The sequence below is a fragment of the Xenopus laevis genome, chromosome 5S (assembly GCF_017654675.1).
Source record: "Xenopus laevis strain J_2021 chromosome 5S, Xenopus_laevis_v10.1, whole genome shotgun sequence".
Classification (NCBI taxonomy): Eukaryota; Metazoa; Chordata; class Amphibia; order Anura; family Pipidae; genus Xenopus; species Xenopus laevis.
The window spans coordinates 50,270,157-50,342,245 of record NC_054380.1 but is presented as its reverse complement, the minus strand read 5'-3'; the positions used below and the strand labels follow the sequence as shown (position 1 = coordinate 50,342,245).

Below are 72,089 nucleotides of genomic sequence, written 5' to 3'. Positions count from 1 at the left end.
CAAAGTGATAGAGAAGGACCTAGGGACCTACTGGGTAATAAATTAAACCATAGCAAACCATACCTGTCAAAAGGAGTAAAGAGTTTCCTTGTTTTTAAATACTGTATTTACAAAGGCTTAGTAAGATACAATATGTAATATTGCAGTTTTGGTCTCAGTACTGAATAAGATCATTGCTAAAAATAGAGAAATTCCAGAAAAGAGAGAATAAGCCTAAAAGGGCTGTTCTTGGTTAAGAATAAAGAACGGACAAGTAGTTATTGTTTACACTGGAAAAGAGGCTCTATGGGGGGGGATAAAAGCAACAAACACTCTCCTCTAAGCTCTTCCTGATATTTTAGGGCAATAGCAAACAGTGAGATTTGTCACCTGCAGTAAGATCTGCTCTAAACGACAAATCCCCCCGTGTGCCGTTGCTCTTACAGAGGATGTGAAAGCATCCCTTAAAGGAGTTGTTCACTATAAAACTAGCTTTTGGTACGATGTTGAGGGTGATATGCTGAGTCTATTAGCTACTTGTCTTAATTTTTTTTATTATTTTGCGGTTTTTGAATTATTAAGCAGCTTTCCAGTTTTGGATTTCAGCAGCTATCTGGTTGTGAAGGTTCACATTACCCTATAAACCAGGCAGTAGTATGAATGAGAGACTGGGTGATGAATAGGAGGTGGCATAAATAGAAATATAAGTAATGAAAATGAACAATGTAGCTTCACAAAGCAATAGTTTGTGGGCTGCTGGGGTCACTGACCCCCATCTGAAAGCTGGAAAGAATCAGAAGAAGATGGAAAATAATTAATGTTGCCAAGAATTGGTCAATCTATAACATAATAAACGTTAACGTGAAGATGAACTACCCCTTTAGCATTAGAAGTGTAATATTAGAACTGTAAGGTGCTGCATTGTCTTGGTTCATCAGTAGTTCTTCCCAACAGACTTTTTTTCATAGCATAGCAAAAAAAAATTAAGGATTTTAACTTAGAGGCCTGGACTGGAGGTAGCCTTCCACTAGGTCAAGTAGGTTTGACCTTTGGAAAATATTAAACTACAAATTTTCTAAGACGACACCTTTTTAATAGAAAACCCAGAAGGCCATCTACATAGAATTCTTTATTTTATCTTAAATAACTGTGAGATTTTAAAACCATATTTATAAAACAGGGATGTCCAGCTTCATGCATTAATACCATTATAAAAAGTAGGGATGCACCAAAGGATTCGTTTTGGGATTTGGCCGAACTTAAGTGCCTGGCCGAACCAAATCCAAAAAATCATGTGACTGTCACAAACAAGGAAGTAAAAATAATTTAACCACATACACAGCACGCAGTTCTTCCAGCCCACCCCCCGGTTTCCTAATTGGCTTTAATTTGGGTTCCAAATTGGTTCGTTATTCAGCCAAATCTTTCACAAAGGATTCAGGGCTCGGCCAAATCCTAAAATAGTGGATTCGGTGCATCCCTAGTAAGATGACAATTATATTAGCATTTGCATAACTGTAAAAGAGGATTGTACATTCAGTCTGTTTGATTGACATAACTTTTCAAGTACAGTTTAATAGGAAGCCATGACAGGCAAATAGGGGTGTTTTGACTAGCCACTGCTTTCACCTTTAAAATTTCATATAAATATAATGATTAAATATCTATATTGGAGTATTTAAAAGTATGAGTTGACATAAAAAAACAAAAAACACCACTTCAGTCTTTTTATGTATTGCAGTTTTGTAAGCAGGTGTCTAAATGGTCATTGATTTTATCCTGTAAAACGTCAGTCCCACAAACAGGGCAGCACACCTTTATAGTGTGGTTGAAACCAGAAGCAGTTGTAGCAGCAGGCCGAGTGCAGCTCTTATTGTCATTAACATTAGTTTTGTTCCCTGAATGAATTATAAAAGAATCTTTATCATTTATTTGTAGCTTTTTGTAAAGGGGTTCTTTGATTGCACTATTTGATCCTTGAGAAGTAGATGGAAAACTTTGTAATGGAAGGGAGACGTCAAGTAAAATATCCTTCTGGGGTCCCGAAGAGGTACAGGTGTCTAAATGGTCATTGATTTTACACTCTAAAACTTCAGTCCCACAAACAGGACAGCTCACCTTTATAGTGTGGTTTAACCCAGAAGCAGTTGTAGCTGCAGGCCCAGTACAGCTCTTATTGTCATTAACATTCGTTTTGTTCCCTGAATGAATTATAAAAGACTCTCTATCATTCATTTGTAGCTTTTTGTAAAGGGGTTCTTTGTTTTCGCTATTTGATCCTGGAGAGGTAGATGGAAAACTTTGTGATGGAAGGGTGAAGCCGAATGAAATATCTTTCTGTGGTTTCTGAGAGGTAGACTGAATACTTGGTGACGGAAGGGTTAAGTCAAATGAATTATCCTTCTGCATCTTAAAGAACGGTAGGACTGATTTTTGTTTTGATGAAATCTGGTGTGATTTATTCTTGCTGCCGGATGGAAGCTTTATTGGAGAGCCATTTAAATTAATGAACACTTTGGTGTTTGCAACAGATACTTTAGTCAAAATAGACTGTGCTGGGGTTGATTTGGCACTCCCAATTTTGTTTGTCAGGAAAGTGCCATTAATATTTGTGCTAGGAGGAGTATGGTTCAGCAAAGGTACTGCTGCTTTATCTTTAGTTGGATTAATATTCAGAATTTTCAGCGGTGCATCAGATTTATTGGGTTCAAAAAGTTTGTAACCAGTGCCACTAAATGGAATAACTGTACGGATATCAACTCCATTGCTTTTTCCTAGGGGGAGAAAAAAAGAAAGAAAAAAAAAGAAAATGAAAAAAAAAGTCAACAAATCACTACTACACACAATCATATAAGCCTCTTTCCCACTATATTGGGAAAGCAGTTACACATTATAAAATTCAGCTATACAGTACTTAAAATACTCAAATTTCAGGTCCATCTTTTGGCATAAGAAAATTCAGTTGAAAAAGCTTATGTAATCCTTACACTTGCAGTTTTCTATAAGAACATTTAGGGGTAGATTTATCAAAAATCGGATGTGATTTTTATCTGCGATTCAAAATTTTTTTGGACTTAAACTCATACATTCGAGTTATATATTTGAAAACTCGAATGTCTGTGAGTTAAGAGGAAAAATTTGCTCCATCAGTTCAAGTTTTCGGGACATAAATTTGATCGATTCTAGTTTTTCCAGGACATTCGATCATTCAAGTTTTTCATGCAAGTTTTTGACATTCGGATTTTTCCCATAAACACACAAACATTGGAAATTCAAGTTTATTAGAGGTAGAAAAACCTTCACACAACTCACAAATTTGATTCTTGGTAAATATGTCCTTTAGTCTTTTGATGTTTAAGTTCTAATTACATAAAAAAAACACTTCTCCATCTATGTTTTTTGAATCACTGACAGAATCCAAATGGTCCAGGTAATGACCACGAGCAGATTACTAAAACATCCAGTGCAACATATGACTCACAGTGTGTGAGGAAAAAAAAAACAAAGATAACGGTGTCCAAAAGTGCACTTTGCTCAGTTCAATCAACTGAATAGAATTGTAATGTATGGTATAAATGGATCTATAAAATGTTTCCATGTTCCTTGGCCTTTAAAAGGGGTTGTTCACCTTCCAAAACACTTTCAGTTCAGTTCAATTGTTCACAAGAAATAAAGGCTTTCATCCCCCAATTACTTTGCATGTTTTATTTTTGACCGTTTTTTCACTGAGGTTTAAAGTTAAATGTTCCTGTCTCTGGTGTTTCAGTTTGGCAGCTCAGTGATCCAGACACAGATTCTGAAGGGTTACAATTTCCTACATTAGTGAATACATTTCTCAGCAGTATCTGTGGGATATCTGCAACTACTGTAACAATTATAACCATTGCTTTTAATGATACTTTAATGATTCTCGGGGATTCTGCTCAGCATAACAAAGATAAGAAATGTATCAATTAATATATCAATTTAGAACAGTTTCAGAAAGACATAAGATGGCGATGATCACAACTTGTAAAAAGTAATTGAAAACAACTGAACTAAAAAGGTAGAAATCTTTTCTACTCACCGTAATTTCTATTTCCAAGTTACTTTCATGGCAGCATTCACCAACATGGGTTATCCCCTCCCCTTTTGGTCATTGGAGAGGAACAGAAAACCTCCTCTACAAAGCCTCCTCCCTCCCCCTCACCACTGTCTTCGTAACCAGCGTCTGAAGGGTGGGCAGTTGGTGAATGCTGCCATGAAAGTGACTTGGAAATAGAAATTACTGTGAGTAGAAAAATTTTCTACCTTTCCCAAGTCACCATGGCAGCAATTCACCAACATGGGATCTACCAAGCAAAAAAGAAGGGAGGGACACATTGTCTGCTGCATAATTCCACTTTTTTAATTGATTAATGAACAACAGAATGAAGGATTTTCCTCCCAAATCTAGCTTCTTGGGACTGTAACACGTCCAACTTATAATGCCGAACAAAGGTTGAGGCTGATGTCCATCTAGCCGCTTTACAGATCACCTCTGGCGGGCCCTGGCTTCCGCCGCCCAGGATGTAGCAACAGCCCTGGTTTGAGTGAGCTTAAAGGTCTCTGGGAACCTCCCTGCTAGTCAACTGGTAAGCTGTCACGATGCAATTAATTATCCATCGACTAATCGTAGATTTAGACGGAGCCTGACCCTTCCTTGGGCCTCTTGGAATCAAAAAGAGTCTGTCCGACTTGCGCCAATTCTTTGTTCGCTCCAAATAGTGAGAGATTGTTTGCACTAAATCTAGTGTATGCCATTGTTCTTCACGTTCGGTCTTTGGCTTGGGACAAAATGAGGGTAAGACCACCTCCAGCTCCATGTGGAATTGAGAGATTACTTTCGGAAGAAACCCAAACGAAGGTCTCACCACCACTTTGTCTTGATAGATTACTGTGTCCGGCTCCTTTGCTGAAAGGGCATGGATCTCCTTTACCCTACATGCTGAGGTGACTGCCACCAGGAACAGTACTTTTAAGGTTGCATGCCAATCTGAAGCTTTCTCTATTGGCTCGAATGGTGAACCCATCAAAACCTTCAGCACCACTGGCAACTCCCAAGGAGGGACACGCGGCTTAACATATGGACGAATCCTCTTCAATGCCGCAAAAAAACTTACAACCAAAGAGTCTTCAGCCCAGGTTTTACCATTCAAAGCTGACAAGGCTGAAATCTGGCCTCTTAACGTACTATTACTCAAGCCTTTCTCATATCCAGAGAAAAGGAAATCCACGATGTGGCAGGACTCTGGATCTTTCGGCTCAAACCCTTTGGACTGAGCAAACTGCACGAATCGATCCCAAACTCGATAATATTGTGATGAGGTAGAAGTCTTTCTGGACTTTAAAAGAAGGGTCACTAGATCTCCTCTGACCCCCTTCTCATACAACCTCTGCCTCTCAATTTCCACACCGTCAAGGACATGTGTGCCACCTCTTCGCAGAACACAGGACCCTGTGACAACAGGTCCCATCTGACTGGCAGTCTCCATGGTTTCTCTATCGCGGACTGTCGCAACAACGGGAACCAAGGCCTTTTGGGCCAATGGGGGATTACGGCTATCACTACGGCACCCTCCTGATCTATCTTTTTCAGAACTCTCCAGATCATAGGAAATGGAGGAAAGACATAGGAGAACATCTTGCTCCAATCCTGCAACAGGGCATCTACCGCTGCGGCTGACGGGTAGGTTCTTCTGGAAAATAATTTTTGACATTTCCAGTTCACATTTGTCGCCATCAAATCGACCTCTGGTATTCCAAATCTCTTGAGTTATTTGGTGAAAAACCACAGAGTTGAGACTCCACTCCCCAGGAGCTAGGACATTGCGGCTTAGATAATCTGCCTGCAAATTCTGAACCCCAGGCACATGAAAGGCTACTAGTCCTGCTAGATTTTGTTCTGCCCAGAACATTATTGGAGTCAACTCTTATTAGGCTGGGACTTCTGGTTCCCCCTTGCTTGTGAATGTAAGCCACTGCTGTGGCATTGTCGGAACGTATCTTCACCCACTTGTGAGATATTTCTTCCGATAAGGCTTAGAGCTTGACCTATGGCTCTCAACTCCAGAATATTGGAAGAGACGGAACGCAGATCCCAGCTTCCCTGCACTGATCTGCCAGGCATGACTGCTCCCCAACCTGACTCCGATGCGTCTGTTGTAATGTATACTTGTTCGAACTTCCTCTGGCAAGTAAAGATCTCTCTTTAGATTTAGAGGGTTCAGCGAACCTGACTTGATCAGAAACTGTTGCAAAGGCTTGAGATGCCATCTCGCCCACTTCACCATCTGAATGGTTGATGTCATCACTCCTAGAAGTGACATACAGTCCTTCACTGTGACCTTTGTTTGTGCCGCAAATAAAGACATCCTCTCTTAAATCTGTTCTACCTTTTCCTGAGGAAGACTTACTCGGTCTCTGACGGTCTCTTTTTAAGCCCCCAAGAATACCAAGTCCTGAGTTGGCACAAGACAACTTTTCTGCCAATTTATGACCCATCCGAAAGCTTGCAATGCCTGTATCGCCTTGTCTCTGTTTCTTGCGGCATCTTCCTCTGACTCGGCCACAAACAGAATGTTGTCTAGATAATGGTATGCCGAAATTCCGACCTCTCTTAAGGCTGCAATATTGGTTATTAGCACCTTCGAAAACGTTCTTGGCGACGTTGACAGCCCGAAGGGAAGACAGGTGAACTGAACATGTTGGCCTCCCGTCATAAATCGAAGGAACTTCCTGTGCGGCTTGTAAATTGGTATATGGAAATAGGCGTCTTTTAGGTCTAACTTTATCAACCAAGACCCTGGACGAATCGTCAGAATGATTGAGGCTAATGACTCCATCTTGAACTTTCGACATGAAATGAACCGATTGAGGGGCCTCAGATCCAGAACTGGCCTGAAGGCCCCCGATGCTTTCCTCACCAAGAACAGCTTTGAATAGAATCCCAAGCGCTGCTGGGAGACCGGCACCATCTCCACCGCGCCAGACATCTTGAGCTGTTGAACATAATCTTGAAAAATAGCTTCCGTCCCTAAAACTTTCGGGGCCGTTGGACAACAAAAAATATTGTGTCTCGGCATCTTGGAAAACTCCAGTCGATACCCCTCCTGGATTATCTTCAAGACCCAGACATCTTGGATTTTTGAGACCCAGATCTGTTGAAAAAGGGCTAACCTCGCCCCCACCGCCACAGCCTGGGTCTGCCATATCTCATTGTGACTTACTGGAACCTGCGAGGAAGGTCGAAGTCTTCTTATTGGACTGCCGTCCGTCTCCGCGAGAGTTTCTCCAATTCTGCTGTTTGCCATAGCTTCTACCTGGTCTGGAATATCTTCGGTCACAAATAGTATTCCCAGTTGGGGATGATTGTCTAGACCTCTGCCGCTTAAACCTTCTTTCCTGGGGAAGAAATACGCTCTTCCCTCCAGATGCCTTTTTAATAATGGAATCTAATTTTTCACCAAACAGCATCTCTCCTTCGAAGGACAACGGACACAGATTTGATTTAGATGCCATCAGCCATAAGGCACGCCTTGAAGCCACCGACAGTGCCATGGACCTCGCCGAAAGTTTTACCAAATCCAAAGAGGCATCTGCCATAAATTCCACAGCGAGCCTTAACTCCGAGAGCATTTCTTTCAAATTCGCCCTTCTCACATTAGATGAAATGGCCTCATCCAGGTTATCCAGCCACACCTTCATTGCCCTTGAGGTAGAAGTTATTGCCACTGCTGGCCTACAAGCTGCTCCAGCTGAAACATAGATTTTTTAAGATTAAACTCTAATCTTTTCTCCATAGGATCCTTGAATGCAGCCGCATCATCGACTGGCAACGTAGTCTTCTTTGCCAACCTAACCACTGCTGCATCAACCTTGGGCGGATTATCCCACAGCTTCGAGAAAGCATTTTCAATTGGATATCTCTTCGAGAATCTCCCCTGTATTACAACTTTCTTCTCCGTATTCTTCCACTCCGAGTGAATTAAATCTTTAATCGACTCGTACCGGAAATGTCGGTGCTTTCTTCTTGAGAGAGGAAAGAATCTATCTGCTGAGGAACCTTTCGGAGCCTCTTCTGTTAATGTCAGCGCTTTTCTTACAGCCTTAATCAAACTGTCAACTGCTGCGACATCTAGAGTAGTTTCTTCCTCTGAAACAAATTCTCCTTCCTCAGTTAAACTTTCCTCTGGATCATACAATTCCTGTTCTGAAACTTCAGATAACGAGTCATAGAGCGATTCCCTGACTCTCCTAGACCTCCTGCCAGATACAGGTACAGACGTCGATGCTGAGGCATCCTGCACTCCCTGTACCACAGCCTGCTTGATTAGCGACACTAAAGCATCCAGCTGAGGCATCACTGCGGCTTGTTGTTGTCCCGCAGGAGATTGTCCCTCTGTTGACTTCTTGGATCCAGAAGCATCTTTGTGAGTGTCGCTGGAGGCAGGGAGACTAAAAGGCAAGATATAAATCATCAGCCATATACTCCATATATCTCTCTCTTTTTTTTTTTTCCCCAATCTTTGTTTCGCTTACCCAGAGCCTTTAGATTGTGCTCCTTTCCCAGAGCTAACCATTTCCATCTTGAAAACACGTTTCCAGCGATGGTGACCGTCGCAGGCGAAAACACGCAGGCGTTCCATTAAAGGCGCCTGAAAGTGACGTAATTACGCTCACGTAAACACGCGTGCGTTCTGCGTCCAAACGCGCTTCCGGATGTGTGCATCATTTCCGGTCCTTGGAACGCATAGGAGCCATTTTGGACTGCACACGCTCTGGAAAGTATGCTAGGCCCATTTCCCTGCATATTATACTGTTAGCTTCCAGCACCCACCCTGCTTCAAAGGGTATGGACTCTTGGACCCACATCGTCCTCTGGAAGCTCCTCTCCTATGGCGACCCCCGCAGAGAGCACAAGGGAGGCATCGAAGAGGGGGGAAAAGAGAGAGAAAAACCCCCATCTTACGGAATACATCTTGGGTAAGCACTCCAACAATCCATATGACCGAAGGACAGGAAAAAAAGACAGTGGTGAGGGGGAGGGAGGAGGCTTTGTGGAGGAGGTTTTCTGTTCCTGTCCAATGACCAAAAGGGGAGGGGATAACCCATGTTGGTGAATTGCTGCCATGGTGACTTGGGAAAAAAAGTGTTGGAAGGTAAACAACCCTTTTAAAGAAGAAAAAGTACCATCACCGGGGGTGCCAAAATTAAACACCCCGGTAACTATAATCGTTCACTCAAAACCATGGACTATTGCTCTTATTAGCTGAAAACTGCATCAGGGTAGTTTTGTAAGAGTGCCAGGTAGGAGTGCCATGACACCATGCCATGCTATGTAGTTGCACCTACAAAAGTACCCTGGGTCGTTGTAATTTTCAGTGACCAGAAGCCCCATTCCGGGGACTCATAAGCAATCAGTGGAGGGTTGCCTAACATATCTTCTCCTTTAAGCTATTTTTTTTTTTCAGCAGAAATACAATGAAAAAAGGTCCCTGTAAACTATTTTCAAATGTTGTAACTATATAGACAAGACGCATAGGAAAATAATCATTTGGAACCAGCTCCAACCACTGGCAATACTAGTTATTTTCATGTCTACAAAGCAATATTTGCAAATGAACATTCCTATCAAAAGAGGATTTCCATGAGTACACAAAGGCTTTTGCAAACAGTCAGGTTGTTTAAGCACTGTGTCAGCAACTTGGTGATACACCCCGGATGGTGCACCTCAGTGTCGGCTAAACCTTTCTATTATATCATAATAGATATAATTATAGTCCTACAGATGACAAAATCAACATACATAATCTTAGATTATCTTTGAATGTTAACAAGAGTGTTTTAATGTTAAATTTAGGCCAAGAATAAGAGTGTAAGATATGAAATAGATTAAAAAAAATAATAATAATTACAGTCCTGAATCAAAATTCATTCAAAATTTACCTTTAAAGGACATGTAACCCTCCACAAAAATTGAATCAGTGAACAGACTCTTTAGTTAACTGCCACTCTGGTTAACAGTAAGGCTGCAGCATCCCCTTAATCACTTGGAAATCATTCTACTCCTCTAACCCACTCTGCCCCCTACCTCAGGAATTTACTTTGGCTGTTGGCTAATGAGCACTCAGTTCTTCTCAGCTCAGATTACTAAACACACCCTCCAGTCTAACAGCCAATAAAGAGATAGCATTGCTGGTTCCCATAGAAACTCTAGCTCATCCTATTTTCTCCTAACAACCTCTCCTGAGCTCAGCTTAAAGAGATACTGGGGCTCATTTATCAACACTGGGCAAATTTGCCCAAGGGCAGTTACCTATAGCAACCAATCATGATTAGCTTTTTATAGCCAGCTGCTAGTAGAACAATGAATGGAGAAATTTTTGGGTTGCCATTGGTTACTGCCCATGGGCAAATTTGCCCGGTGTTGATAAATGACCCCCACTGACAACAGAAATTTAACTTTTTTTACATCTATCATAATATTTCCTTTGAAAGCTACTTATAACTTTGCCATAAAGTATTTGCACGATGCTTTTACATTACCTGTCTGAGGCCCCATGTTACTGTATGAGGGGGGCTACCATATTTATGCAGCAGGAGTCCGTTAGCATTAGAAACTTTAACTGACAGGCTGAGATGGGACAGTCAGGTTGGCAAAACAGTAGGTTTAGAAACTTCAACTAACAATAACTTACAAAAACAAACCTCTCAGTAAAAAACATGAGCTAAGTAAGTTTTAGGGGCCGATTCATCAAGCTCGAGTGAAGGATTCGAAGTAAAAAAACTTCGAATTTCGAAGTGTTTTTTGGGCTACTTCGACCATCGAATGGGCTACTTCGACCTTCGACTACGACTTCGAATCGAAGGATTCGAACTAAAAATCGTTCGACTATTTGACCATTCGATAGTCGAAGTACTGCCTCTTTAAAAAAAACTTCGACCCCCTACTTCGGCAGCTAAAAGCTACCGAAGTCAATGTTAGCCTATGGGGAAGGTCCCCATAGGCTTGCCTAAGTTTTTTTGATCGAAGGATATTCCTTCGATCGTTGGATTTAAATCCTTCGAATCGTTCGATTCGAAGGATTTAATCGTTCGATCGTAGCATTTGCGCTAAATCCTTCGACTTCGATATTTGAAGTCGAAGGATTTTAGTTCCTAGTCGAATATCGAGGGTTAATTAACCCTCGATATTCGACCCTTGATGAATCGGCCCCTTAATGTACATTCATATTTTAAAATGTACTTTTTTAGTGTTAGTATCATTTTAAGCATTAGCGTGCTCTACCCCAGCATAACTTTTTATCACAGTATGTTGTGCCTGTGTAAACCTGCATTCTGCATTGCATGAACTTTACAGCATGAACTGTTTGCAGATGTCAATGTTACTAATAATGTGTCAAAGGGAAAATGGCAGCCGGGTGAAAGCGGCTATTTGTTTTAGGAAAATGCGATGGTGCTGGCAAATGGAGGGGGTATATGCAATACAAATGATGTGGCTTGGGTGGGGAAGATATGCCCATCTTATATACATGGTAAGAAAATTTAAGGCTTTACATATCCTTTAAACATATTTACTGAAGTGGGCTGCATAAAATCAGGATTATCAGAGGGAAACAAAGTTTTGAGTATAAAACGGAAATGAGTCAAACCAATATTGTATTTATTTTGTTTTTAAATAAAATTAATTTATTTTCCACCCAGTTTGATTTATTATCAGGCTTTAGAAAATGTGTTAGAAATCAAGAATAGGTAGATATAAAAACGAAAATTTACAGGAACTTGATGAAGATACATTAAAATGTTGCTAGTCTATAAAACAGACTGAGTGCCTGGCAAGCTTTCATTTTCAATATTTGTCCCATTCTGTGCCAAAAATAACAAAAAAACATACGTTTTTAAAAAAAAAAAAAAAAAAAAAAAAGATCTTGTAACAATTCGCTGCAACAATTTTGCTTGACACAAGTCCTATTCACAGAACTATAGTTTTTAAACGGGGGGGGGGGAGACAGTCTGCCCTTTTATGCGGTAGTTAACCTTTAAATTAACTTTTATCATGATGTAGACTAATATTCTGAGACTGTTTGCAACAGATAATTTTTTTGAAACAGATGATTTGGCTGAACTATTTGCTATAGTATTGGTTTCAAATCATTCTAAACATATACACACTCCTCACACCTTTTCCAACAACCCTGTCTCTGCAGTTACTAGTGATTCATTTGATATGACAGGCCCGTCAGCAAATTGTGTGCAAATTTTTACCACTGATTTGACTGAGCTTGTTTGCTTTAATCAGACAGGGTGTTCAGTTGAATACACTGAAGGTTTTAAATCAGTAGCTGCATTCTAATACTAACTGTAAACTAGACTACTTGAATTTCATTACCTTTGACATGAGATGAGCTGTTAACCTCAGATATAGTAGGATCATTTTTTCTCTTCCTTTTCTGGGGATAGTTTTCAGGCTCCTTGACTTTAACAAATGAACCTCCACAAGTGCGTTGATGGTCAGCCCACCAAGGATCAAGAGAAGATGGTGCTCGGTTCATTGCACGCTTCACATAACCAAAATATGGCTTTCTTTTCTGACATGGTCCATTGCATAGCCACCAGTGTTTTCTGTATTCATCCACTTCATCATGAAAATTGTGATAAACCTTAAAAGGAAAAAAAATACTGAGAGTTTATTTTCAAGAACATAAAATTCAGTTCAGACCCATTTTTCACATGTATAGTTATCCAGAAGCTCAACATTTAAGATTTTCAGTAAAGTGAATGGTAAGTACTGACTGAAATATTGGCCCCAGTTCTCCCATTTATGCGCTCCATGTGCTTGCAGAATTCAGGGCCATGTGAATCATGATCTTTATTGTTGTGGGTGACAAATAGTAGAGCATGGATCATCTCATGAAGAAGGGTCTGCAGGGTTTAAATAAAAACATGTAGTTTTAATATAGATTCAGTTCAAACACGATCGACATTTCTTCAACACTGAATGCACTGAACTGTTAAAAGGGGAATTAAAACCAAAATTACAATTATGTCCTTAACTGCTTAGTGAGAGCAATGAGCCCATTTCAAATTTACTTTTATTCAGCCATTTGTCTAAATAAGACACTGCTCTTCATATTGCTCTCTGTCTCCTGGAGATTTTAAAGGTGTCCTGAAGGGACGGAGTGGTTAAACACATTAAACCTGAGCCTCTCCCTGCTTTTTAAAATATATATAATTAAGATTTTATTAACAGATTATTTAGTCCTTTAGTCCTTGAAATTGGATCCAAATTTGCCATTGAACTTCACAAGCATCCATTTCAAAGTACAATAGTATCAGTTTGTGCCAGCATGGCCAGACCAACGTAATTAGGAGTATAATGTGACTTAAGCTGGGCCATAGATGTAAAGATCTGATCGTTTGAATCCTCGAACGATCGGACTTCCCCATCTCCCGACCTGCCATTAATCATTCAGATCAAATAAAGTAGAAAAGAACAGATCAGTCGCTGTTCTGCCCCTGACAGCAATCGTACGAAAGTTATGCCCGACAAAAGCTAGTGACAGTCTCCCACTGAAAATCGTATGATCGGCAATACATGCAGAGATATTATCGGCAGCCGACAGAACTTTTCGAACCTGTCCAATCGACCAAACGACTGATCTCCGACAGATGAAAAATGTCGGGACTCTCCACACGCGGTCCGAAAATTGTACGAATCCTCGATTCGTACGATCAGATCTTTGTGTCTATGGCCAGCTTTAGAGCAGACTGTGGGGATGCTATTCATGCAAGTCACACAGAAGTGTCAGAGTTTATTAACAGTTTCGTTAACGGTTACTAACCCAGTGTTGCTTCAATTATTGGGCAGTCACTTTTAGATTTTGCCTTGACAAAGCCAGCAGGCGAAACACGTGTTGGCACACTGGGAAGCGCTTTTTGTGAAGTCTCCTGGGCGCTTTCCTTATTTTTACTATTGCAAAATAATTTCCTATTGATTTTAAACCTTTGCGACCGCATTGATTCTTCTTTTATAATCTTACCTGTTATCCAATGGCACTGTGGGATTTGTAGTTTTATAGGGAAGATTAGCTCTCCGAATTATAAGATAGCAAGGTAAAATTGAGACTACAGTCCCCAGTGACCTACTTTCTTCTCCGTGTGGGGTCCCAGACTTAGAAAAATACAGGCAGCTAGAACTTGGGACTTCTCCACCTCTAACAATTTTCCTATTCCTCCTTTCTCTTTCAATGCTGGTCTCCTTTGAATAATTTTATGCAAACGTTTTTTAACACCCTATAACTTTAACGGGGGTGTATGGATTAATTATTACTCACCAATTTTTATGCAGTCTTCAAAGATTACCTTAATTGATTTGCAGCAATTTTAATGAATTTAGTAAAGTTTACTTTTTAACAGTTAATCAGTTATTTACAATCTTCTATAATGAATGGATTTTAATGTGTGATATATAATAATGAATTAACTTTAATCTCACCTGGGTCAATTTAATCCTGGTTATTTAAGTTAACTTCTTAATTTCATTTGAAGCACTAGCACTTTATAGCACAATATTAATTAATTCTGTTACATGATTTTTAATTGCTAATGAATTATTAGCACCTAGCACATAGCACTTTATTGGGTAACCCAGCAATGGCTGCCCAATAATTGAAGCAACACTGGGTTAGTAACCGTTAACGAAACTGTTAATAAACTCTGACACTGCTGCACTAATATTTGAATTTTCTTTAATTGGTGGTCAATTGAATAGAGAGGGGTTTTACTTCTTTTCATTTCTATAACACATTATTTTGGTAATCACACCTCTTTCGTTCGGAAAACGTATTGCTTTTTTAGGAAGGTACACTGAACAATTCTTTCTTTATAAAGTCACACAGAAGGTTAATGATTAAGACATATTGGCCCTAAACACACCTTCACCAATGTATAATGTTATTGGAATTAAGAAACAACAAATCTGGCTCAGTTTTAACAATCCACTACAGAAAAAACAAATCTATGGTGCTTCCCTCAGCACCTATGAGCTGTATTCTGGGCAGAACCACAAAAAGGCAGCCTAGAGAACATTAAAAAAGGTTTTATTGACAAATGCAAGTAGAGACTAACCTTTTGCCTACCAAGCATGTTACTGATACATGCAAAAAGGCAAAGGTTGTCTGCAGTTGAAAATTTAGGTGCAATACAGTTCCATTGGCAATGAACCATGGAGGCTAACATGACAAATTGTTACAAAACCATTGAATTTAGCAAAACTGTGCAGTGTAGTTATTTGGAGTAGAAAGACATTTCATAAACCTAAGCACATTGGGTATCAAATTGTTCAGTGGACCCCTGTTTTGATTCATTCAGGATTTTATACATTGGTGCCTAATGAGATGTGAGAGATAAGATGCTGCAAATCTGAGCAAATCTTTGCTGGTAGTTCGGAGTAGAAATATATTCACTGGGTGAAAAAAGGGATATCTAGTTTTTTTTACTACAAGCCCCCCACCCCCTAAATGCTCCTAAAGTAAAGGAACAAAAGGGTTAAAAAAAATCAACATATTAAACTTACCTCTACTAGATCTTTCCTTGGCCTCAACTTCAAAAGGGGCTCACTAAGTCGTATAGAGCATAATCCACCTCTCCCTTCATAACTGCATACACCAGCACACCTTTAAAAAAAACAACAACATCACATATGTAGGTAATGCTGATTTACACAAATGGTCTTAACTACACCTAAAAAGCAGAATTAACAAAGTTGTAGTTTTGGCTTAGAAATGCACAAAAAAAAACCCATATCTTCTGTCAAGCAGAGGTGTATATTGAAGTCTATTGTCTATTTAACATGGTGAAGGATACCTCTGTACACAGATATTGCTATTTAGCCAAGCTATACTACTTCAGAAAAAATGTATCTACATTTTTGCTGAAGATTATTCTCTGCTGAAAAACTCATTAAAACCCCTAATTAAAAAAACAACTCACTTTTGTGGAGCTAAACAGAGACATCCTGGACAGATGCTGGCTAAAATTCTAAATCTCAATTAAGTCTAAATCAATTGTGCCTTTTAAATATATAACCAGGTAAAGTAGTCTTTAAATCAAACCAAATAGACTGACCAATACAACACAAAATATGTATAATATAAAAGATCTCTCCTTGAAAACTTTATAAACTAGGCCCCCTTCTGTAGAAGATAGTTAAGAAAACATGTTAACTTGTGGCCACTGATACTTCATTATCTGCCCTTCCCCAAGGTGAAGAAAATGTTTATCACATTTGCATCTTCTGCTCATTAAAAAAAAAAATATATATATTATACCTAACTGGCCCCAGGTTAGGATCACAAAGATACTTTTTTTGGGGGGGGGGTGTTACATGCTCACAAATAACAGCAATTATTAATAAGAGTACACACATCTTTGTTTAATACAAGTAATATTGTTGGTTGATTTTGTCCTACGGTATATAAAAAAAAATATTTCCAATGCAAATAATGGTCTAATAACACTGTGCAATACTGGTTGTATTTTAATTTTAATGGTTTTGATTGGTTGTTTGTGCCTCTAAAACATCATTTTCAACAGTGAAATGATGCAAAAGCTTCTGAATGCCAATACCACCAGGCAAAAAAGTATTATTTTGATTGGATGAATTTGATTTCAGTAATTTTACTGCATTGCTGTTGATTAGTTGTTATTAATTTTGGATTCAACGAAATGTGTACTTTCCAAAAATGCTTTTTTTTGGGGGGGGGTTAAACCTATTTTTGTTGCTTTACATCCTATTAAATTTGGCATATGTGTTGATTCTGCTTAGTAAACAGACCTTATGATAACTGTTCTGAAACATTTTAATTTTGGAGTTTCTAAATGTATACTGCAGTAATCCTATACAAAGGGGGTATTAAAGTGTTCAGTGGACCCCTTGCATTCATATTTATGATGTATTATTCTGGTACCTAATAACATGGGAGATAAAAATCTGAGACTTTTGAACTTTCAGAATTTGGATACATTCATATAAAAACTAAAATGGTTTTGCAGAGTAGTATTTTGGAGTAGAAAGTCATTTTTCCACTCTGAATTTGTCAGAATATGTGCCTTCCAAAAATATATGGTTTCCTTGGAAAACCAAGTGTCAGAGGATATTTGGTCTTGGTGCTTTCTACTAGGATTTTGAAGCCAAAAACTCTTCAAAACTATACATACCTGACTACCTTGCCTGATGGAAGTCATTGTTCTCTGCTGTGTCATGTAACGTGTTTCAGCCTGCTGTGAGACATTGTGTATGCCTTAACCCAGGGATCCCCAACCTTTTGAAGCCGTGAGCAACATTCAGAAGTAACAGGAGTTGGGGAGCAACACATACATGAATAAAGTTCTCGAGGTGCCAAATAAGGGCTGTGATTGGCCATTTGGCAGCCCCTATGTGGCTTGTCAACCTACATCAGCCAACTAATGCAGGTGCACACCTGGTCTCTCTGTAACATACACGGTGCTTGGGGCATAGGAGGACGGCACCTCCACTATTCAATGCAAAACGAAGTACTCCAGCACAAGTATTCTGCGTAAGGGTTACTACCCTTACATTGGGGTACAACCTATACAGTCGTGACGGTTTGCACCTCAATGGAAGGGGGTCCGCGGTGCTAGGGGAAAGAATGGCTAAGAGGTTGGAGGAGTGTTTAAACTAGGCAAGGGGGGGGGGGCTATCTGAGATAAAGAATTATGGGGAAGCTAGGGTAGACGGGGCAGTTGGTTAGTAAGGGGTCATGGGGGAGGAGTGAGGGGGGCATACAGTTTACCAGCTAAGGAGGTCCCTCTGTTACAAGGAAAACAGAATAATACTAACTTAACGTATAATTCTTCACTAAGTAATGCAAATTTCAAAAGTAAAAGTAGTAACCTCCGCTGTATGCTAGCAAATGCACGGAGTTTGTCAGGTAAAATGGGAGACCTGGAATTAATTGCATGCTCTAAAAATTATTATATAATTGGTATCACTGAGACCTGGTGGGATGAAACATGTGACTGGATTGTGAATTTAAATGGTTACACCCTTTTTAGGAGGGACAGAGGCATTAAAAAGGGTGGAGGAGTGCGTTTGTATGTAAAGCCTGAATTAAAGCCATGCACTAAAGAAATAACAATAGCTGGCACTGGTGAGGGTGTACAATCACTCTGGGTAGAGATTTTAACTGGGCAAAAGGTAACAAAAAGAATTATCATTGGTGTATGCTATAAACCACCTCGTATAAGTGTCGAGTATGAAGCCCAGCTACTCTTGCAGATACAAGTGGCTTCACAGCTGGGTCAAGTTGTTGCTATGGGCGACTTCAATTATCCAGACATTGACTGGGGTAATGGGGTTGCTAAGACAGAAAAAGCTAGTAGGTTTGTAAATATGCTGAATGACAACTTTTTATTCCAGCTCGTTCAAGCACCTATTAGGAATAACTCTCTTTTGGACCTTGTAATAACTAACAATACTGAACTCATCTCTAACATTTGTGTGGGTGAGCATTTAGGGAATAGTGATCATAACATGGTCTCCTTTGAGATTCTGTTGCAGAAGCAATTCTATAAGGGAGTAACTAAAACACTAGGGGGCCGATTCATCAATAGTCGAATATCGAGGGTTAATTAACCCTCGATATTCGACTGGGAACTAAAATCGTTCGACTTCGAATATCGAAGTCGAACGATTTTGCACAAATCCTGCGATCGATCGATCGAAGGATTTTTCGTTCGATCGAACGATTCGAAGGATTTGAATCCAACGATCGAAGGAAAATCCTTCGAACAAAAAATCACAGGCAAGCCTATGGGGACCTTCCCCATAGGCTAACATTGACTTCGGTAGGTTTTATCTACCGAAGTAGGTGGTCGAAGTATTTTTTAAAGAGACAGTACTTCGATTATCGAATGGTCGAATAGTCGAACGATTTTTACTTCGAATCGTTCGAATTCGAACGAATTTAACCAATTCGATGGTCGAAGTACCCAAAAAATACTTCGAAATTCGAAGTTTTTTACATTCGAATTCTTCACTCGAATTTTGTAAATCTGCCCCTAAATTTCAGACGTGCAAACTTTGACAGTATAAGGGCTGCAACATATTAAGTGGGAAATGCTTTTCACAGGGTTAAACACAGAACAAAAATGGGAAGTCTTTAAAATGCTGCTTAATAAATATACTTGTCAGTATATTCCACTTGTAAGCAAGGAACGTCGTTGCAAAGCAAAACCTTTTTGGTTCAATAGAAGCGTTGGTGTTGAGGTGGGTAAGAAAAGACGTGCTTTTAAGGCTTTCAAGTTAGCTGGTACAGCCGAAACATTTATAAGGTACAAGGAGGCCAATAAATCATGCAAGGAAGCTATAAGGCAAGCTAAAATTGCTATAGAAAAGGATATTGCAGCAAGCAGTAAAAAAAAATCCAAAATTATTTTTTAAATATGTTAATAGTAAAAAAATGAAGCAGGAAGGGGTGGGACCCTTACTATCAGAGGGGGGTCAGCTGGTTGATAAAAACAAAATAAAAGCGCAGATTCTGAACTCATATTTTTCATCTGTCTACACAAATGAGGAACCAGTAAGTGAAGGTTTCCTTCTTAACAGTCCCAATTCTAGTAATACAACTAATGATGCATGGTTCACACATGAAGAAATTCAAAAGAGACTAGAACATGTTAAGATTAACAAAGGTCCAGGGCCAGATGGTATTCATCCCAGGGTAATTAGCGAGCTTAGCTCTGTGATTGCCAAACCTCTTTACTTAATTTTTCAGGATTCATTGAGATCTGGCATAGTGCCGAGAGACTGGCGAATTGCCAATGTGGTGCCTCTATTCAAAAAAGGATCCCGTTCTCAGCCTCAAAACTATAGGCCAGTTAGTCTGACGTCAGTGGTAGGAAAGCTTTTCGAAGGGTTAATAAAGGATAAGATCCTGGACTTCATAGCAAATCATAATACTATGAGTTTGTGCCAGCATGGTTTTGTGCGTAATAGATCTTGCCAGACTAACTTAATTTCTTTTTATGAGAATGTAAGTAGAGACCTCGATTCTGGGATGGCAGTGGATGTGATTTACTTAGACTTTGCTAAAGCATTTGATACAGTGCCACACAAAAGGTTACTGGTTAAATTAAGGAATGTTGGCCTGGAACATAGTATTTGTACCTGGATAGAGAACTGGCTAAAAGATAGACTACAAAGAGTGGTGGTAAATGGAACATTTTCTAATTGGACCAGTGTTGTTAGTGGAGTACCACAGGGCTCTGGACTAGGTCCCTTGCTTTTCAACTTGTTTATTAATGACCTGGAGGTGGGCATTGAAAGTACTGTTTCTATTTTTGCAGATGATACTAAATTGTGCAGAATTATAGGTTCCATGCAGGATGCTGGCACTTTGCAGAGTGATTTGTCTAAACTGGAAAACTGGGCAGCAAACTGGAAAATGAGGTTCAATGTTGATAAATGCAAGGTTATGCACTTTGGCAAAAATAATACAAATGCAAGTTATACACTAAATGGCAGTGTGTTGGGAGTTTCCTTAAATGAGAAGGATCTAGGGGTCTTTGTAGATAACACGTTGTCTAATTCTGGGCAGTGTCATTCTGTGGCTACTAAAGAAAATAAAGTTCTGTCTTGCATAAAAAAGGGCATTAACTCAAGGGATGAAAACATAATTATACCTCTTTATAGGTCCCTGGTAAGGCCTCACCTGGAGTATGCAGTTCAGTTTTGGATTCCAGTCCTTAAGAGGGATATAAATGAGCTGGAGAGAGTGCAGAGACGTGCAACTAAATTGGTTAGAGGGACGGAAGACTTAAATTATGAGGGTAGACTGTCAAGGTTGGGGTTGTTTTCTCTGGAAAAAAGGCACTTGCGAGGGGACATGATTACACTTTACAAGTACATTAGACAACATTATAGACAAATGGCAGGGGACCTTTTTACCCATAAAGTGGATCACCGTACCAGAGGCCACCCCTTTAGACTAGAAGAAAAGAACTTTCATTTGAAGCAACGTAGGGGGTTCTTCACAGTCAGGACAGTGAGGTTGTGGAATGCACTGCCGGGTGATGTTGTGATGGCTGATTCAGTTAATGCCTTTAAGAATGGCTTGGATGATTTTTTGGACAGACATAATATCAAAGGCTATTGTGATACTAAGCTCTATAGTTAGTATAGGTATGGGTATATAGAATTTAATTAAAAGTAGGGATGGGTGTATGTATGTGTAATGGAAATGGAAGTCACTACTCACATCCAAGATGGCGACGGCGTCCAAGATGGCGACTCCTTGCCCCTCCATGTGGATCCTGCTGGTCGCAGCACTATGACGCCAGCGTCTTCCGACGATTGGTCGCCGGCGACGGAATGGTCGCCGGCGCCAGAACGTGCGCCGGCGTATAGACGCCAGCGTCATGACACCATTGCGCCCAAACCTTGGCGCCAATCCTGGCCTATATAAAGCCTTCTGGACACTGCAGACATTGCCCAAGTATAGGTTTAACTTCGTGTATTCCTGGGTGTGTTATTATTGATTGATTCCTGTGTACCAACCTTGCCTGTTATTTCGGATTGACCCTTCGCTGCCTGGATTGAACTTTTGCCTGGACTTTGACTACTCTCTTGCCTCACCCTTCTGATACCACGAACTGATACACCCAGCCAGAGCCTCCTGACGAGTATCACTTAAATAAATAAATATATGGATTGCACACTCAGACTTGAAAAATGATCAAAGTTTATTATATCAAACACTTACATGATAGCAGAAAACCTATCATGTAAGTGTTTGATATAATAAACTTTGATAATTTTTCAAGTCTGAGTGTACAATCCATATATTTATTTAATTAACCCCTTTTTGGTCTGCCTAGTAGCGTTGTATATATCTATATATAAAAATAAAACATTGGAGGGTTTAGGGTGCATGGGGCTTTCTAAATCACTTGAATTTTTGTGTATAAAATATATCTGTGATATTTATAATCTTAAAGCTTGTTACAGCAGTGAAATTACACAAAAACTCTGTAATGGCATTTTTCTCATTGAAGTTGAATTTATTTTGGTCTTTTCTCTGTACCGCTGCATAATGCTGACATATACACAGCTCCTGAACCAACTGCATGCCTTTTTGGCAATTTTGCAGCTTGGATGTATTATAAGCATGTATTTAGAAGGTCAATACATTCCGCAGGCCTGTAAAAATCAATGTGAACTCACTTCTACATCCCCCAGACTTACTTCTAAATAAAAGATTTAAAACTCTTATAACATGTTTCTATGGAGAAAATATACATTAAAAATAAGTCGTTTAACTTAGAAAACAAAGAAAACTTTCGACTTACAGCGTCATTCTTGCGCTCCACTTTACCTCTACACCAGACAACTGACCCCAGAAAAACGTGTCGTTGAACTCCAGGAATAACGCACGAATATCGGGGTTCGGGTCCAGTAGCTCCCAAGTTGGATCAACTACCGACATCTGCATATCACCCATCAGTCCCGCTTTAATTAACAGACCCCGCACTGACGAATCACTGGTAAAAAGTCCCGAAGTCCCAACAGCTTCCGCCAACTCTACTCTTAGCGGACGACTAATCTAGATGTCACAAGTCTCAACTCGCGAGAATGTGACGTCACGTTACACGAATGTAAACACAGTGATGAGGCTCGTTTGAGTGACAAACTAGGACCAAGTATGTCAGTTGTGCAAAAAGAAGATTTTAGAGACAGAACAATGGGTTATTTAAGTGAATAAAGGAGGACATTGACCTACAATTATGTTTTACTCTTGAAAGGTGCCGGTTCTGCAGCAGAAAGTCCTGGAGTTACTTACAAGACGTCAACAAAAAACAGCAGTGGCAGGGGTTCCCTTATTTGGCCCAGAAGTTAGACCATACCAGCTGTCAACCATAGATACCCATAAACAGACTGTTAGGGTTATTTGGAGTTCCAGTCCAGATTAAAGGGGTACTGTCATGGGAAAAAACATTTTTTTCAAAATGAATCAGTTAATAGTGCTGCTCCAGCAGAATTCTGCACTGAAATCCATTTCTCAAAAGAGCAAACAGATTTTTTTATATTCAATTTTGAAATCTGACATGGGGCTAGACATATTGTCAATTTCCCAGCTGCCCTAAGTCATGTGACTTGTGCTCTGATAAACTTCAATCACTCTTTACTGCTGTACTGCAAGTTGGAGTGATTTCACCCCCTCCCTTTTCCCCCTCCAGTAGCCAAACAAAAGAACAATGGGAAGGTAACCAGATAACAGCTCCCTAACACAAGATAACAGCTGCATGGTAGATCTAAGAACAACACTCAATAGTAAAAACCCATCTCCCACTGAGACACATTCAGTCAGGGCCGGAACTAGGGGTAGGCAGAGTAGGCACGTGCCTAGGGCGCAAAGCTGAGGGGGCGGCAGGCACGTACCTGCTCTGCCGCCTACCCCGTGTCCGGTCCTGTGTCTCCCTGACTGGCGCCGGTAATTTCTGTTTCAAATGCGATTGCGCGCATGCGAGTAGTTTCACGCATGTGTGCCAGCGCGTAGTTTCGTGCATGCGCGCCGGCGCGATTGAGCGCACACTAAGCCGGCGCCGTGCCCGGCCAGGTTGCCTAGGGCGCCTGGCCGGGTTGGCCCGGCTCTGCATTCAGTTACATTGAGAAGGAAAAACAGCAGCCTGCCAGAAAGCATTTCTCTCCTAAAGTGCAGGCACAAGTCACATGACCAGGGGCAGCTGGGAAATTGACAAAATGTCTAGCCCCATGTCAGATTTCAAAATTGAATATAAAAAAATCTTTTTGCTCTTTTGAGAAATGGATTTCAGTGCAGAATTCTGCTGGAGCAGCGCTATTAACTGATTCATTTTGAAAAAAAACATTTTTCCCATGACAGTATCCCTTTAAGGATTGAATTGAACTAATAGCACCTTATATTTCTATTCTGCAGCCACAGCTCTGTTTTGGACAGAGAAATTGTCCTTTATTTTAGTGAGTATGGAAACAGGCAAAGCCATTAAGGGCAATAGCAGATATGGCACTTGTTGAGGCAAAAGAGTATCTGAAAATATTTTTAAAGTGAGCCCTATGTGAGTTGCTGTTAGTAAAACTATAAAAAAAATGCTTATGGGAGCATTAGGCAAGTGGTGCTTCACATACTGAGTAATTCAAAGGTATGGTTTGCAGCTCATTCAGAGTGTAATTTTCTATGGGCAACAAAGCGCTCTATCTGCCATTGCCCTATGGGCTACACTACAGCATACGGGGTGGTGTTGGGTTTGAATGCCGCTGCTGCCAGGAAAAAACTGTGGTGGTCAATATTGCCCTATCTGCAGAACTTCTGATAAAATGAATTGCCCTGCAGCTGATGCATACAGAGAGATGACGAAGAGGTCCACTTTTCACTGCTCCATGTTTGGCATTCAAAGTGCATTTAATTTAATAATATCAGGAGTGGTAACCAGTTGATGGTGGCAGGAAAAATGCTCTCTGTGCCACAACCCTAATGGCTTACACTGCTAATACAGGCAGGGCCATATTTATTATTTTTTATAATTTTATTTTTTATAGTACAACTACTACAAGAGGAGAAATCCACAACCTGACAGTCCTTGCTGTAGAACATTTTCCCAACTTACAATAGGACTTCCTTTGTTGTTATCTGAATTGATGCCTTTGTATCAGCTGAAAAGGTCCATTTGTGTATAAAACATAATTTATTGTATGCTCCCCTTAAAGTGGACCTGTCACCCAGACGCAAAACTCTGTATAATAAAAGTCCTTTTCAAATTAAACATAAAATCCAATTTCTATTTTTTATTAAAGCATTCATAGCTGTTGTAAACTCATTTAAAAATCTCAGCTGTCAATCAAATATTGTCTGCCCCTCCTCTATGCCTAGGCATAGAGGCGGGGCAGACAATTGCTTTCACTTTCCATTCACCACTTCCTAGATGTCACTGCCCTCCACACATTCCCCCAGTTCTTTTCACCGTTTAATTGTGTAGGGCATGGGGATGGACATTGGTTCCCCTATTCTGGTGAACAAACAAGATTCTGAAATGATAGAAAGGCTTGTCTTAATAACAGTGTCCACAAAATGGCTCCTGCCTGCTTGCTATAATTATGAATTACCAGACCGAAGGAAACAAGATTCAAATAATTTTATATAGTGTAATTAAAGTTTATTTTTCTTGACTAATGTGATAAAATAGGATTTTGAATAATTTTTTTGGGTGACGGGTCCCCTTTAAATATTTATACATTGTGACATTATCCTTTAAGCACGTTTTATCTAGTGTAAACAATGCAGCCCAAATTGACCAGACTTTCTTTATAACCCAGATCTTCCATACTCCTTACACATGCGTTTTGTTTTCGGCATTCCCCTAAGTCAGATTTAATATGTACAACCATAGGGGAGGGCAGTAAGAAAAGCATTTTTTTTTTTCATTTAAATGAGCCCATACTCACCCGGGCGTGTAAGCGCCAAACGCAGTTGGAACACAACATGCTGCATTCCACCTGTATCCGGTGCTTACATTCTCTTGTGTCAGTATGGACCCCTTTAAATGAAATAGATGCATTCTATCCTGCGCTCTATTGCAGTTGAGCACTTTAAAACAAAACACAGGGCAGTGCAGGTTTGAGCTCTCATCAATACGAACCCTAAAAGTTCATTGTAATTCTGTGGACTTTTACCTATTTCCAGAATAACACTGGAGTTCAAAACTGCAATGAATATTCAAGATGAGAATTAAAGGAGAACTAAACCCCCTGCGATGTTGAGTCCCCACTGATCCCCCTCCCTGCCTCCCCCCTGCACAGTCTTATCCCAGAATTCGGAGCCCTCTTGAAATAGTGACCGCACATGCAGAGTGAGTGCAGCGGAGCTCACGGGCGCCATCAACTTCTTCTTCCAAAGGGGTGTGCAGCCATATATCAAGTTATGTAAATTGTGAAAGGTGCATATAAAGTTGTGTTAAACTTAAACAGTTAACACAACTTCTGCAGAAAGTGTCCTGACTTGCCTAGAAACTAACATAGGTTACATAATTTAATCAATGACAATACAGAGACGCTTGGGAGGGGTGGGCAGCCTCAAAATTATAAATTGCACTGACCCCCCAATGAACCGATGGACTGCTGAGCATAACAGCCGTTTATATTGTGATTTATTTACTTAATGATATGAGCTATCAACTACATAAACTTTTGGGCAGTGGAATAGTCATGGGGCACCCTAAACTCACGCAATTTATGTAACTTACACAATATTCCATAACCTATATAACAAAAAAAACAATACAAAGGACACGGACAGGAAGTAGTGTAGGGCAAACTTTCCCGACTCCATATTTATGATTACAAATTTCTGATGACAGCCATAATAAAGCCAATTCTAGAGGTTTTAATATGTGTCTTAGAATAAAGTTTTTTATATGGACCCCTAAAACAACTTAGTGTGGCAAATGGTGTGCCAGAAAAGAGTTTCAAAAGTGACAGATGTGTCTACACAATTATTTTAATAACTTAAAGGCAGTTTAAAGCAGGGGACTCCACCGCCCAAACGTTTTAAAAAAATGTTCCTGTAAAAAAAAAGACTACAATTCCCAAAAACTCTTGCGGCATCGAAGGACAGAGCAAGCCAATCGCATTCGCAGTGTCACTGAGTTTCTTCCCTGTTCCAATCCAGCCCGCTAGAGTGAAATTGCTCGCGATTATTCTTTACTCGTTCGTTATGTTTTTGCTCTAATAATTAAATGCGGAGGATGGAAGATAAACTACTGCGACACTTTACATCGCGTAATTGAAGGGTAGAAAAAAAAATCTTCACATGCTTTGCGCTACACATGTTCTGGGTCTGGCGCAGAGTGACGCAGATCTTATTTCTGTCCCTTCCTGCCTGTGTGACGAGAGTAGGAGGCGGCAGGTCCGTCGCTTTAAGTTTAGAAACACTGTTTTTAGTCACTGGGCTAATTGGGAGACAGCAGACAGACATAATGGCTGGTGGAGGAAGCGAGGGTTCTAACCAGAGCGAACGTGACAGGCAATACTGCGAACTGTGTGGCAAGATGGAAGACTTGATGCGATGCGGTCGCTGCCGGAGCTCGTTTTATTGCAGTAAAGAACACCAGCGGCAAGACTGGAAGAAACACAAATTATTCTGCAAAATCGAGTCTACGATTGCTCCGGCTTCTCAGAACACTGTCACAGTTAACAGTAAGACAGAACAGTTCTCTTCTCCTTCCGACGTTATCTCCTCTGGCAATACAATTCCGAATCCCTCCTGCGAGGCTTCTGGTGTTGCTACAGAGTCATTACCCTCTCCGACTCCAAGTGATACTTCTCAGCTTAAAAAATTTACAGATGAGCGAGAGGAGTTGGTTGGAGGGGCTGCATTAAGAGCAATCAACGAAGAAGATTACACTCAGGCTGTGGGCAGCAGTACATCGAGGAAAGTAACGTCGGGCGGAAGGCCTAATGGTCAGACTAAACCACCGCTACATAGGATAGCATTGGAGTACATCATTCCCTGTATGAACAAACACGGCATCTTTGTGCTTGATGACTTCTTGGGCCAAGAGACCGGAGACAGAATTGAGTGTGAAGTGAAAGTTTTGCACAACACAGGGCGCTTTACTGACGGACAACTTGTGAGCCAGAAGAGTGACTCAACTCGTGATATCCGTGGTGACCAGATTACCTGGGTGGAAGGGAAAGAGCTAGGCTGCAAAGCAATTGGTAACCTTATGAATAAAATGGATGACCTTATCCGACACTGCAGTGGTAAACTGGGTAACTTCACGATTAATGGTAGAACTAAGGTGAGTTGTAGCTGTGTGTAAACATTACAGTCTTGAAGGAAAAATGTGATACCATAAAACATATTACAGTTAAAGTGCTTCGCAACACCATTGGTACTACACAACATTTACACCGAGGTGAACCAAAATTTTAGGGGTTGCAACAAGAAGGCATTTGGTGGCATTGCCATACCTTGTTACCATCTCTAAAGAAATGATTAAAATATGGGGATCTGACAGCCACACCAATACCCAATCAATTTAAGGCTTGTCACGCACAGGCATTCTTCATGGACTACCCCAAGGTGGATCTTTCATGAATTCCACCACGGGTGTGCAGGAAGAACGCATCAAGTTACCTTCCACCTGCGTTTGGCACTTCCCCGCAGAGTGAGTACAATAACTGTTTTATTATGATGTAAGGAGTACTGTTCTGAGACATTTTGTGAACAGTCTTCATTTTATGTTTTTTTTTAATTATTCAACTTTTTGTTCAACAGCTCACCAGTTTGGAATGTTAGTTATCTTGTTGCTCATATCCTAATTTCCCTAGCAACAAGGCAGTGGTTAAGTGAAAAACTGAAATATCAGCTGAGGTTCTGAACAGACAGATAAGTAATGAAAAGTAACCGTAGAATTGTAGCCTCAAAGAGATCTAGATTTTTGTTTGCTGGGGTCAGTAACCCCCATTTTAAAATTGGGTAGATTCAGAAGATGAAATTAATAATTTTGATAAAAATAATGATTAAAAAATGCAGACCAGTTGCTAGACTTGAGCAATTTGATAAAAGTTAGATTGAAAGTAAACAGGAAGGCATACTGGAGCCAGTAATGAAAGATATCCATATAATATCCAGGTCAATATAATATATGTGAAAGATTAAACTATACCTAAACTGACAAATGCTACAAATGAGAACATGTCCAAGGTTGATTTGATCTGTAATAAGTGTGAGTGAGGGATTATAAAGAATTGTCAAAACAGTAAACAGAAGAGGAAAGTAGATGAGTAGAGATTAAAATATCTTTTGGAATATTCATCATATGATACTATGAATTGATTGTTATAGTTATAAGAATTATTTTACAGTAGAACCCCAATGATATGTTTTCCCAGAGAACTGCGTTTAAATGGTGTAAATTCTGGGAAAACTTTAAATCCAGGAAAGAAAAAAACAGTGTAGAGGTAAGCGGCATAACAGAGTAGGAATCGAAGGTAAAAAAAAGGCTGAAAATTCATTATCAACAAGTTAAGCTCCCCATAGACGCGACGATTCTTCTTGCCGAACGACCAATTTTAGAGAAGTCCGACCAATCCTTCGAAATTATCATGTGGTTAGTGGGATTCGAACGATCATACATCTTACGATATTTCAGCCGACATCTGTCAGGAAATTGATCGGCCAGGTTAAAAAATCTTTGTCGGCCCCAGTGCAATCTATCTATGTTTTCAGGGCCAAGCAGGCAGCTCCCCTTTGTTTTCCTGGCAAATTGGTCTTTTTAGTTGATGGTCAATTCGTACGATTGTATAATCGTTCCGAGAAAATCGTGGTCTCACGATGAGGATCGGATCTTTTAAAAATCTCAACATCTATGGCCAGATGAAATGTCATCAAAATTTCATCTGGCCATAGATGTTGAGAATTTTTGTAACTCCCAGATGTAAAGTAGCCAATGGAAACTATCACTTTGGTGAAAGAAAACAGATTTTTATGGTGGTAAGTTTTGTCTTGGCTGACTGAGGCACTAGCTAGAGAAGATTATCTGTTGTACTTATTGACCAACATAAGTAACATATTAAACAAAATAGCAATCATAACATGATATTTTATGATTCAAGTTGTTAAAGGGGTTGTTCACCTTCAAGCACTTTTTTCAGTTCACAGTGTTCAAGCCCGTATGAGTCAGCACTAAAAAAAAGCACAGAGATTAAGAATATAACACAAAGGGAAAATCTCATAGTATATTTCTCAGTGTTGTAGTTCCACAACTTTGTCCTCCCAAGTTTTTCTTAAGGTGTATTTGAAATTTACTCTTTACTAATTGCCAATAGAGTGTTGTATGGATACAAACTCATCAAAGAATGAATCCAAAGTGGGGCTGTCAGGTGTTACTGCTGATGGAAATGTAGAGCGCAGAATATAGTATAAAAACTTTTATTACATATAAAAATCTCAAAAGATTACACTCATATTTGTGTAGTAAAAAACAGGCATATTAAATCCCCTCTTGTCAAGTGGATTTTCTTGCCATACACAATAAATACAGTACATAGTAGAAACGAAATGACGTTCCTCCAGAACCCCCCGGTGCTATACAACAACTCTAGTACACGGTCATGCTGAGCAAAGTGGACATTTCAGTTCCTTATGAATATATTCAGTTCAGTCCTTGGGAGTTGAGATACCTGATGGCTTGTGGAAATAGACTGTTTCGCATTCTGGAAGTCAGCGCTCGAATACTACTGTATCTTTTTCCGGATGGTAAAACTTTTCCTAGTTTCCCCGTGCTGTTTCCAGTGAACCTGGTGACTGTTGTTGACATTTCAGAAAAGCGCTACAAAGCTTGCAATTTGCAGCATCTTATCTCTCACATGTCCTTAGATAGCAATATAAAATGCCCTAAATATAAATGCCAGGAACCTACTGAACACTTTGATTCTCAGTATGTGGCATATAGAGGTCCCTAAATATACACAACATGCTTACTAATTTAATGGCTTATCAACCACTTCACCTGTTTTACTGGTGGTAAAAGCTGCAAAAAATGCAATCAAAACCATATTTTCTTCAAAACCATAATGGATAAAGAGGTATTTATAATCCAAACTATCAAACATCAGACCTTTGCTAAAGTCAGGGGGTTTATGTAACTTATAAAAAATCTATTTAAAGCTGACATATTAGCAGGCCCGGGTTTGTGGAAAGGCCTAAAAGGCCCGAGCCTAGTGCGGCAGAATTTTATGGGGGGCAGCATGCCCAGCCATACCCGCATTGGTTAGGAAGTACTGGGGATTCACAGGAGATAAAAAAAAAAAAAATACTCTGAACTTGATGCTGAAAATTTGCACGTGTGCACAAAAGGAAGGGGAGGAGACCGGGGCAATGAACGATGGCAGGCCTAGGGGCGCCTGCTATGTAAATCCAGCCCTGCATATTACAGTCTCTTATCTCATGCATATTCTGATGTACCAAGATCAAGTATCTTCAGAATGAATGTTGGGGTTATATTAAACACTTTGATGTGAATATGAACATATGAATTTTTATGATTGACAATCTGTGAGCTGCAATACAAGCACCCTATATGCATTTCATGTGTCATAAGATGCCCAAAGAGTAGTAGCTTTGTTAGAGCAGCATTTTTTATGACACGATGGAAAAATTTTGCTGCATTTTGTTTTGTATGGTAAATATGAACACCAGAGCACATTTTAAAGGGGTGGCACACTTTTAGCATGTTATAGAATGACTTAATGTAAGCAACTTTTCAATTGGCCTTAAATATGGTCAGTCATATTCACTGTTTTATTTGGTATCCATAAACATTATAACCAATGTTTTTATGCTTAATTTCTAGTCCTTAAAAGTGATCAAAGCTTTTTAGTAGGTGAAGCGAAGCAAAGATACGAAAGGCTTACTGGGGGAGTATTAGGTTAATTCAAAAATTCTTGACTGTTCTAGCTTACCAACTGGAATAGACTGGCCCTTAAAAATCTACTGCAATTACATATATTAGCCCACCACCACAGGCTTAAGTGGGGGCTAATATATGTAATTGCAGTAATAAGGATTTTTTTTAGCAGCTTATCAGCTTATTGAAAATATTTATTTAATAAAATACAATGCATTTGTGTCTTTTGACTTCTTGGTGTTTGGTAACATGGGCTTACACTGCTATGGGATGTTTTGCATTGGGAGTAGCCGTGCCCTATTTTAAATAATACCTCAGTATCTGATATAGGCCAGGTTATGTGCCAGGTAATGTATCATTTTGGCCTAAAATCAGTTGGATTGTGGGCAGGACCAGATCATATGAAAGAAATCAACTGAGGCGTACTGCATCTGGGGCAAGAGTCATTAGGTATTCTTCTCATCTGATGCAATTTGATATGTGTGACATACAAGAGATGGAAAGGTTTATATTGAATCTATCTAATTGAGACAAATAATTTATTTATGTTGTCAGTTGCTTCTTCTCACTCATCAGAGGTGAGTTCGAGGATTTGAGAGGACCACCATTCCTTTGCCGATTGGATTGGTTTGAGACCTTTTAGCAGCAAGTTTTGGTAAATGCTAGATGTTCGTTTAGCAGGGGTAGGTGAATGGAGGACTTCCTCTATATTAAGAGATTAATTGAGGAGAGAGGGAGTCAAATTGGGCTTGGAATGCATGTCACAGTTGGAAATATTTGTAAAAGGGTAGTTGCGTTTCCTGGATCTTGTCTTGTAGTTGCATTTATGTTGGGAAGCTTGTGTGTTAGGAGATCGCTCAGGTATTTAATGTAGTTCCTAGGCCAAAAAATGGAATCTTGTAAGTGTCTAAGGTGTGGGAGATGTGAGTTCCCCCCATAAAGGTAGGTAACGAGATTTCACCGGGGGGGGGGGGTTGAGTAGCCCAACAATTTGATCGCTGTAGACCAGGCTTTGTATGGGGGGGAAAGGGTAGTCGGTAGTAATGGAACATCATTGGCATGTCACGTAAGTCCTACAAGGATGACAGAATTGATGCCTGGAGGGGGTATTGGGGTGATAGGCATTCGGAGCAAAGCACCAGTTTAAATAGTGTATTTGTGATGCTAAATAGTAGAGTTGGAAGTGATGAAATGCTATGCCCCCTTCTGATAGAGGGGTGGTGAGTTTTTTCCAGGCTACCCTTGGTAGTTTGTTGTTCCAGATAAAGGGGATTAAGCTTTGTTTAAAAAGGTAGTTAGTGATAGGATAGGGAGTAGTATGCAGTACATACAAAAATTATGGGGGGCGATAGACCATTTTTATGAGGTTAATGCTTCCCCAGATATCCCTAGATACCCTGGTACTTGAATATAGTTTTCCATATGGTCCAGTTCTCATCTCGAGGGTATAGAATTGTATTGGGTATTTTTGCATGGGTTAAATAGCATCCCAGTAACTAATACGAGGAACACCCATTTAGGCTCTTTCAGTTAGTACTCACCCTGTGATAAATATGGCTCCAAAAGTCCCACGCAATTGAATAGAGTGCAGTGGAATTTCTGGTGGACTGTTGCAAACTCTCTTTCACCTTTTTATTTATATATTGCTTAGTACCTCAAGAACCGCTGCTGCTTGTGATCAGACACACTTTCAAACTTGATTTCATCTGAAATCAATTTCTCTTTTGCTGCAAACAGTAAAAAGTTGCAAGTATATGATGATAACCTGAAAAGATTCAAGTTGGAAATCTGCAAAATTCTGATTAGGGAAATTGAAATATATAAAAAAGTGAAAAATATGTTTTAAATTTCTGGTTGCCATTATAGCCTCATACATTGCCACACTGGATTATTTTGATTTGTATGGCAAAGTGGCTCAATATTGAGGGTAGCAGAGGGATCATTCTGAGGTTAAAGGGATACTGTCATGGGAAAAACATTTTTTTTCAAAATGAATCACTTAATAGTGCTGCTCCAGCAGAATTCTGCACTGAAATCCATTTCCCAAAAGAGCAAACAGATTTTTTTTATATTCAATTTTTAAATCTGACATGGGGCTAGACATTTTGTTAATTTCCCAGCTGCCCCATGTCATGTGACTTGTGCCTGCACTTTAGGAGAGAAATGCTTTCTGGCAGGCTGCTGTTTTTCCTTCTCAATGTAACTGAATGTGTCTCAATGGGACATGGTTTTTTACTATTAAGTTTTGTTCTTAGATCTACCAGGCAGCTGTTATCTTGTGTTAGGGAGCTGTTATCTGGTTACCTTTCCATTGTTCTTTTGTTTGGCTGCTGGGGGGAAAAAGGGAGGGGGTGATATCACTCTAAAGGTGGCCATACACGGGCCGATAAAAGCTGCCGACAGACAGAGTCGGCAGCTTATTGGCCCGTGTATGGGGGCCCCCGACGGGCTTCCCCGATCGAGATCTGGCCGAAAGTCGGCCAGATCTCGATCGGATTAAAAATCCCGTCGGATCGCGGCCGCATCTGTTCGTTGATGCGGTCCCGCGATCCGACCGCCCGTTTGGCGAACGCTAGGATCCGATCGTTGGGCCCTAGGGCCCACGATCGGATCAGCCCGATATTGCTCACCTCAAGGTGGGCATATCGGAGGGAGATCCGCTCGTTTGGCGACATCGCCAAACGAGCGGATCTATCCGTGTATGGCCACCTTAACTTGCAGTACAGCAGTAAAGAGTGATTGAAGTTTATCAAAGCACAAGTCACATGACTTGGGGCAGCTGGGAAATTGACAATATGTCTAGCCCCATTTCAGATTTCAAAATTGAATATAAAAAAAACTGTTTGCTCTTTTGAGAATTGGATTAAGTGCAGAATTCTGCTGGAGCAGCACTATTAACTGATTCATTTTGAAAAAAAAATTTCCCCATGACAGTATCCCTTTAAAAAAAATGATAGTACAGGTATGAGATCTGTTATCCACAATCCCATTATACAGAATGCTCCAAATTACAGAAAGGCCTCCATTTAGACTCCATTTTATCTAAATAAACAATAAAACCGTTGTAATAAAACCGTACTTGATCCAAACTAACATATAATCAATCCTTATTGGAAGCATTATTGGGTTTATTTAATGTTTACATGGATTATGGGTTAGAAGATCTAATTTAGTTATTTGGAAACCATAGGTCCCATACCTATATGGGTGTGAGGGAGGATATGGGAACAGAGAGTAGCCGATAACTGGGAAGAATCTTTTTGAGGGGACAGTGGGAGAGAGTGGGGGGACAAACAGGCAAAAAGGGAGATGGTGGTAGTGGCCATGGGATTTCTTTTGCAGCCAAAAATATAATATTTCTTTGTTGACCTGCCATGATCAGGTAATCTCTCACAGAAACCTAGAAGAGGGCTGAAGTGATAAAACCGGAGAGGTAAAGCAACATTTTCTCTCTCGATTGGGAGAATTCTGATTTGGTCCTTGCCTGGAACATATTTGGCAGTATCTCATCTCTCAATTCTAGTGGACCATATTTTTGTTAAAAACGTTGGTATGAAATAGTGCAGTTGGCAAAACCTTCTCTATTTGAGTGAGCTATGAAACACTGCAGTAAAAAGTAAACCAAATGAAATAAAAAGGTACATCGGGAAAAAATGGCTCCCATCACAGATATGCAAGAGGATAGTTCGTCTGAAGATCTGCACCTTCAAGTTATCAAGGAGTTTCTTCGTCATCTTTCCAGAAGTTGAGCGTGGCCAAAATGGAGTGTACAGTGACACAGATAAGCCTTGTAAGTTATTTTAATATTTATAAATTGTGGATAACTTTATAGAGACATTTCATGAGTTTTTAATTACATGTGGCAAAAAAGATATTAAAAATATTTTTTTGGATTCATATATAGTTTTTTTTTCTTTTGCATTTCAGAAATTTGTATTCCACTCTCCCCAAAAAGGATATCTCTGCATACCCAGCCTCAGTACTGGTGTCTTCCTCTGCTGCTTCAGGTAGGGAGCTACTAGATAATGGTAAATAACTTTATATTGATGCAGAAAAGAAACAATACAAAAATAAAACTTGAATTCATTAACCTCTTAATGCTAGTTGTGAAATCTGCAAATTCATCAATTTGACACAAAAAGTCAGGTAGTGTCCCGTTTCTTCTGTAGGTCATGGCTTAGTGTAGACAGCATTTGTAAGTCTTGACACCAATAGACATAGTAAATGCTGAAAAAAGAAGAAATGTTCAGTGAGTTCAACCTTTTCATGTAAATGAAAGCCGTCTTCCATTTGATTCAGAGCATAGCGATAAACCCCATCTGAAGGCTATCCAATTTGCCTGAAAGGAGGGTAAAAATCCTTCCTGACTCCCAAGATGACCAATGAACCAGATCCTGGATCAACTTTGTACTAATTACTGACATTCTGATATCTAGGGGCAGATTTATCAAGGGTCGAGGTGAAAATTTGAATTCGAACTTTTGAGTTATTTTATGGCCAAAACTGTGAAATTCGATTAGGGAATTGTTAAAGATTGATTCAAGTTTTGTAAAAAAAAAATTCAATTTTGAAATTTCATACACCTGCCCTTTAAGAACTCAAATTCGACTATTCGCCATCTTAAACCTGCCGAAGTGCTGTTTTAGCCTATGGGGATGTCCTTGGATCAATTTGGAGTTTGCTGCCTTCCTGAAAATCAAGTTTTTGTTTGTTTTTTTAAATAAATTGCAGTTGGTCGAATTTTGAGTTCATGGAAGTTTAAAATAACTACCATGAACCAGAAATTCGACCCTCGATAAATCTGCCCCCTAATGTATCTGCCAGTACAACCGTCTTAGGGAGAGGATACCACAACTTCACAGCTCAATGACCAAAATATTAAGATGAAACGTCCTTCATTCTAATTTTAAATATTAAGATGGAACCTGCTTTTTTCAAGTTAGTTATAACATCTCCCATTCAGTTCCTGTTTGCATACCAATAACCAGCTTAGTTGACCTTATTTACACTCTTTCTAATTCAGTAATAACCCATCTGAGGACTGAATAACTGCACTGTGTATTCCAGATGGGGCATTACCAGTACTTTTTGTTACTTTAAATTATTATTATTCTAATTTATTATCCACAGGTATCCGAGGGTTGTTTATGTGGCACTGTACCAAAATCTTTGGAAAAATCCAAATATATTATTATTCGTGTAACCCACTGTCAAATTCCTACTTGCTGGTCTTGCTAAAACGTAACTAAGTCCTTTCAGTACACAAGGGTGTTTACTGTTGCCTTGGTCATAATAAAGCAGACCTGTCACACATAAAAAGCTGTATAAAGAAAGTAATTTGCAAATGAAACCCAAATTCTTTTTTTCATGAAAACATCCATCTCTGTTGGCATAGAGGTGGAGCAGGCAATTACTTTCAATTCAGCACTTGCTAGATGTCACTGCAATCCTCAAAGTAACCCTCTTTCCTCACACTCAAGTTGCCAGTTAAAATTAGGAAGGTCATAACCAGAAGTAGCCCAAGCATAACTTCAAGGCTAGGCTAACTGAAACCACCTATGCCAATTTACACCCATTGTGCTTACATACGGTAATACAAAAGAAGCCTGATATGTGTTTGCCCCTCACATTGTGAAGCTTTATCAAAGGTAATGTCACTGATTCACATGCACACACACCAATTGCAATTTTTATCAGATGGTTAACCTGCCAGTGTGTGCAGGAGGAAACGAGTATCCCATACACTGAGAAAACTTTCAGACTAGTTTCCTTGTTGGAACTGAATTGAACTGAGGATTTTGATTTTGCAAGGTAAACATGCTAAGCTACCATACCATCTATTCATGAAACTGCTCATATCAGCAAACAGAGCACTTCTTTAGAGAACCTCCTAAATATACAACATGACCATATTAAAAACGGTAGTATACGGACTCTTAGGGGTAGATTTATCAAAATGTGAGTTTAGAGATTAATAAATAAAAACTCATCCACATTCTATTCATTCCTAGGGAATTTTTAGAATTGTATTTGGTGATAGTTAAAACTCCTCTTTTGATAAATACAGTTCTAAAAATACAATAGGAATGAATAAAACATGGGTGAGTTTTTATTTATTAAGCTCTAAACTCACATTTTGATAAATTTGCCGCATAGCGTATTTTCTGCTTTGGGAGTCATTTTGGGCTACAAGGCACAAGTATCAATACTGTTTCTATGGTTTTCATTTATCCAGGTCATCATATACAGCATTTGGTAGAGATAAGTCTAAAGCAACTGGAGTTGCTGTGTAATTTTGCCTGATCAGTGATAAGGTCAATATTTCAGGCATTACCATTGGCACGAACTTGTGTTGTGCAGGTATCAATATCAGCAAATTCATTTTTTCTTTTCAAATTTGTAGTAGACATTTTGTGCATTTTGGTCACTGTAGCACCTGTGTTAAATCAGCTCAAGTATGCCAAGTTTCTTTAGGGTAAGGACACACTGGACGATTTGTCGCCAACGTTTTAAAAAAGTAAACCGCGGCGACAAGACGATCGTCTTTTTTGAACAGACGATTCACAGCGACTATTGGCACAGAGCGATTTGTATCCCATTACTCTGTGCGGTACGTACTCCACCCAAACAGGAAATGGTTTGTGCTTCCCGCTGTAACCTGGCGTCTTTACGTTCTTGCGTCATTGCGTTCGCATTGTAATTTGAATACAATTGCTGCTACTTATCTGTATGTGTGTGCGTGTCTAGGAGATTTCAGTGCTTTTCTAAGTACATGCTATTTCTGATAAATCGCTCAGAAAAGGGTCTCAGTGCGTTTTGGAGCTACAGGAGATTCACAAACGCGCTGTGGGCACAGGAGCTGGCTTCTTTCATTTGGTTTTGTTCAGAGACAAAACGAGCGATATGTCGCCGCGATTTGCTTTTTTAAAACGTTGGCGACAAATCGTCCAGTGTGTCCTTACCCTTAGACTTATAACTGCTAGCTAGTGATGTCTTGTGTTTTCCATCACATGGCACAGTAGTTTGTGGCACCCTTGTGCCTCCAGATTACATTAACATGCACAGTACAGTTTTTAAACAAATGTATTTAATTATACATGTAACTGCCAGAGTAGATAGATGACTTTAACTTTTATGTTCTTTCTTTTTTTTCTCAGTCATTACATCTGATAATAATATACCATTTCTTGGACAACAAGAAATACTCAATGTAGACAAGAACAGCACCTTCTTAATGTAATAAAAGGCCTTTATTCAGACATGGCACAGACCAATAGTAGCAACGTTTCAAGCCATCTCTGGCTCTTTATCAAGCTAACACACCTGGTCACAGAGATTTCCTTTTAAACATGTAAAAACAGCGGCATCTATTGACATAGTAGCAACAAAGTAATAGCAATTTGTATATAATGTAAAGCATACTTGTATCCATTTTATATGTAGCCACTTGGCAAAAAGCTATTCAGCTTTTCTTCAATAGTATGCGCAGAGGTCAATTACCTGTAAAAACACAATACAACAATACAAATACTATAAAAACCAACTGGATGTCTTTTTATTAAAAAATAGTATGTAGATCAAACTCTCTATTTAGGCCATTAGGCGTGAGGAAATACAAGAAATACTGAAATAAAACAGTAACTTGTACTTGAACCAATCTATGGAATGATCTGTTATTAGTAAAAGCCCAGGTCCTAAGCATTCTGGATAACAGGTCCCATACCTGAACTTGTAAAGCATTGTATTGAGCATGTAAAACTAGCATTTTATAATTAGAAAATGAATTGTATCATTGTGTTATATTTATGTTTGTGTATGGTTAACGATTATTGAGTTGTGGAAGCAAATTGGATGTTCATATTTTTTTAGGCTGTTTCAAAACCTAACTTTTACTTTATAATCTGTTTTTCTTTATTTTCTAGAGGATTTCTGAGGACCTCAGTGACGATAGCATTGGTGATTGCTGACTGAACAATGAAAGCACCTTAGACAGGAGCTTCAAAGGCAAGGTGACTCCAGACAGCAGCAGGTTTATTCAAGAGGATGTTTTTTTCTTGAGATTGATTGACACCGTGTCAACACAGAAATTTAGCTGTGGTAGATCCTTTTTTCTTTTTAAAGTGTGTAGTTGCCTACATTGCATTTACAGCTTAATTGCATTGAACCAATTCATTTAGTTGTTCTTATGGATCTACTGTAAAGACACTTTCCCATTAAAGAAAATCCAAATTCCAAAATTCATGGCCTTCTGAGAAGGCAAGGCAAATTTTTAAAATGTTCATTTAGAGCAGTGATCCCCAACCAGTAGCTCGTGAGCAACATGTTGCTCTCAAACTAGGGATGCACCGAATCCACTATTTTGGATTCGGCCGAACCCCTGAATCCATCGAAAAGATTCTGATGAATACCGAACCAAATCATAATTTGCATATGCAAATTAGGGGTAGGAATTGCAAACATTTTTTACTTACTTGTTTTGTGACAAAAAGTCACGCGATTTCCCACCCTGTCTCTAATTTGCATATGCAAATTAAGGATTCGGTTCGGCCGGGCAGAAGGATTTGGCCCAATCCGAATCCTGCTGAAAAAGGCCGAATCCCGAACCGAATCCTGGATTCGGTGCATCCCTTTCTCAAACCCCTTGGATGTTGCTCCCAGTGGCGTCAAAGCAGGTGCTTATTTTTGAATTCCTGGCTTGGAGTCAAGTTTTGGCTTCATAAAAACCCAAATGCACTGCCAAACAAAGTCTCAGTGTAGGTTGACAATCCACATAGGGACTACTAAATGGCCAATCACAGCCCTTATTTGACACCCCAAGAACATTTTTTATTCTAGTGTTGCTCCCCCACTCCTTTTACTACTGAATGTTGCTCACGGGTTCTAAAGGTTGGGGATCCCTGATTTAGAGGTTTTAATTGATTACCCAGTTGTGCTAAACTCATCACATTGCAAACACCAAAATCCTAAATCTGGAAGTTTGTTTTAGGCAATCAAGCTGCACAAATGAATATCTGTGTCTGTCATTAAGATATGCTTAATTTCATATTGGAGTATTCAAACTGTATTTTGTTTCAAATAATATATTTTCTTAAAGCAATCAGCTAAGTGTTCTGTCTTTATTACTTTTTTTAGGTCCCCATTTGGTTTATTAAACAATTGATATATATATATATATATATATATATATATATATATATATATATATATATATATATATATATATATATATATATATATAATATATAATATATATATATGATCACAGATGTGGCGTGAGTGAATAAAGTCCTTCCCACATAATAAATACTATTATATTTGGCCAGCCTCTTGATGCGAGAAACTGCCAGGAATATCGACTTACACTTCAGGAGGTTTTCAGGATCTCACTCCCATTTGAACAAATGCAATTCCCCCCCCCCAAAAAAAAGACAATTGTGTGAAAGGTTCAACAATTTTATTTGAATAAAGAAATGATTGATTAGATTGCTCTGTTTGATGTATTGAGTGAGTGTATGAGCTAGCTACATCACATTCCAATTTGACTTCTGGGGGTTGGCAGGGGTTTGCCAACCACCAATGCAATTTCATTACTGCAGCATAACAGGATGTTGTATTCCAGGTCTAGCTGATTTTGAATGCAGAATGCATGTGATCTATTAAACTCTGCCTAATTAACTCTGGTATGCAGCTATTAATCCACTGAAGGCTGTGTACCTTTTTGGATATAGAAGATGCTATTTTCTTGTGGAGAACTGGTTACACTAACTGCGAGTGGACACATGGTACAGTGTAATTAAGCATTATCTTAGTTGCAGTTTTGTGTGTCAAGTAAAACGTGCAGGTAGACAACTTATTGTTTTATTTTCCAAATGAATTAGATTATAAATAATTGTTTAAATATTCGCTTGCAATTTGTAGCAGAGGGTAGTAGAGTTCCTTGCTGCTGAGCTCTTATATACAATAGAGGAGTGGCATTTAACTGCTCAAAGTATGAAAACATAATATTAAAACAAAGTATTAAAACATTTATCAACATAAAGTGTTGATAAATGGCTAAAAAGATCACACAGCTGCAATTCCTACTGGATTCCCAAATTCAATATGTAATAAATGTGTATTTTTGTGTTAATCTTTGCATTTTATAATATAAGTCCATAGAAAGATAACGCAATTAGCTGTACTAATCCAGTGTTTCATGCTTAGATTGTGGGAAGTATGAAATAATTTATAAAACACTATATTTCTTGAACATCTTTCTATATAATCATTCTTCAGTGTGAGGTCACTCTTGGTATTGCAAAAGGTGGAAATTGGGTGGATTTTCGTGCTTATATGAAATTGAGATTGCTTATTTTTATATTATCATTCGTTCATTATTGGTTATTTGCAGTGAAAGTGTACTTTGTAACATAGTTTGCACAGATTTCTGTTTTTGTGTGTGTTTTTTTGTTTTTTTTTAGGTTGTTGGTGCACTCTATTTAATAAGGTTACACGCCTTGATCCTGCACCCAAGCATATTACCTGATTAAATGGAATGAACACTTTTGGCTGTTATATACTGACCCATTGTTCCAGTATATCAGTATGTACCCTTCTTCATGAGAAACTACAAGAAATAGTTCATTTTGCTGTTAAGTTGACTTTCTGATAATGCTCCCCCCCCAAATTGTTTTTAAAAAAATGTATATATGTCCTTAAGTGCCTGCACTCCCAATCAAGCAATTGCGGGTAAAATATTAAGCATACAGTTCTGTATTGAAATAAACAATTCCTGGACCAGTACTCCCTTTGTGATGCAGTGTTTATTATTTATAAACCTAAAAGAAATCCGACGTTTCAGTCTTCATTAGGACATTTTTAAAGGATCTCCTTCATAAAACCATGCTAATTATTACTTATAATGTGAACAGAATTTAGAATCTGATCTCTTCACAAACTATAAATATTTTGCCCACCACAGATGACAAACTTAAAGGCCAGGCTGAAATCGCAATACTTTTTGTACCATACCAGATGAAAGCCAAGTTTGAAAAAAAAAAAAAAAAAAAAAAATGCCTTGCTTGAAACTGAACTAATCCTTCATAGCCGTATTCTCCCACAGCTGCTAGCCAATAAAATAATCTTTTCATCTGCATTAAAGGGACCATCCAGAAATCGTCAGACTCATTGTATAGAACTTGTAGAATTGTTAATTTAACCCTTGTTTTTGTTACACTTTTCTCCTCTTTTGGCCCCACAATTTGGTTAGAAATGGACATTCTTCCTTCTCTCTTTCTCCCTTCCACCTTTTTTAATATGGACACCAAATACTTACAAATCTATTGTTATTATTTTTTGTCTATCCTAAACAAGAAAAGAAAATATAAATTGTGATATTAATTCACTGTTCAACTATCTATCAATACATCCTGCTTTAAAGGAGGGGGCTGAACTAAGCTCTTTAAGTACTCATGGGTGTATTCTATTTAGCCCTGGTGCCTTGTTTGCAAGCATATTTTGGGCAAAATAGTATTGTTTTCCTCAAATCTGAGTGCAGGCTCTTTTCCTGTCATTGGTGCCATTTAAACCTCCTCCAGGTATCTACTTAACAAAAGACTAATAATGGGAATCCATAAAGTTATTTATTTGACAGTGTGATTAGTGGTTAATATTCTAGGTAAATACCAAAATAAAACATTGCAAAATAAACAGTTTTTGGGTTAAAAAATAGTCGATGGTAGAAAAAAAAAAAAGTATTAAACTGTACACATAAAAGTGTCTGTGTGTGAGTGTGCAAATATGTACAAAACAGTGGTAGTGTGTGGGGTTGTGTGTAAAATGTGCATCTTCCCTAGGGCTGCTGGTATTGGCCCTTTCTGTAGCATAGTGCACAGCAGGAAGTCTGGGATAAAACAAGGGAGCGTTGAGCTGTTTGCTGGTTCATCCTGTTATCTTGGTGCATAACAAATGTAACGACTTCTATGGTCTTGCAAAAAAAAAAAAGAGCCTTTATTGTAGGGAGAAATGTTAACTGACAAGAAATGTATCATCCACATATGAGAGATATTCTTGTCAGGCCGAGCATTAAAATAACACTCTATCTCAAGCTAAAGTATAATAGGTTATTTATTCAAAGCAGTGAAAGTTATAACTAGTTTTTCTGCAACAATTTTAAAATATACAGGGCCAAAAATTTAGAAATTAACCAACGTATAAAGGTGGCCATACACGGGCCGATAAAAGCTGCCAACAGACCGTGTCGGCAGCTTATTGGCCTGTGTATGGGGCCCCCCCGACGGGCTTCACCGATCGAGATCTGGCCGAAAGTCGGCCAGATCTCGATCGGATGGGACAAAAAATCCCGTCGGATCGCGGCCGCATCTATTCGTTGATGCGGCCCTGCGATCCGACCGCCCATTGGTATTCGTTAGGATCAGGGCCCAATGATCGGATCAGCCCGATATTGCCCACCTCAAGGTGGGCATATCGGGGAGTTATCTGCTCGTTTGACAACATCGCCAAACGAGCGGATCTCTCAGTGTATGGGCACCTTTAGACTTATTAAAGAATCAGGTGTTTGAAAGGTTAACATGCCTACGTGCCGACCCTTGTAGGCCTCTGTACTTGTTTTTCTGTACGACCCTGTACTGTCTCTTCTTAGACAACCTTGCATAAGTATCATCATGTACTATAAACAATATTATCAGCTTGCCTCAGACAAAATATCTTAGCTAATGCGCTTGCACATATTTGTCTCTTTTTTCTATCTTGTCCATCCTGGAGGATATACCTATTACAGACATATACTATGCTAATAACTATGCTGATACGTCACTATATTTTGACGTCTTTACTTATAACCTATATAAGCCTATATTTGACCTTCAATAAACGGAACTTGTTATTCTGATCCACTCGTTGGTGTTTCTTTGTGCAAGTTCCCCGGATCCAGAATGCGAAGCATTGTTGGACAGCTAGAATCTTAAGTTCCAGTGGCAGTCGGTTCGTTTGTCCCCTTCAGTGTTCAAATTAGTACATTTGCATACCTCCCAACATTTTGGATATAAAAAGAGGGACAAAAAAGTTGGCGCACGTAGCACGGCGATTTTTTTTCTGACCATGCCCATTTTTGTGGCCACACCCCCTAATTACCATGTTCATTTTACAAAATTTGGCAGGTTATGAAAGTTTGAAAAAAAATAAAAAAAAAATAAAAAATGTTTCTAATATAGTTAGTTAGGCACAAATGTAATATATAACGGCTGGCGTGATTTGATGTATAACTTGTCAGTCAGAACACTACTTCTTGCATTTCAGCTCTCTTGGTTTACACTGACTGGTCACCCTGGCTACCAGGCAGTAACCATTCAGAGATTTGGGTGGGGAGCCACATGGGTCATATCTGTTGCTTTTGAATCTGAGCTGAATTCTGAGGATCAATTGCAAACTCACTGAACAGAAATGTACCATGTGGCCCCCCTTCAAGTTGCTGACTAGCTCAGAGTTATAGAGCTGAAAAGCAGGAAGTTGGATTCTGGCTGTTTTATTAGACATCTGTTCACTCCAGCCTTTATATATTACACTTTTGACTAACTATATTAGAAACATTTTTTATTTTGCACAGCCTATCTATTTACACAGTTTTTATTTTCACACTGAACTTTTCCTTTAAGCTGTGAGTCTAACATTTCTCTAGGGACCTGCTTATCTAAACTGTTACAATTACTTATTTGCTTATCTATAAATTGTTACAAAAGTATGTTATCTTATGTCTGTGGCTGTTCTGGGCTCTCTGCCAAAAGCCAATTAAGTTAGAAACATTGTTTCTTTTTCTGGCTGTTCAGTGCAGAGAAAAACAGGACAGTACAGTGAAAAACAGGAACGTACAGTATAACCAGTACAAATGAGGGACTGCGGGTTAAGCTGTCAAAAGCTGTCTAAAAACGGGACAGTTGGGAGCTATGCATTTGTTCACCTCAATTTTCAAAACATTTGTTACTCTGAATATTCACAGTAATTTACTTTGTATGCACAAGGTGTGACTTGAAATGACTTGCAAATTAGTTTTATTAAAAAATGTGTTTTGTTGTAGGCAATGGTAGCTTGCTACCCAGGCAATGGAACAGGATATGTGCGTCATGTTGACAATCCAAATGCAGATGGAAGATGTGTTACTTGTATATACTATCTGAATAAACAATGGGATGCAAAGGTTAGTTTTTTTTTTTTGTTTGTTTTTTTAATCTTCTACATTTTCTATGTTTTCTGCAAAACATGTTTTTTTAATTAATTAAACAGACACTTTCATTTAGTAACAGTTGTTATATTTGCAACTGGACAGTAATTCATGGAAAATGTTTGCTTTTTTTTTGGAGTAGCCAGGTAACCATCCCATGATCCATCACAATATAAAGAATGGCGCCAGAATGAGTAATACAGAGATTTGGGATCATAAGTGGGCTTAACAGTCATACCAATATCGAACATAATCCTTACAGCCATCAATGAAAAGCCCAGTCTCCTGTCTGTATGCATTAGAACAGACATGATTAAAAAGTCTAAATGTGGTGATTGGGAACCATTTGTTAATCATATATGCATAAGCTATAAGACATGAAAACAAACTTCACCCATCTCAGATCTTTTTTTTTATGTGGATATGTATGTCTCCCATGTCCATAACTTGCTTCTTTTTTTTTTATCTCTGACTAGTAGCCATTCTTTCCTATAAATGTATAATAATGATGTGTTTACTTTGCTTTATGGTCTGATATTTAAAGGAGAAGGAAAGTAATTTTAATTTGGGGGTGCCAAATATTACGCACCCCCAAGTGGTTGTATTTACTTACTTGACACCCTGGGGCAGTGCTCCTATTAGCAGAAAAACTGCACCAACCTGGGGTTCTACAAGTATGCACCACGGGGTTCTACCAGTATGCATCATGGAACGATCGTCTTCTTTGCTTCTTCATTTTTAAAATTTCCTGGGACAGCTTTTTCATTAAAGTTTGACTTTTCAATCTACTGTGCAGCCGCAAGAAGATGTAGGAAGAGGATTGCTCCATGGTGCTCGCTGGATAAAACCCCAGGCCGGTGCAGTTTTCTGCTGATAGGAACACTGACCCAGGGTATCGGTAAGTATATACAATCACTTGGGGTGCCTAACTTTTGGCACCCCCAACCAAAAAAAATACTTTCCTTCTCCTTTATCCCTGCTCTCTTGATTATCACTACATGGTGGTGTGTACCCTGGAAGGTGTTCAGATTGTTGTGTAGACATTAGGAGCAGCTATTGGCTGAAGTATCTGTTTTGATGTCTAAATGCAAATAAAAGACCAGAAGGCCTTGTGGGTATGATTATGGTCAGGATACCTATGCATTCATAAATGCTAAGCTTAGAGTTTTCATTACAAATGGCTTGGCACCTCTGTTGTGGCAGTAAATGATTCCCAGTTACCACTTGTACCCTTTTTAATCTTCATCTTTTCAATGTAGTTGCTCAGCCAAAAATGTTTTCTATAAAGCAGGGGAGTCCAAAAGGTATGTACCAAGATCTCAAGACACTGTCAACAGCTTGTCTAAATCAGCTTCCTATTTTACGCTTTTCATTCAGTTAGTTATTACATTAAGGTTACATAAAAATAGTTATTTGTTAAATATAGCATTATACATTTTTCTCATTAATTCATATTTGAGTTATATCTTCTATTAAACAGAATGTTAAAAATGTTTTATGGAAGTAGTAAGAGCACTATTGCTATAAAGGCTGGTGTAAACAGATGCCTAACTTAACCCTTTAAGTGCCACCCCACGTAGAATCTACGTTCTGTGGGAATGACACTTGAAATGCCACAGAACGTAGATTCTACGTTCTGCAGCATTTCAGGGTTAGGGAACGGAGGAGCGGCTTTTCAAGCCGCTTGCTCCGTTCCTTTTCGTTCCCCAGCCCCCAGGCAACGAGCAGGGGCTGGGAACGAGTGGCCCCTGAGGCGCGATCGCCCAGGGGCCCCAAGGCAGCAGCAGGCACGTGCAATATATGTGCCCTGCTGCTGCCTGCACTTTCAGAACGGAGGAGCGACTTGTAAAGTCACTCGCTCCGTTCTAAGTGCTATCCTCCGGTTCCCCAGCCCCTAGGCAACGAGCCTAGGTGAAGAACAAGGGGCCCCTGGGTCGCGATCGCCCAGGGGCCCCTAGGCAGCAGCAGGCACGTGAAATCTACGTGCTCTGCTGCTGCCTGCACTCTGTGAACAGAGGAGCGGCTTGTAAAGCTGCTCGCTCTGTTCAGACTCATTCCCCAGCCCCCAGGCAACAAGCCTAGGCAGGGAATGAGTGGCCCCTGAGGCTCTATAGCCCAGGGGCCCCAAAGGCAGCAGCAGCACGTGCAATGGACGTGCTATGCTGCTGCCTGCACTTCCTGGCCGCTAAGCTCCGCCCCTTTTACCGGATCATCAGAAGAGGACGGTGCCAGCTCTGCCTGCAGCTCTCCTGGACGATCTGGACCCTACTACACCCAGGTTAGTGCCCATCCACACACACAAACACACACTTATTTTCCCATTACACACTTACATTCACACTTACACACAATCACATACATTTTTGGTGGGTGAGGGGGGTCACACACATTCACAGCACCCCCACACGCTTGCACACGCACACAACATGCAATTGGTCAGTTGTACACACACATACACACTTACACTATGTTGTGTCTTTGTTTTTTTGTTTTTATCACATCGTCTGTTTTTTTTGCCTGAAAAAAATGTTTTATTGCCATTGCGAATAGCGTATTCGCTAATTGCACTGCGCAATACCTTTTGTATGTTATTTTGGTGATTATACTGCAATTTTGGTGATTTTTGTGAATTTTTAGCCATTTTATTGCATGTTTAGCCATTTTATTACATTTTCAGCTGTGCGATGGTGTTGTTCCCCTGTTTCTGTCTGTAAAACTTATTTGGCCATGCTAAAATATTCAACCATTGATTCCGACTGCTGATTACAGTAGGCGGGAAAAAAAAGCATTGATTTTTGCGGTTTTGTTGGATTTTAGTGATTTTATACCATTTCGCTTTGTTCTCTGTTACTTCATTTTGACCATGAAAATTTTGTCTGCTATATAACCATTTGGAGGTCTCTGTGTGCAAAATAGTTTGGTAAATCTTTTCATACCAGGCATCAAACTGTTCAGTACACCCCTGGCGTTCATATTTAGGATGACTTTTGCTGGTACGTTACAAAATGTGGGGTATATAATGGGGTAAAATGCTTGCTTTGTGACTATTTTCAGAAATTCCATAAAAACTGTTATGTTTAGCATTGCTTTGCGGTTTGGTAGTTTGCAGTAGAAAGATGCAATTACCTGCTTTAGATTTGTCTGAATGTGTACTTTCGGAAAATATATGGTTTTATAGGGTCTCCATACGGTTAGGGGGTCTTATGGTGCATAATGCACATACCAGGTGCTTGTATTGTAGCAGTCAGTGTGTCATACGTGAAAATTCATATGTACTATTTTCATTTGGGCGTCTCTGTATGCCACCTAGTTTGGTAAATCTTTTCATATCAGGCATCAAACTGTTCAGTACAGCCCTGGCGTTCATATTTATGATGACTTTTGCTGGTACGTTGCAAAATGTGGGGTATATAATGGGGTAAAATGCTTGCTTTGTGACTATTTTCAGAAATTTCATAAAAAGCGTTATGTTTAGGATTGCTTTGCGTTTTGGTAGTTTGCAGTAGAAAGATGTAATTACTTGCTTTAGATCCATCTGAATGTGTACTTTCGGAAAATATATGGGTTTCTAGGGTCTTCATACTGTTAAGGGGTCTTATGGTGCATAATGCACATACCAGGTGCTTGTATTGTAGCAGTCAGAGTGTCATATGTGAAAATTCATATGTACTATTTTCATTTGGGCATCTCTGTATGCCACCTAGTTTGGTAAATCTTTTCATATCAGGCTTGAAACTGTTCAGTACACCCCTGGCGTTCATATTTAGGATGACTTTTGTTGGTACGTTACAAAATGTGGGGTATATAATGGGGTAAAATGCAAGCTTTGTGACTATTTTCAGAAAGTTAAAAAAAAAGCCTTATGTTTAGCATAGCTTTGCAGTTTGGTAGTTTGCAGTAGAAAGATGTAATTACCTGCTTTAGATTCGCCTGAATGTGTACTTTCAGAAACTATATAGTTTTCTAGGGTCTCCATACTGTTAGGGGGTCTTATGGTGCATAATGCACATACCAGGTGCTTGTATTGTAGCAGTCAGAGTGTCATATGTGAAAATTCATTTGTACTATTTTCATTTGGGTGTCTCTGTATGCCACCTAGTTTGGTAAATCTTTTCATATCAGGCATCAAACTGTTCAGTACAGCCCTGGCGTTCATATTTACGATGACTTTTGCTGGTACGTTACAAAATGTGGGGTATATAATGGGGTAAAATGCTTGCTTTGTGACTATTTTCAGAAATTTCATAAAAAGCGTTATGTTTAGCATTGCTTTGCGGTTTGATAGTTTGCAGTAGAAAGATGTCTTTACATGCTTTAGATTTGTCAGACTGTGTACTTTCGGAAAATATATGGTTTTCTAGGGTCTCCATATTGTTAGGGGCTCTCATTGGGTGCTTATGTTGTAGTAGCCAGAGTGTCATACGTGAAAATTCATATCCCCTATGTGGATTTGGGGGTCTCTGTATGCCACATAGTTTGTTAAATCTATGTTTATTGGGTATCAAACTGTTTAGTAGACCCCCGGCATTCATATTTAGGATGCTTTATGCTGGTAATGATACATGGACGATACAATGCTGGAAAGTTTAAGCTTTGAGGCAATTTTCAGGTATTTCACCAAAACTGCCATTTTTGGGAAAGCCTTGCGACTCAGTAGTTTGGAGCAGAAAGGCATGGGTACCCATTTTAGATTCGGTAGAATGTGTCCTTTCCAAAAATATATGGTTTTGGGGGGTAAACCTATATTTCTGTGTTTTTACCCCACAAAAAATGCAGTCAATGTGTTGATTTTTCATTAGCTGAAGTTACCCACAGGACTATTTGTATGAGCTAACTTCATTTTGGGGCCTCTAAATGCCAGATACTTTGGTAAAACTATGAACAATGGGCACCAAACTGTTTGGAGGAACCCTGGCAATCATATTTAGGGGGCTTTTTCTTGGCACCTAATGATACATGGGTGATATGGTGCTGGGAAGTTGAAGCTTTGAGGCAATTTTCAGATATTTCACCAAAACCGACAATTTTGGGAAAGCCTTGCGACTCAGTAGTTTGGAGCAGAAAGGCATGGGTACCCATTTTAGATTCGGTAGAATGTGTCCTTTCCAAAAATATATGGTTTTGGGGGGTAAACCTATATTTCTGTGTATTTACCCCACAAAAAATGCAGTCAATGTATTGATTTTTCATTAGCTGAAGTTACCCACAAGACAATTTGTATGCACTAGCTTCATTTTGAGGCCTCTAAATGCCAGATTCTTTGGTAAACCTATGAACAATGGGCACCAAACTGTTTGGAGGAATCCCGGCAATCATATTTAGGGTGCTTTTTGTTGGTACGTAATGATATATGGGTGATATGGTGCTGGGAAGATGAAGCTTTGAGGCAATTTTTATCTTTATTTCCAATTTTTCCATTGTAAAAAGGAAGTTACAACATGTAAAAATATCGCAATTGTCTGTATCGTATACATATTTCAAGACATCTCAGTTTCCACATCATTATTTTTACATTAGAATATAATTCCAAAATACAAAGTTAAAGAAACAGGGGAAAGAAAAAGAGAGAGAAAGGGAGAGTTCTCCTGTATAACAGTTCTAGCCATCCGCTACCATAAGATTTTTATATTCTGATGTATCTTTATACCTTGTCCATGCCGACCATGTAGCAATATATTTTTCCTGTGTACTATTGTCATAAGAGATCATTTCCTCCATTTTCCTTATGGAGTCAATTTCTCGTATCCACTCCTCTACTGAGGGGGGTGGATCGATTTCCATTTCCTCGGTATCACTGCTCTTGCTGCTTGTAAGGCAAATTTTATGAAATTTGTTTGTGTCAAGTGTTTATTAATCTGCTCCCAGTACTTTCTTATTTTTGGGCACGTCCACCAGATGTGTAGAAATGTTCCAGGTTCCGTGGTGCATCTCCAACATTGATCTATAGTTGCTGGATATATTTTTTTTAATTTTGTTGGATATAGGTACCACCTTGTAAGAATTTTAAAGTTAGTTTCTTGCATCTTCACTGCCATGCTCATCTTGTGAGTAAGTACATAGGCCTTTTGCCACTCGTTGTCTGTGAAAGCTCTTCCAATCTCTTTCTCCCAGTTTATGGCATAGGTTGGGCGGTTTTTAAACTTTATCTGGTTTATAATTCCAACTCCTAGTGATACAGTGTGTGTTGGAGGTACCTTTATTTGTATCAATTTCTCAAAAGGAGTAGCACTCTTTTTCTTGATCTCATTTTTTAACGATCTCTTATACCAATGCATCAATTGGGTGTATTGAAAATTATAGTTACATAGTTACATAGTTAAATTGGGTTGAAAAAAGACAAAGTCCATCAAGTTCAACCCCTCCAAATGAAAACCCAGCATCCATACACACACCCCTCCCTACTTTTAATTAAAATTCTATATACCCATACCTATATTAACTATAGAGTTTAGTATCACAATAGCCTTTAATATTATGTCTGTCCAAAAAATCATCCAAGCCATTCTTAAAGGCATTAACTGAATCAGCCATCACAACATCACCCGGCAGTGCATTCCACAACCTCACTGTCCTGACTGTGAAGAACCCTCTACGTTGCTTCAAATGAAAGTTCTTTTCTTCTAGTCTAAAGGGGTGGCCTCTGGTACGGTGATCCACTTTATGGGTAAAAAGGTCCCCTGCCATTTGTCTATAATGTCCTCTAATGTACTTGTAAAGTGTAATCATGTCCCCTCGCAAGCGCCTTTTTTCCAGAGAAAACAACCCCAACCTTGACAGTCTACCCGTCCCTCTAACCAATTTAGTTGCACGTCTCTGCACTCTCTCCAGCTCATTTATATCCCTCTTAAGGACTGGAGTCCAAAACTGAACTGCATACTCCAGATGAGGCCTTACCAGGGACCTATAAAGAGGCATAATTATGTTTTCATCCCTTGAGTTAATGCCCTTTTTTATGCAAGACAGAACTTTATTTGCTTTAGTAGCCACAGAATGACACTGCCCAGAATTAGACAACGTGTTATCTACAAAGACCCCTAGATCCTTTTCATTTAAGGAAACTCCCAACACATTGCCATTTAGTGTATAACTTGCATTTATATTATTTTTGCCAAAGTGCATAACCTTGCATTCATCAACATTGAACCTCATTTTCCAGTTTGCTGCCCAGTTTTCCAGTTTAGACAGATCACTTTGCAAAGTGGCAGCATCCTGCATGGAACCTATAGTTCTGCACAATTTAGTATCATCTGCAAAAATAGAAACAGTACTTTCAATGCCCTCCTCCAGGTCATTAATAAAAAAGTTGAAAAGCAAGGGACCTAGTACAGAGCCCTGTGGTACTCCACTAACAACACTGGTCCAATTAGAAAATGTTCCATTTACCACCACTCTTTGTAGTCTATCTTTTAGCCAGTTCGCTATCCAGGTACAAATACTATGTTCCAGGCCAACATTCCTTAATTTAACCAGTAACCTTTTGTGTGGCACTGTATCAAATGCTTTAGCAAAGTCTAAGTAAATCACATCCACTGCCATCCCAGAATCGAGGTCTCTACTTACATTCTCGTAAAAAGAAATTAAGTTAGTCTGGCAAGATCTATTACGCATAAAACCATGCTGGCACAAACTCATAGTATTATGATTTGCTATGAAGTCCAGTATCTTATCCTTTATTAACCCTTCGAAAAGCTTTCCTAATACTGACGTCAGACTAACTGGCCTATAGTTTTGAGGCTGAGAACGGGATCCTTTTTTGAATAGAGGCACCACATTAGCAATTCGCCAGTCTCTCGGCACAATGCCAGATCTCAATGAATCCTGAAAAATTAAGTAAAGAGGTTTGGCAATCGCAGAGCTAAGTTCGCTAATTACCCTGGGATGAATACCATCTGGCCCTGGACCTTTGTTAATCTTAACCTGTTCAAGTCTCTTTTGAATTTCTTCATGTGTGAACCATGCATCATTAGTTGTATTACTAGAATTGGGAGTGAAAATTATGCATTGGTTTCTGTTCTAGTGGTGAGATTAATTTGTTCAGGGATATCAATCCTTCTTCATTCATCACCTCACAAGCTCTTAAACTCTTCCCCTCCATCGCGTTTAAAAATCCTCCAGTTGTCATACCTGGATTGAACTGGGGGTTCCCGGTTATCGGCAGAGCTGGGCCTTCATAATTTATGATCTCATCATATTGTCTTTTTATTTGATCCCAATGTCTTAGGGTATATCTTGTTATTAACGGATATTTATCATATGGTTGACGGTTTAGTTTCGATATCCAGGGGAGCGATGCCAGAGTCGTTTTAGCTAGAGATTGTTCAATCTGGACCCAATCTTTGTTGTCTTTGTGATGCTGCCAATCCAGTATCCTAGTCATTGTGATAGCTTGAGAGTAGGTTCTAAGGTCTGGAAGGCCTAGTCCCCCCTTCTCTTTTGGTCTTATCAAGATATTTCTCGATACTCTGCACGACTTTTCCCCCCCTAGGAATTTTGTAAATAATCTCTGTGTTTCGACATAGAATATGTTTGGAATCTGACATGGCAATACTTGCATTACATACAGTGATCTAGGAAGTATGTTCATCTTGATTACATTTACCTTGCCAAACCAAGAAAGCATGGACGATACAATGCTGGAAAGTTTAAGCTTTGAGGCAATTTTTAGATATTTCACCAAAACCGACAATTTTGGGAAAGCCTTGCGACTCAGTAGTTTGGAGCAGAAATGCATGGGTACCCATTTTAGATTCGGTAGAATGTGTCCTTTCCAAAAATATATGGTTTTGGGGGGTAAACCTATTTTTCTGTGTTTTTACCCCACAAAAAATGCAGTCAATGTGTTGATTTTTCATTAGCTGAAGTTAACCACAGGACTATTTGTATGTGCTAACTTCATTTTGGGGCCTCTAAATGCCAGATACTTTTGTAAACCTATGAACAATGGGCACCAAACTGTTTGGAGGACCCCTGGCAATCATATTTAGGGTGCTTTTTCTTGGTACCTAATGATACATGGGTGATATGGTGCTGGGAAGTTGAAGGTTTGAGGCAATTTTCAGATATTTCACCAAAACCGACAATTTTGGGAAAGCCTTGCGACTCAGTAGTTTGGAGCAGAAAGGCATGGGTACCCATTTTAGATTCGGTAGAATGTGTCCTTTCCAAAAATATATGGTTTTGGGGGGTAAACCTATTTTTCTGTGTTTTTACCCCACAAAAAATGCAGTCAATGTGTTGATTTTTCATTAGCTGAAGTTAACCACAGGACTATTTGTATGTGCTAACTTCATTTTGGGGCCTCTAAATGCCAGATACTTTTGTAAACCTATGAACAATGGGCACCAAACTGTTTGGAGGACCCCTGGCAATCATATTTAGGGTGCTTTTTCTTGGTACCTAATGATACATGGGTGATATGGTGCTGGGAAGTTGAAGGTTTGAGGCAATTTTCAGATATTTCACCAAAACCGACAATTTTGGGAAAGCCTTGCGACTCAGTAGTTTGGAGCAGAAAGGCATGGGTACCCATTTTAGATTCGGTAGAATGTGTCCTTTCCAAAAATATATGGTTTTGGGGGGTAAACCTATTTTTCTGTGTTTTTACCCCACAAAAAATGCAGTCAATGTGTTAATTTTTCAGTAGCTGAAGTAAAGTCCTGGACAATTTGGATGTGCTAACTTCATATTGGGGTCTCTAAATGCCAGGTACTTTGGTAAACCTATGCACAATGGGGATCAAACTGTTCAGTGGACCCCTGGCAATCATATTCAGGGTGCTTTTTCTTGGTATCTAATATAGTGTGTGATATGCGGAGCAGCAAAATAAAACCTTTGAAGTGATTTTTCAAAATTTTGAAACATTTTTATAAAAACCGCTACGTTCAGACAAGCTTTGATGTTTGGTAGTTAGGAGTAGAGAGACATAGTTACCCATTTTGGAATCCGCAGAATGTGTACTTTCTAAAAATATATGGTTTTCTGGGGTAAACCTACAGTTTCAGGATTTTGTGGCCTTGGAATCTAAAGTATGCCGTTTTCTGCCTTCTGCTTTCAAAATTCGGTAATATACTGCCGGGAGTTTTTGCTGTACAGATGTCCTAAATCTGGCTAAAACTATACATATCTGGTATTGGCACGTTCGTGAAACACGAGGCTTTCCAAATCAGTTGGATTTTCATGCGTAAAATGAAATATTTTTCTGGTATAAATGCATATATTGTGAAAAATAGGATTTTTTCATTTTTTTTTTGTATTTAGAGCTATAAATCTTTTTGCAGAGGTGGAAATACATGACAACTCAGGCAGATTTAGAAAGCTCAGTTTCTCCCGAAAAAAACAATGTATAGTTTTCCTAGGTAAACTATAGGTTTCCCCTCAGAAAATGCCACTAAAGTAAGAGAGCACAAATGTTTCAAAAACGGCTGGCATTTCGCGTAACCAAAATGTGAAATTCTGCTGGCACTTAAAGGATTAATAGCCAGAACACTACTTCCTCCTTTGCAGCTCTCTAACCTTTTTATATTGAATTGTTCATTTAAAGATAACTCAATATAATAATAATAAATAATAAAATGGGTTGATATGCCAGTACCATACAGATCAAGAGGTGGGGAAGCAGGCTGTTTACATGTATGTTTATCAGTCTGTTATTGATGTGTCTGCCAACACCATCAAACTCATGATTATTTATATACTCATGGCCGCCAACCAGGGTTGGACTGGGCCAGCGGGACACCAGGAACAGATCCAGACCCAGATCCGTGATTTTCAATGCTGCTTCCTGCTGCACCGCCTGTAAAACTAAGTGCACATGCGCGCCTGCTCATACACGCACACACTAATGCTTTGGCTTGAAGCCCAGCCTATGTTAAAGTTAAAATGTAACTTTATAACAACCTCTGCTGGAAAACCTTTAAGAATACAAAATGACATTAGACCAATAAAGGAGCCAATAAGTCTGGGCAAGTAAAACCAAAAATAAAGACCAATCCAAGTACAGCTTACAAAATTTAAAACACCAAAACACATTCAATTTAGGTTACCTTAAAATCGAACAATTTCAGTTGATTTGTATCCATTTAGTATAGAACCTCTATAACTCTCCAATTAACCCTTTTCTCCACCAGAGAGAGCAATTAGAGCGTGATTAGAGCGTGATCAGAGCAGATGCGGAGTAGCAAAGTTTTTTATTTTTTTTTTATTTTTTTTAGAATTTCGGCAGTAAATTGAGAGTAGAGTAATACCTGACAGTGTGGCCGAGACATTAGTTTAGCAGAAGGCCACAGTCCATGGGACAACGTGTAATTTGGATTATATTTATTTATGTTGGCGACCAGTATTATGTTAAAGTCTCTTGGCCGTAAAGTAGGTTGGTGCCCATGCAAAACATTGAGGTTGACATTATAAGTACTGTCTGCTTGTACTGATAATACTAAATTGTGCAGAATGTTGCTGCTTTGCAATAAGGAAAACTATACCCTCAAAACAAATACGTAAGCATCAGATAGATTAAATAATATTAAATGGCATATTAAAGAATTTTACCCAACTGGAATATATATTTGAGTAAATTTACATATTTTCCCTTGAGCCCCCATTTAATGATATTCAGAGATCACCTGACCAGAAATAATGCAGATCTAACTGTAACAGGAAGAAGTATGGAGCAAAAGACAGAACTATGTCCGTTAATTGACTAGTTTGTATGCACTGTGAATTGTAGAATCCCAGGGGGCAGCTCTTACTTCTTAGGGTTAGTTCACACAGCGCGTTTTGGGGAGATTTGGTCACCTGGCGACAAATCACTTCGTTTTTGTGGCGACCAATCTCCCCAAACGACTTCCCTGTTCCTGCGCTGGCTAAAATGAAAAAACGCAGGCGCTATTCACACACGGCGGTTCGTTTTCTGAAGTCGCCCGAAGTTTCCTCATGAGGCAACTTCGGGCGACTTTGAAAAACGAACCGCCGTGTGTGATTAGCGCCGGCATTTTTTCGTTTTAGCCGGCATAGGAACAGGGAAGGCGTTTGGGGAGATTGGTCGCCGCATAAACGAGGCGATTAGTCGGCAGGCGACTAAATCTCCCCAAAACGCCCTGTGTGAACTAACCCTTAAAATGGCAATTTTCTATTTAGGATTGCCTAATAGCACATACTGCTAAAAAAAAGTATATTATTATGAAAATTGTTTATTTACATGAATCAGTTTTTCATGAGCTGTTTTATGTAATATATTTTTATAGAGACCTACATTCTTTGGGGGTATAGTTTTGTTTTAATAGGATAACTGGGCTAAAACAGACTGTGCAACTCTAGACAATATTAGGCAGTGTTTTCTAAAACAAATAAAGTTAGTTCTTGCATAAAAAGGGCATTTTCTCGAAGGATAAAAGAGATAATTTTTCCTTATTGTGGATTGCAGATAAGGCCTCACCTTAACTATGCAGTGCAGTTTTGAGTCCTGGTCCATAAGGGAAACTACTGTGAAAACATACCTCCCAACATTTTGGAAATAAAAAGGACAAAAAAGTTGGCACGCGTAAATCAGCAAAAATGTTTTCAACACGCCCATTTTTGTGGCCACACCCCTAATTACCGTGTTCATTTTACAAAATTTAGCAGGTTATGAAAGTTTGAACATATTTCTGTGTTTTTTTTGTTTTTCAGTTATTACAGTTTTGCTAATGAATTGGCCCTTAAGTTGTGAGTCTAACATTCCCCAAGGGACCTGTTATCTTATATTGTTACAGTTACTTATTTGCTTATCTTGAAATTGTTAAAAAAAAGTATCTTATCAGCTGCTGTGGCTCTAAAAATGGGACAGTTGGGAGGAATGTGAAAATGAAAATTAACCATGAGCTTCATCTCATGGAAATAAATGCTCGGGACCAGGGCCGGAACGAGCGGTAGGCAGAGTATGCGCCCGCCAAGGGTGCAATCATGGGGGGTGCACTTTTAAGGGGAATTGTTTTTCTTTTCTTTTTTCAAACCCTGGTTTGCTTGGCCTTTAATAGTTTTTCAATTTTATAAACCACTTGTTCCAACTCTCTCTTGACTGTTATTCGTACTGCGGGCAGAAGCACTCCCTCTTGGCAGCTGCTGGCACAGGTACATATTTGGGGGCAATATGATGGATTTTTGGCTCCTGCTGGCACAAGTACATATGTAGTGGCAATATTGTTTTTTTTGGCTGCTGTTGGCACAAGTACAGATTGGGGGTAACAATATGATAGATGTTTTGGCCTATGCTGGCACAGGTAAAGATTGGGGGCCTTGAGGACTGCCGTTGGCACAGGTACAAATGGGGGCAATATGATAGGTGCTGGCACAGGTACATGGGGCAACATAATGGTTGCTGGTACAGGGGGCAATATCAATGGTAAGGTGGGAAAAGGTAATGCAGGACTGGGTGGGGGCACTGATTGAAGCCTTAGACCTGGGGTTTTCCTGGATAATGGATCTTTCCGTAATTTGGATCTTCATACCTTAATTCTAGAAGATGACTATATACATCATTAACACTTGCTTCCTTAGCTTTAGTTTAAAAACACCTTTCTCTACCTAGGCTGTATTAAAAGGAGTATCCAATCACCCAACCTGTTTTTGCAGTGCATATTAATTTGTAGATTACAATGCTTTTAAAGTTATATGTAATTGTCATTGGAAGTATCATTCACTGATTGGCTGACTATAGAAGTAACAGAATTCTGTTCTTCCAAATAAGACTTATTTGCCAATGTCTTGCATGCTTCTGCCATTCTGCTTCCTAGGTCTGTTAAAAACAGAATGTCCAAGAAATTGTGAGCAAATTAAGTCTTGGCTAGATGAGAATAGATTACCAATACAGTGTTTAAAGGGATACTGTCATGGGAAAAAAAAATTTTTTCAAAATGAATCCGTTAATAGTGTTGCTCCAGCAGAATTCTGCACTGAAATCCATTTCTCAAAAGAGCAAACAGATTTTTTTATATTCAATTTTGAAATCTGACATGGGGCTAGACATATTGTCAATTTCCCAGCTGCCCCAAGTCATGTGACTTGTGCTCTGATAAACTTCAATCACTCTTTACTGCTGTACTGCAAGTTGGAGTGATATCACCCCCCTCCCTTTTCCTCCCCAGGAGCCAAACAAAAGAACAATGGGAAGGTAACCAGATAGCAGCTCCCTAACACAAGATAACAGGTGCCTGGTAGATATAAGAACAGCACTCAATATTGAAAACTCATGTCCCACTGAGACACATTCAGTTACATTGAGAAGGAAAAACAGCAGCCTGCCAGAAAGCATTTCTCTCCTAAAGTGCAGGCACAAGCCACATGACCTGGGGCAGCTGGGAAATTGACAAAATGTCTAGCCCCAGGTCAGATTTCAAAATTGAATATAAAAAAATCTGTTTGCTCTTTTGAGAAATGGATTTCAGTGCAGAATTCTGCTGGAGCAAAACTATTAACTGATTCATTTTTAAAAAAAAAATTTTTCCCATGACAGTATCCCTTTAACTAGTATGAGTAAAAATCATGAGTGAAAAAAATAGTAATATTAAAACTACTTTCAAGAGGAATTACATATAACTTAAAATCATTACATGTAAATTGATATTTGTTTACAAAAACATCTATTTTCATTATGCAATTGAGGTGGCTCAATTTAACAAAGTTAAGTAATGACCAGTAGAATAAACACATTTTTTTTAAAAAAAAAGTACAACCCCCCACATCCTACTCCCAAAAAAATCATCATGCCTTTATACACAAAATCCTGCACAAAACTTAATTGAACCACTGCAAGAAGCTCTTATCTCTTATTTTGCCATTCATAGGGATACCTTTGTTTTCCCTCACACCCCTACAGGCAACACTTAGAGAGTAGCTCTCCTCATCTGTAGGCAGGATTAGCCTGCACCAATCAAAAGTGCCTCCTCCCTATAAAACTCCCAGCAGCCCCAAGCACCTTAGTGTTTTTCCTACCTAGGCCTACCTACCTGCACCAGGATGATTGCGCCAAGCAGCTTTTTATGCCCCCTGGAGTGAGATGTTATGACTTTGTCAGGTAGTGGCGGCTGGGTATTTGGGGAACCCAAAAAGTGCATGGCCTGCTTGAGAGTACCCACTTGTGGCGGAAGTGGGGCAGAGGTCGAGGAGCAGGAGATTGCATGGAGTTGTAAGGCATGTCGGGTGCTTCTTGATTTACAAGGACAGAGTGTGCTGCAGGAGCGTAGTTTCTGACGTCGGTTCCACATCCATTCTGCTTCATTTTAGCATTATTTTCGACGCAAAAGTTGACGTGTTCCTTCTGTGCAAGATTTTGTCTCCTGGATGAAGGGAAACATTTGACTCTTTCAAGCATGCAAGAAACCCTGTGGCATCCTCTGTAATGGAATCAGTCTTTATGGACATTTCTTCAGACCAGATTATTCTACAGATGAAGGTCGCTCCAAGAGGAAGACTTCACCTGAATCGGATAAGGTTGAGTTAGCTGAAATTTTTCCCTATTGAGGAAATTGAATCTTTTCTATCAGCTGTCAAAGACACCATGGAAATGGAGGATGCAGCAGAACCTCACATGAAGACTAGAATTTTTCAGGCATTAACAAAAAAAGCATTGCTTTTAGCGATATTTGAAAAGAACATAGAGCCATTGGTCAGTACTTTACAGGAAATTCTCCTTCTCTAAGAGATTTGAATCCTTTTTGATACAAAAGCTTCTAAGATTTGGCATACTGCACCAAAACTGGACTTCCCAGTGGCCCAAACTGTAAAAGAACAACACTGCCCCTGGAAAATGGCCCTGGGCTAAAGGATCCAATGGATAGGAAGGCTGAGGCAGCTCTTAGAAAGGCATATTTGGCGGCTGCATACTCATTCAAACCTGCAATTGCAGTAGCCTTGGTTGCCAGGTCCCTGTTTGATTTGAATCAGTCTGTTACAAAAGGGTTGAAGAAGGGAGAGCGTCTCCTGGCAGGCAGACTTACCAATACTGTCAATAGCTACAGATCCATTGGCCCACAGAGCCTTAAAGGAACAGTAAAACTAAAACATTTTTATTAAAAAATCCATTCTAACCTGCACTAATAATAGATCTACTATGCATAAAGTTTAGTATCATCAATGCTTTATTAAAAAAATACTATAAGAAAACACTGCTTCCTGTCTACTGAAAAGAAGCAATAGGATGACTCATGTCTGCAAGTGCTGGGAGCAGTGAAGAGCAGCGCTGACTTTATGGGCTGTTTTGTAGTCCTAAGATTTATAGCTTATCAGCTTGCTATCATTACTGCTCACAGCACATACAGAAATAAATCAGTCTGACGCATAATGAAATATCCTCCCTACAGCTGTATCGCGTAACTTCCGGTTTTGGCAGGTCGGTTTAGGAGGAGATGTGGAGCACAGATCTTGCAAAGTGAGTCGCTCTCTTTTTTTCAATAGACAGGAAGCAATGTTTTCTCACAGTATTTTTTAAATAAATTTTGATAAACTTTATGCAAGGTAGATCTATTATTAGAGTAGGTGAGTATGGATTTTCTAATAAAAAAATTATAGTGTTACAGTTCCTTTAAGGCTGAAGCCCAGGGCAGCAGATCTTGCTTCAAAAAGTTGTCTTCTTTATATGCCCTTAGAGGGGGAGAAGTTATTTGGATCAGAATTAGACCTGCTAATGGATGACAAGGTCAGGAATCTGCCTCAGGATAAAAACAGCAGAAGAAACTTTTTTTATTTTTGCACAGAGAGTTCATCATACAGAACTCAACTACAATGGAGAAACAATAGATTGAGCAAGGATGCATTAATCTCAAACAGGGCAAAACGAGAGCCAGAGGATGTTCAGGCTACAGCCAAAGACCATTTTCTTCCTGACGCCAGTCCAGTAGGGGTCAGACTGATTAACTTCATACCTGCCTGGGAAGAAATAACATGCAACAGATGGGTACTCCAAAAAATTAGAAAAGGTTACTCCATAGAGTTTATAACCAAACAACCAGATAAATCTATTTTTAACCCAAGGCCAATTATCATTCTTCAAAGACAAGCCCTCTCAAAAGCCATTCAGTAGTTCAAGGACCATAGAGTATTATTCCAGCTCCTCCAGGGGAAAAGTTTCTAGTGGTTTACTCCCCTGTGTTTATTTCCAAACCAACTAGGAAATGTCAAACCATTATAGACCTAAGATTCTTAAATCAATTCATAGCAAAGAAATGGAAAAAAATTGAAACATTTTATTCAGCAGTGGCATCCTTTTCTTTGAGGGACCTTATGATTACACTAGACTTACAAAACGCCTATGTTCACATTCCAATAAGACTGTCATCAAAATTTTAGGTGGCGATAGAAGGGGAACAATCAGTGAAACATTTGCAGTGCACTGCACTTCCATTTGGCATCTGAAGCACTCTTCGAGTTTTCACCAAAATCATGGTGGTGGTCGCAACCTTTTTAAGGGAGAAGTCAATCATTCCCTACCTCGACAATTACCTGATAAAGGGACGGGCCCCTTCTATTCTAAGAGCACATCTTTCTTTCATTCTAGAACGTTGCAGTCCCTAGTTCATAAGTTGGGAAAACTCAGCTCTTCTTCAAACTTAGAGAATATATTTTTTTAGGAATGTGACTGGATACACAGGAAGGCTAGATTTTTTTTGCCAGAAGAGAACAAGAGAAAATAAATCAAAACATATCCTTGCTTATCCAGAGGAAAAGATCTGCAATAGGACACATTTTGGAAGCTTTTATTCATCAATAGATGCAGTCCCTTGGGCTATAGCCCATGCAAAACTGCTACAACATTTCTTGCTTCTGTTGTGGAATTGGCGAGAGGATTCACTAAACAGACATGTAATTCTACCTGTTCAGGTAAAAAAGTGGCTTCTGCCCCAGAATCTTTTCCCAAAGTAAGCAAAGATAATAACTACAGATGTTCACAAGTGGTGCCTTGGAGCCCACCTAGAAGGCTGCTACACACAGGGCCATTGGAATCAAAACTCAATTTCCCGACCTTCAAATGTTCTATAGTTGGAAGCAGTCTGAAGAGCAATTCAGACGTTCAGGAGTCACTCAATAAGAATCTACACAGACAATATAGCAACTGTGTATTATTCGAAACACCAGGCCAGCTCAGAGAGTCAGTCTTCTTGATTTGTCATCAAAAATTTGTTCTTGGGCTGAAAACAATCTAGAAGTCTTAAATAAGCAAGGCATTTACGCGGCTTCACAAATACAATAGCAGGCTTTTAAGTTGCCAGGTACCAGAATGAAGTCTGAATTCAGAGGTGATTCTCCAGATCTGTTCCCTTTAGGGTACTCCAGAGCTCTCATGGCCAAAAAGCAAAACAGCCAAGTGCCAATATTTCTCTCTCTAAAGGCAAACCAGGGAGATCTTGTGGTGGATGCTCTGATTCAGCAATGGAATTTCACTTATACGTCTTCCCTCCACTAGCAATAATAGCGAGGGTAATCAAAAAGTTCAACAGCACCATACAACAGTAATTGTAATTGGAGCTTGGCCAGCGAGAGCTTTGTACGTGAATCTGCTACAGATGTCAACCTGTCCACCCTGGCCTCTACCAAGAAGGAGCGATCTTCAGTATCGCACTTGATACCAAAGACTTTGAAGCGTGTTCCAGCTTGGGACCATGACATTATATTGAGGGCCTTGAAAAGCCCCCTTTTGAACCCTTGTCGAAAGCCACCTTGTTCCAGCTTACAATAAAATATTTTTTTGTTGGCCATTTGCTCTGCAAAACGAGATGGAGAACTCCTGGCCCTCATGCAAGGAGCCATATTTTCAGGTTCATCCTCATGAAGTAGTTTTGAGGGCTGATCACTCAAGTTATGTCAGACTTTCAAAGAAACTTTGCAATTCACCTACCAACCTTTTTTCAATATCCCATAAACCAAAGGGAGAAAGATGCAATTATTAGACACAAAAAGATGCTTAAAGTGCTACCTCCACAGTGTCAGATCATTAAGAGTTAAGGCTAATAATCTACTTCTTTCTTTTGCTCTCTTAATTCTGCCTCTAGGGACATGAGTGAAATTATGAATTGTATACTTACTGAAAATTCCTTTTCCTCAGTCCAAAAGGCAGCATACTTATTCCATTCCTTCTTTCTTGTATATAATAAACTGTGTGTCAGTAGAAATAGTATCTGGTTATTGCTTGGTAAATTCACCAAGGTGCTTGGGGCTCCTAGGAGTTTTATAGGGAGGGGCCACTTTTAATCCTATGTACAAGTGAGGAGAGCTTCTCTCTAAGTGCTGCCTTTGGGACTGAGGGAAAAGGAATTTTCAGTATGCATAAAATTCATTCGTTTTTTTCATTTTAAAGTGTGTGTGTCATTCTCTCTGTTTTGCAACTGTTGTGCTTCACTACTGTAAATGCACACACAGGTATCACTGGGAATTGCCCACTCTAACGTGCTTAGCAGTATGAAAGTGTTACTTTAGTCTAAAAGAAAGGGAAAGCAGGTTGCAGAAGTTAAGAGAATAAAGGCCAAAAACTACTTTGTAATACAGGCAGGAGAGACTAAAGGTATTGGAGGGGAGTATTCATGTGGAAAATGGAAGAATGGAAAAGCAGAATGGGGAAGTGAAGGAAAGCTTAGTGGCTATAAGAGAGAGACAACATGCTTGATACAAACAAATTGTAAAACCAAATGTGTGGAAAGGGTAAATGAAAAGGGTTTATTGCCTCAGTGATGGTTTTCATATACAGAAAGTGAGACTCCCATACTGTGAAAACTTAACGATATTCCAGGGAATTACATATTGAGGATACATGCTTTCTTTTTGGGGGGTAAGAGTGACTGAAAAAATTTGACTTTTCAGCTGATCAGTGGAGGGGTCACTTTTGCTTATTTATTTTGGTATTGTTCCATCAATACCATCATGTTTTTAGGCCTCTGCCTTCCATGCCTTGTGTGAATATTTGAGCTTGTGTGTGCTACCGTTACACTACATTCATACAGGATGTGAAAGTTTTGCAGTTGCATAGTTCTTTCTAGAGCACTATACAATAAATGATTGTTATTAATCAAAACTCAAATTTCTCTGATTATTTAATTTAAAAATGTCCGACCAAATTAGAATCCACGATTTGAACTTATTAATTATTTAAAAAGGTTGAGCTTAATTTAAATGGATCAGGGAAAAACATGAAAAACTCTATTATTAATTTTTAGAGTTTTTAGCATTCGAACATTAATAAATGACTCCCTAAGCGTGAATAATATTGAAAATGTCTTTTTGATTTGTCTTGCAGAACCCCCACCCTTCATCTCTATAAAGTAAAGATTGCAGTGTGTGTGTATTCCTCTGTCAATTTTATGGCTTAAACAATGAATAACACTTTTTTTTCAGACTCATGGAGGTTTACTTCGAATTTTTCCTGAGGGGAAAGCCCAGTTTGCTGATATTGAACCAAAATTTGATAGGCTTTTACTCTTTTGGTCTGACCGTCGCAACCCTCATGAAGTCCAGCCAGCTTTTGCAACAAGGTAATTAATTTTTTTTGCTTAGTTTAATGACATAACCTTATTCCCCTTGTGTTCCCATTCTTCTCTCATGATCATTATTGTATCCAGTTTAGTATGCCTATCTCTCATATAGGGATAGTAAACAATTAAAAGCTTTGACATCCCCTAATCTCATAACCATTCATTTTCTATGTCCTGCTCTCTCTTTTCCTGATTTATGTTTATTACACAGTTACATAGTTAAATCGGGTTGAAAAAAGACAAAGTCCATCAAGTTCAACTCCTCCAAATGAAAACCCAGCATCCATACACACACCCCTCCATACCTTCACATAAATTATATATACACCCATATCTATACTAACTATATAGTTTAGTATCATAATAGCCTTTGATATTGTCTGTCCAAGAAATCATTCAAGCCACTCTTAAAAGCATTAACAGAATCAGCCATCAAATGTTTGCAATAGATGCATTCAATGTAGACGAACAAGCTTATCAGGCCCCTCTATAATGGGCATCATCCTTCAAGTACCTCGGAGTTCAAATTCACAGAGATCTAGATAAATTTATGGAACTTAATCTCACACCGATATTTTCCCAGTTAGAATCCAAAACCACGATGTGGAACTCTCTTCTGCTAACCCTGCTAGGCAGAATTAACCTCTTCAAAATGATCTTACTCTCTAAATTCACAAACTTGTTCCCTCTCTCCCTACCCAGTAAATATTTTTGTATACTGAAACCATTCCTCACTCTACTGGGCCTCCTCATCCCTACGTACATCTCTCACAATTCTACAATACTCTACAGATAAGGGAGGCCTGGCAGCCCCTAACTTGTTTCATTACTACCTAGCCACTAAGTTAGTAACAGCTGGGTGGTGGTCAGCTTCAACTTCTCAAAATGCAGCTACAACTATTGAAGCACAGACAGTAGGTTCATATGAAGCTCTAAAAAATCTGCTGTACCGAGGCATCATAAAGAAAACCACTATCTCCCTTAAAAGCAATGGTACAGATTTAGAGGACAGCCCTAAAGTACTTCCCTAGAAAAGATCCCTATGCCTCTATATGTACATAGGAATTAATATTTAAGATAAGATGATACAATTTAGATATTTACATAGATCCTATTTAACACCACATAGACTACACCAAATAAAATCAACTATACCAGATATATGTCCAAAATGTAGCCACATACCTGCTGACTACATTCATTTGGTTTGGGAATGTCAAGGTATAAGGAAATTCTGGGAAAAGGTGTACTGGGAAATGAGTCAATTTCGGGCATTCATAATCCCACTTGATCCACACATCCTTCTACTACATTAGGTGAAGGAATCTGCCCCCAACCCTGCAGAAAGAGCTTTAATGTGCTACCTTTTAATTCAAGCTCCTGTATGTTTCTTGGCCCGCCAGACCTGGGTTTTACAGCAACTGTGCCTGTGGCCTTCCATTTCCTGATTACATTCCTTAAAGTTGAAACTGACAGTTTAAACCTCTGAGATAGCTTTTTGTAACTTTCCCCTAAACCATGATACTATACAATCTTTGTTTTCAGATCTTTTGAGAGTTGTTTTGAGGACCCCATGCTGTCACTCTTCAGAGGAGAGTCAAACAGAAGCACAACTTGCAATTCGCCACCTTAAATACCTTTTCTCATGATTGGACACACCTGCCTATGAAGTTCAAGGCTTAACGAGCTAATCCAACCACTTTGGTGTTGCCAGTAATAAGTATTGAGCAGTTACATGCATTCATATTAGCAAATTACAATTAGATTTTTGCACAGCCAGTTTTTCACATTTGATTTAATTTCATACAACTGAATACTGCTTCACTAAAAATCTTTGTTCAGAAAACACCCCAGTACTGATGTTCCTAGGAAATGAAAGACATACCACTGTTATCTTTTTTTTTGTGTTGAAAGTGGCATAAATTATTATGCAGGCTGAGAGGGGTTCCCAATCTTTTTCATATGACTGTAATTCCTAAAACTAGTCAAAAAATAAAGGAATATTCACTGTCAGCGAGGCTATTAACTTTAACTTTACTTTTTCTATTCCCACCTGCAAGCTTATCTGTGGTTAAAAAAAACATATATATTGGTACCAAATTAATCCTACGTTGTTAATGTAATAATTTAGTTTTACTATAAAATTAAGACATTCACATAAAAAGTCCATGCTGTGTGCTTTTGATGGCTATCTTTCCTTTTACTCCCTAGTATTTCCAGACATACTTGTCAGTAGTACAAAGGATGGGGGATTGCAATTTGACAGGTCTTAATGGTTTGTAAAATCTATGATTACTTGCATAAACTCTTCATCTTGCATTAATACTGGCCACCATTGTTTCAAAATTCATTGTAGCTCATCCTAGTTATGACTGCATGTTGAAATGAAGCAGCAGTCTATGGTCTTGATCACTTAGTTTTGTTGTTTATAGGCTTTAGAAAGCCATGTATCTTACTAGCTCCTCTCATTAAACCTAAGGTCTGTGAAGAACTGCTCAGAAGAACCTCAAAGTGGAATTCTCTCCCTGAATCAGTTGTACAGGCTTATACATTAGATAGCTTTAAAAAGGGGTTGGGTGGGTTTTTAGCAAGTCAGGAAATACAGGGTTATGGAAGATAGCTCATAGTACAAGTTGATCCAGGGACTTTTCAGATTTCCATTGGCAACTAGCAGTTAGGCAGGTTAAAAAAGTTAAAAGGTTGAACTTGATGGGCATGTGTCTTTTTTCAACCTAACTTACTATGATACTATAACAAACAAGGGAAAGTTGTGCTCACCACTAATTTTTAAAACCATTAGGCGGGGGTGCAATGAGGCTATGACCAAAAAATACATACAGTCAAATACAAGAGGTCCTCTGCACTCAACCCATTATCAATATATTTAAGACATTGAGACATTTTGTGCATACAGCTACTAAAAAATGCCTCACCCTTTAAACAAAACAGGGATTGTTTGTCACTGAAAAAAAAGTAATTGGACAATTGACTCGAAGGCTATTTCATGGGGAGTGTTGAAAAAGAGCCACTAAGCTTGAAACATGTTGTGTTAAATAAACCTTGCAGCACAGCATGTATTGTTGCCCTTTTATTGGCCACCATAGGGATCACCTGACTGTAGCTGGGAAGGGTGGGGGTCTACAACATGGAGCTGGCCACTGCTCCTGTATAAACTATAACATCCCAACTTTGGGACGACTGACGTAGTTGGCCAGCTTAAATATATTGCAATATATGGACAAACAATCCCTGTTTTGTTTAATGGGTAAGGCATATTTTAGTAGCTGTATGCACAAATGTATTAAATGTATTAAATGTCTTAAATATATTGATAATGGGTTGAGTGCAGAGGACCTCTTGTATTTGTCTGTTACTATGTAAAGCCCTCTTCTGTGGTTTAATATTACATATTTTTAATGTATTACTCATGTTTAACATTTAATATGTTTAACATTTGTAAAAGTGGTGAAGCAAATAACTTTTTTTGTTTTCAGGTACGCTATAACAGTGTGGTATTTTGATGCAAATGAAAGGGCCCGTGCGAAAGAAAAATATCTGAACACAGGTAATTTTTTTATAATTTCAAATATTCAAATCAAGTATTTTTTATAGAATATATATTATGTATAAAGGATTTATCTTTGTGCATGTTAGATACATTCCTATGTCCAATGTTTATTTTCCCTGACAACTTATTTTAAGATTAAGTACCAAATAACCAAGCTACGTTATGCCCCCCATACCATTTATTATTTACTTTATTTGTTGTTTTTTGCTAGATTTAATTAATTAATTTTATGCACCTTGTAAAAATATTCAACATTGCAAACTTATTTAGTGTTGAATGAAATTTTACTGCTGGTGATTTAATCAGTCTGCGAAACAAGAAGCGTGAACATTAGTTTTTGGCTAGTGGGATCTGCATATTCATTAAAAAGACAGTTTAATGCGTGATGTGTCTTGATTCTGCTTATAGGTATTTAAGGGGCGTATTCAGGGGAGGGTTATATTTTTTTTGCCTGGTGACAAATGAAACATATTTGCCCCTGAGCAATAGCTGTGGCCCATGACCCGTCCATCATAACAAGTTCTAAATGTACACAATATATTTGCAGCACAGACTTACAATCTTGATATTGAATTAAACGTTTAGTGCCGCACTAGTGATGCAATAGCCTATTTGAGATGCCATTCTTGCTAGTATTCACAATACTGACGAGAGACTTGAGGATTATGGGATCATAATTTGGTTGCCTTATTAACCTATATATCAAATTAAATACAAAATGGCACCTGACTGGTTAAAAGTTCCATCTTTGTGGTAACTTCTGCAGCAGTGCTAAAAGGCTATAAGTGCCACAAATTGGAGAATATGATCCCAGAACAGTTAAAACAAAATTAAATGGTGTCATCTAGGTACACACAGTCTGTGTTTTTGGAAATTATAATGTTTTAGGAAAACCTCAGTATCATCACACTTATTAACTGGTAATGAAAAAAGTTAGTTAACTTGTTAAAATTTGAAGGCATTTAATTTATAAATACATGTATCCTTTTGCCTTTGTAGGTGAAAAGGGTGTGAGGATTGAACTTAACAAATCATCTGATCCAGCTGTTAAAGAAGTCTAGAATCATTGAAACATCAGCACTACTTTGATCTAGAAACAGTGAAAAAACAGTGTATCTGATATAACCATACATTGCTGGTTTTAACTTAAACTCCATCTTCAATGTACTAGCCAATGTGAATAACAAGGAAGACTGAAATGCACATCTCCGAAGAGTTTTATGATCATAAGATGAAGAATGTAGCCTAAATCTGGTGTTCTGAAAAATGAATACTGTTTTTTTCCTGTGTAGGAAAGAATGTTAATGTGTCCATATATTAATAACTTTGTAAAGTGTTTTTCATTTTTGGACTGGGGTTTGCGGTCCACATTCAATCTGCATTTTTAAAAAGCAGATCTGTGTAAGAAAGTTTTCCACTGAATAATTATTCTATAATCTTCATTTTGTTTTGTCATGTTTTTGTTTTTATCCCTACTTTAATGTTGTTGATTGTGTAGAAGACAAAAAGTCACAGGAAAAATCAAGTATCAGTGTATATTAAAGCTGACATTAAGCTAAGCTTACATGGGCTCCTGTTTATGATAAAAGACCTATATAGATCCTTCTCTTCCAACTAAAGTTGGCTATACTCGGGCACATGTATGCTGCAGATTCACCAGTCCTGGCAGCAGCTTACCTGCCTGCAGGGCCGCCATTAGAAATCACGGGGGCCCGTACAACAAAATTTTTGGGGCGCCCACACTGACGACCAAGCTCCACCCCATATGCCGCCCACTCCACATCGCAGTTAAAAGACCACACAGACATCAGCGCTAAAAAAGTAAACCCCCCCCCACAAGTTATAAAAAGCTATTGATGGTCAGGGCCCCCTTATAAAAAAAAAACCTTACAAGTTAAAAAAAAATTGGGGCCCCCCAAAATATTTTTTTAAAAAAAAAAAAAAAAAAAAAAAAACATTGGTGGCAAGGGGCCCCTTACAAGTTAAAAAAAAATTGGGGCCCCAAAAAAAATGTTTTACAAAAAGATTGGTGGCAGGGGCCTATAGAATATTAAAATAATACATTGGTGGCCAGGGGATTAAAAAAAAAAAATACACAAACTGGTGTTCAGTAAAATTGAACTCATGGCTTCAGTTCTTTAACTTCGCCTCCTTTCGTGACTTCGGGTCTTTGCGCCGCTTCAGGACTTCGGCTCTTTTCGTGACTTCGGGTCTTTTCGGCGCTTCGTGACTTTGGGTCTTTTCAGCGCTTCGGGACTTCGGCTTTTTTCGTGACTTCGGGTCTTTTCGGCGCTTCGGCAACGCAGAGCGAGGGCGTACGGCTCGGGCGCTCGTAAGGGGGGCCCGGATCTTC

General features: G+C 39.0%; 2 protein-coding genes across 7 annotated transcripts; one reads left to right on the top strand and one right to left on the bottom strand.

The window, feature by feature from the left end:
* Nucleotides 1–1,095: 1,095 nt before the first annotated feature.
* Nucleotides 1,096–22,648, bottom strand: sprtn.S (SprT-like N-terminal domain S homeolog). The gene is made up of 5 exons (XM_018265335.2): nucleotides 22,369–22,648; nucleotides 15,575–15,674; nucleotides 12,793–12,921; nucleotides 12,389–12,659; nucleotides 1,096–2,753 (listed from the first exon to the last, which is right to left on the bottom strand). Exons 1-5 carry the CDS (start codon nucleotides 22,518–22,520, stop codon nucleotides 1,708–1,710), a joined length of 1,698 nt encoding a protein of 565 aa, XP_018120824.1. The 5' UTR covers nucleotides 22,521–22,648; the 3' UTR covers nucleotides 1,096–1,707.
* Nucleotides 22,649–26,637: 3,989 nt separating this feature from the next.
* egln1.S (egl-9 family hypoxia-inducible factor 1 S homeolog) lies at nucleotides 26,638–71,295 on the top strand. 6 transcript variants are annotated; one of them, XM_018264439.2, is made up of 6 exons: nucleotides 26,647–27,301; nucleotides 27,332–27,852; nucleotides 45,536–45,655; nucleotides 66,032–66,168; nucleotides 69,663–69,733; nucleotides 70,736–71,295. In XM_018264439.2, exons 1-6 carry the CDS (start codon nucleotides 26,878–26,880, stop codon nucleotides 70,795–70,797), a joined length of 1,335 nt encoding a protein of 444 aa, XP_018119928.1. In that variant the 5' UTR covers nucleotides 26,647–26,877; the 3' UTR covers nucleotides 70,798–71,295.
* The last annotated feature ends 794 nt before the right edge of the window (nucleotides 71,296–72,089 follow it).

What these genes read in the sequence shown, in the direction of transcription:
- sprtn.S (XM_018265335.2), bottom strand. Translation starts at nt 22,520, where the DNA reads ATGGGTGATATGCAGATGTCGGTAGTTGATCCAACTTGGGAGCTACTG. An exon ending in TGGAGCGCAAGAATGACGCT is followed by an intron (nt 15,675 to 22,368) that starts GTAAGTCGAAAG and finishes TTTTTTTTAAAG; the next exon opens with GTGTGCTGGTGTATGCAGTT. An exon ending in CAGCTCATCTCATGTCAAAG is followed by an intron (nt 2,754 to 12,388) that starts GTAATGAAATTC and finishes TTCTCCCCCTAG; the next exon opens with GAAAAAGCAATGGAGTTGAT.
- egln1.S (XM_018264439.2), top strand. Translation starts at nt 26,878, where the DNA reads ATGTTCTGGGTCTGGCGCAGAGTGACGCAGATCTTATTTCTGTCCCTT. An exon ending in CGATTAATGGTAGAACTAAG is followed by an intron (nt 27,853 to 45,535) that starts GTGAGTTGTAGC and finishes GTTTTGTTGTAG; the next exon opens with GCAATGGTAGCTTGCTACCC. An exon ending in AGAAAAATATCTGAACACAG is followed by an intron (nt 69,734 to 70,735) that starts GTAATTTTTTTA and finishes TTGCCTTTGTAG; the next exon opens with GTGAAAAGGGTGTGAGGATT.